This window comes from Bufo bufo, chromosome 8 (genome assembly GCF_905171765.1).
Source record: "Bufo bufo chromosome 8, aBufBuf1.1, whole genome shotgun sequence".
Taxonomy (NCBI): Eukaryota; Metazoa; Chordata; class Amphibia; order Anura; family Bufonidae; genus Bufo; species Bufo bufo.
The window spans coordinates 191,931,723-191,993,033 of record NC_053396.1 but is presented as its reverse complement, the minus strand read 5'-3'; the positions used below and the strand labels follow the sequence as shown (position 1 = coordinate 191,993,033).

Genomic DNA, 61,311 nt, shown 5'->3' with positions numbered 1-61,311 from the left:
ACTATCCCGAAGCGCTGGCAGCACAGGGACATTCCTCCAGTTCTATGAGGCAGTCCTCAAAGACCTGATCTTTTCGGACCGGGAAAGAGCAGGCCGGAGTACCTCGGGAACTGGAGGCGCCCGGATCGTCCCTGGCCAACACTTTCCAGGTGTGGTCCCCCATACTGGAAAGAAGGGACGAACCCAAAAAAAGTGCAGAGTGTGTCACAAGAGGGGGATACGGAAGGACACCACTACTCAATGTGACACGTGCCCCGATCATCCGGGCCTCTGCATTATCGATTGCTTCAGGGAGTATCACACTTCCATGGAGTACTAAATTTTTATAATCCCCAACAGTCCACTAGAGAACATAAAAAACTATGGCTCTCAGACTTTGGAGACACGGAAACATTTTTTTTTTCCCAAAAAAATATTAGTTTTAGTGCAGGCATCCTCAAACTGCGGCCCTCCAGATGTTGTAAAACTATAACTCCCAGCATGCCCAGACAACCTACAGCCATCAGCAGGGCATGGTGGGAATTGTAGTTTTACAACATCTGGAGGGCCGCAGTTTTTAGGATGCCTGCTTAGTGTCTCCAAAGTCTGAGAGCCATACATATTGGGCATCGTCGCGTGCGTAAAAGTCGTCGCTATAAAAATAACTTTTGCCCAAACGCCTCGGATGAACGGTGTTAAAAATATAAAATAAAAACGGTGCCAAAACACCCATTTTTGGGCAAAATTTCCATTTGAATCCTTTTTGCCGGTAATAAAGCTAGGGTTAACAGCCAAACAAAACTCAATATTTATGGCCCTGATTCTGTAGTTTGCAGAAACACCCCATATGTGGTCGTAAATGGCTATATAGCCGCACGGCAGGGCATAGAACGAAGGGAACTCCATATGGTTTCTGGAAGGCAGATTTTGATGGACAGTTTTTTTTTTGACACCATGTCCCATTAGAAACCCCCCTGATGTAGCCTAGACTAGAAACTCCAAAAAAGTGACCCCATCTAAGAAACTACACCCCTCAAGGTATTCAAAAGTTACTTTACAAACTACGTTAACCCTTTAGGTGTTCCACAAAACTAAATAGCGAATGTAGAAACAATTTTAGAATTTAATTTTTTTGTTACATTGCCTCAAAAAGAGTAATATAGAGCAACCAAAAATCTAATTTACCCCTAAAATAGTCCCAAAACAACAACCACCTTATCCCGTAGTTTCCTAGATGGGGTCACTTTTATGGAGTTTCTACTCTAGGGGTGCATCAGGGGGCTTGAAAGGGTACATGGTGTCAATAAACCAGTCCAGCAAAATCTGCCTTCCAAAAACCATATGACATTCCCCTTCTTCTATGTCCTGCCGTTTAGCCAAACAGTAGTTTACGACCACATATGGGGTGTTTTTGCAAACTACAGAATCAGGGCAACCCATTTTGAGTGTTGTTTGGCAGTTAACCCTTGTTTTACTCCTGGAAAAAATTGATTATATTGGAAACTTTTCCAAAAAATAGAAATTTCAAAATTGTTTCTCCATCTGCCATTAACTCTTGTGGAACACCTAAAGGGTTAACAAAGTTTGTAAACCCAGTTTTGAATACCTTGAGGGGTGTACTTTCTTAGATGGAGTCACTTTTTTGAAATTTCTATTCTAGGGGTGCAACAGGGGGCTTCAAATGGGACATGGTATAAACAAAACCAGTCCTGCCAAATCTGCCTTCCAAAACCCATATGGTGTTCCCCTCCTTCTATGTGCTACCGTTCGGCCAAACAGTAGTTTACGACCACATATGGGGTGTTTTTGCAAACTACAGATTCAGGGCAACCCATTTTGAGTGTTGTTTGGCAGTTAACCCTTGTTTTACTCCTGGAAAAAATTGATTATGTTGGAAAATTTTCCAAAAAATAGAAATTTCAAAATTGTTTCTCCATCTGCCATTAACTCTTGTGGAAGACCTAAAGGGTTAATAAAGTTTGAAAAAACAGTTTTGAATACCTTGAGGGGTGTAGTTTCTAGAATGGGGTCATTTTTGGGAGGTTTCTATTATCTAAGCCTCACAAAGTGACTTCAAACCTGAACTGGTCCATAAAAAGTGGGATTTTGAAGATTTCTGAAAATTTCAAAATTTGCTTCTAAACTTCTAAGCCTTGTAACATCCCCAAAAAATAAAATATCATTCCCAAAACAATTCAAACATGAAGTAGACATATGGGGAATGTAAAATCATCATAATTTTTGGGGGTATTACTATGTATTACAGAAGTAGAGAAACTGAAAGTTTGAAATTTGCTAATTTTTCAAAATTTTTGGTAAAAATTGTATTTTTTTATGCAAAAAAATTAAATTTTTTGACCCAATTTTAGCAGTGACATGAAGTACAATATGTGACGAAAAAACAATCTCAGAACGGCCTGGGTAAGTCAAAGCGTTTTAAAGTTATGAGCACTTAAAGTGACACTGGTCAGATTTCCAAAAAATGGCCTGGTCCTTAAGGTGAAAATGAGCCCGGTCCTTAAGGGGTTAACATTCGGACTATAAAACCCACTGCCATTTTTCAGGGAAAAAAGTGCGTCTTAGGCCTCTTTCACACGAACGTATGATGGCCGTGCCCGTGCTGCGGTTCGCAACGCAGGGGCACCGACCGTGGGCCAGCTGCATGCAGATCATCGCGACCCCATTCACTTGAATGGGGTCCGCGATCCGTCCGAGATAGGACAAGTTGTATCTTTTTGCAGCACGGAACGTAACCCCACGAAAGCACTCCGTAGTGCTTCCGTTCCGCATCTCCGGATTTGCGGACCCATTCAAGTGAATGGGTCCGCATCAATGATGCGGAATGCACACAGCCGGTGTCCCGTGTATTGTGGACCTGGCTTATGTGGGCCGCAATACGGCCATGTGCAGCACACCTTCATGTGCAAGAGGCCTTTTAGTCTGAAAAATACGGTAATTAGAACTGCACTGTTTAGTTGTTCTGCATTGTTCACGGCTGCCTGGTAGCGCAGGTACTGCCCGGCCATTAACAGTACACACTGACTAAACAGTGGAGTCTTAATTAGTTTAATTAGAGCTTGCTGTGGCTCGTACGGCTGCAGCGTACTCGACCACACGGTATGGTCATACCCCTAGGACCACATGGAGCGTCTGTACTGCACTTGAGATGTGGCCCTCTGAGCCCCAGATGCATCCTATTCATTTATAACCGCATTGTTTACTCTGTCGTCACTGTTAATCGCCATGCGGTTTTTCAGGTTACTGTGTGGTGATTAACAAGGAAGACAGCGGTTGTAATAAATTAATAGGATGCAGGAGGAGGCTGGTATGACCGCACAATACTCAGCCACAGGTGGCCACATCCCACACTAAGGGTCCATTCACACGTCCGCAAAATGGGTCCGCATCCTTTCCGCAATTTTGCGGAACGGGTGCAGACCCATTCATTCTCTATGGGGACGGAATGGATGCGGACAGCACACAGTGTGCTGTCTGCAGCCACAATTGCGGAGCGCGGCCCCGATTTTGGGTCCGCAGCTCCGCAAAAAGATAGAGCATGTCCTATTCTTGTCAGCAGCTTGCGGACAAGAATAGGCATTTCTATGGGGGTGACGGGCTGGTGTGTTGCGGGTCCGCAACACACCACGGATGTGTGAATGTAGCCTAAGGGTCCATTCACACGTCCGTAATTTGGGTCCGCATTCGTTCCGCAATTTGCAGACCCATTCACTTTAAATGGGGCTGGAACGGATGCGAATCCACATTTTCGGGATCCGCATCCGTTTTTTCGGGATCTGCAATTCCGTTCCTGAAAAAAATAGAACATGTCCTATTCTTGTCTGCAATTGCGGACCAGAAAAGGCATTTTCTATTATAGTGTCTTTGATGTGCGGTCTGCAAATTGCGGATGTCCGTGTTTTGCGGATCCGCAAAACACTTAGGCCTCTTTCACACGGGCGTGTCCGGATGCGTCCCGCGTGCATTGCGGCAAACCCGCGTGAGTAGGTAGGCAATTGCAGTCAGTTTTGACTGCGATTGCGTTCCGATGTTCAGTTTTTATTGCGCGTGTGCAATGTGTTTTGCACGCGCGTGATAAAAAACCGACTGTGGTACCCAGACCCGAACTTCTTCACAGAAGTTCAGGTTTGGGTTAGTTGTAGTGTAGATTGTATTATTTCCCCTTATAACATGGTTTTAAGGGAAAATAATGGCATTCTGAATACAGAATGCATAGTACAATAGGGCTGGAGGGGTTAAAAAAAAAATGTAACTCACCTTAATCCACTTGCTCGCGTGATGGATCATGTGATGAGCGTAGTGACGTCATCAAAGGTCCTATTGCTCACAGATGAAGACAGAAGAGAAGCCGGCTGCGCGAGCAAGTGGATTAAGGCGAGTTAAATTATAATTATTATTTTTTAACCCCTCCAGCGCTATTGTACTATGCATTCTGTATTCAGAATGCTATTATTTTCCCTTATAACCATGTTATAAGGGGAAATAATAATGATCGGGTCCCCATCCTGATCGTCACCTAGCAATCGTGCGTGAAAATCGCACCGCATCCGCACTTGCTTACGATTTTCACGCAACCCCATTCATTTCTATGGGGCCTGTGTTACGTGAAAAACGCACAAAGAGGAGCATGCTGCGATTTTCACGCAACGCACAAGTGATGCGTGAATATCACCGCTCGTGTGAACAGCCCCATAGAAATGAATGGGTCGGGATTCAGTGCGGGTGCAATGCGTTCAACTCACGCATCGCATCCGCGCGGAATACTCGCCCGTGTGAAAGGGGCCTTACGGACGTGTGAATGGACCCTAAACCCACATTAAAATTCCACATGTTAAAGCTTTTTTTTTTTTTTTTTATATGCAGTTTTCCGTTTGAGGCGGGTTTTGTTGTTGTGCTATTTAGGCTTCCCATTGATTTCGATGGGAATTTCCATACAGAATCTGCACCAAGATCTAGGCTTACACACATGCAGAGGAACAAGCGAGTGCAGACAGTAACACTACTGGGCAGGTGTGACCACCAAACTTCATTGCCATGGGTGGACGTTACCTGCAGCAAATTAATTTATAAGCAAAGACACATGGGGAGGGGGGGCATTTACAAAGACCGGCGTTCTATACCAGCACTGCGCTGCTGGAGGATTTGGCGACCGCATCGGCATAAATTAGGCGCACCTCCTGCCGTGCGCCTGACTGGAGTACTTTTCACTCCTCCTATACGCCTGTAAAAGATGCTAAATTTGTTGGGGCCAAAGTTCCAGCTGACCTCGCCCCCATTATTCTGGGATGTCAAATGGGGTGCAAAAACATTTAAAAAGTCGCAAAACCGGTTTGCAACTTTTTATGCCTAAAACTGTCGTGGCGCAACTTGTGAATGACCCCTATTGAGGGTAATTTACAAAGACCGGTCTTTGATTCCCCCCTGCGCTGGCGGCGGATGTGCATAATTTATGACAATACATCAGGTGCCTCTATGGTAGACCGTGCGTCTTGGGTGAAAAAAAAAAAACTCCACTCCCGGCATGGAGTCGTTTTTTCACTAACATTTATACATGTTTCCTGGCGTAAATGTTGCGAGGGCATTTAAAAAGTCACATAACTGGGTCTTGCGACTTTTTTTTATGCCAAAATCTGGCGTAAAAATGTTAGTAACCCCCCCCCCCATTAAGTACAAGAAAGCCGCTAACTCTGGAATAGTGCAATAATAAAATCAGAAATCATATTACAACCAAGTTTATTTCATATCGTGGATCATGTAGCGCTATATAACTCATCTCCGCTGGGAAAGTGCTCAGTGCTCCCCCTTTATCAATATCAAAAAGTAAAGCAAAAACATTCTTATTAGGCCTCATGCACACGGCCGTAGTTTTGGTCCGCATCCGAGCCGCAGTTTTGGCGGCTCGGATGTGGACCGAGTCACTTAAATGGGCCCGCAAAAGATGCGGACAGCTCTCCGTGTGCTGTCCACATCCGTTGCTCCGTTCCGTGGCCCCGCAAAAAAATATATAACATGTCCTATTCTTGTCCGCGCTTTGTGGACAAGAATAGACAGTTATATTAAAGGCTGTACGTGCCGTTCCGCAAATTGCAGAACGCGCACGGACGCCATCTGTGTTTTGCCGATGCACGATTTGCGGACTGCAAAACACACCATGGTCGTGTGCATAAGGCATTAAAGGGGTTTTCTGGTAATTTCAAGTTATCCCCTAGCCACATGTTAGGGGATAGCTATTAGATTGGTGGGGAGTCACAAAAACAGCCCCCCCCCCCTCCACCTCCCAAATGAATGGAGCGGCAGGTCAGCCATGCCCACTGCCACTCCAGTCATTTAGATGGGATTGCCGGAGATAGCCGCCACAGCGCTCAGCTATTTCATGCCATCCTGTTCACTTCGGGGCACAGGGCTCCTGTTCTCGTGACTGGTGGGATTCCCAGTTGTATTATCCCCATCAATCTAATAGGTATCCTGTGGATAGTCTGAAATTACCAGAGTGCCCCTTTAACGTCACATACATAATGGGCAGAACATTCCATGAAGATTGAACTTTCGAATTTCCTTCAATTATTAGTAATTTTCTCATCAATCTGGAGGTGCGGGCAAAAACAAGTGATATGATTTACTACTACGAGCCCCTTCTTGGTGCCCAGCCACGCCGCCCTGTGAAGGAGGCCAGCACCGCCTGCGTCCTCCGAATCTCCTTCCTTTCTTCACAGTTAGATTGCCGTAAGCTCGCGCATGCGCAGTGTCGGTATAGTGTTCCTTCCCTGTGCTGGCATCAGCCTCAGGGAAGGAACTGCGCATCGCGAGATTACGGCAATCTAACTGTGACGCAAGGAGGAGATTCGGAGGACGCAGACGTGGCTGGGCACCAGAAGGTTAGTACAGCCCCATGGGCACCTTACCAGGGTCATTTACATATCTCTAAAATCATTTTCTTAACACAATAAAAAGGACACCGCTTTATGGGACAGGTATATTGCGGACATGCTAGCGGCGATCTAAAACGAGGTGGCAGAATCCCTTTAAGAAGAAGAATTGAGGAAGATTTTTGGCTTGAGGCTAGAGTTAGGGCTGTATGTCTATGACCACCAGGGTTACCCGGTTATGCCGTAGCAGTTCCGCTGATCCACCAATGAGCAAAAACGTAGATCATCACGTAGAACGATCTTTATTCAGGTGCTAGCAGCGGGGATGCATCCATGGCTCCACCATAACCTCGCCCTCAGGACACAAGAAGCATTTTATCATACAGCAGACGAACTTCTATCGACCTAGCTGTATGTACAAAGGTGGTGGTCACCCAAACAGGAAGTCAGGTGGTAGCTAAGCAACCGCGAGATCCACAACCTGCAAAGGACACTACAGAACTGCAAGGGGAGAATGAACTGCAGATTCTGGAGTTATACTTTAAAGGGGTTCTCCGGGAAGGAATTAGAATGGCCGCCAGCATCCAGGACTGGTTACCTCCAGCTGCAGAGATGCCTAGGGAGGTGAGGGGACGGGGCCTCACCACACTGCTATACAATAGATGGTAATGATACCGCCCTGCCTACCATATGCCATCATGGCTGAGCAGCCTGACAGGAACCGTCACCAATATGCGATAAATGCAAGTGCCAGGGCGTAATGTGTGGTGAGGCCATGTTACCTCAGCCCCCTAGGCAGCTCTGCAATTGGACGCAATCAGTTCTTCTCACAATCTAGGACAGGTTGCTTATGGCCATTTTAAATAATTCCCGAGAACCCCTTTAAAGGGCATCTGTCAGCAGATTTGTACCTATTACATGTGCTCTTGGCAGCTGAAGACATTTGTGTTGGTCCCATGTCCATATGTGATCGCATTGCTGAGAAAAATTATGTATTAATATATGTAAATGAGCCTCTTGGAGCAACGGGGGCGTTACCATTACACCTAGAGGCTCTACTCTCTCTGCAACTGCCGCACCCTCAGCACTTTGATCGACAGGACCAGGCAGTATGAACACGATCACACCTGGCCCTGTCAATCAAAGTGCAGAGGGTGCAGCAGTTGCAGAGAGAGCAGAGCCTTTATGTGCAATGGCAACGCCCCCGTTGCTCCTAGAGGCTCATTATATTAAAACTTCATTTTTCTCAGCAATATGGACGCATATGAACATGGGACCAACACAGATGTCTTCAGCTGCCAGGCGCACATGTAACAGGTCAGCCAGTGTCATAGGTACAAAACTGCTGACAGATGCCCTTTTAAATATCAAGGGACCGATCGGGTGTCAAGGGCGTTATCTGCATAGTGAATACTGGTTAGAAAACGGTGAAGAAATAGCAGCACACGTCGTAAGGCAGCTCCACATACAGCAGTACATTAGCATCTATACGTTCTCCATGAACCTACGGGCTTTGTGTCTTTGATTGGTCAGTGCAGCATTATCACTTATACATGTCTAAAGGTCAGAGGTCAGCAGCAGCAGAATCGGAGGCATCTCCCCGAGGACATCACTCCGGAGATCAGTGCAAAAATTAACAGGAGGTTAAATCTTATCCAGAGAAAGAGACTTGAGTGTTCACCGCTTGTTCTTAATCAGCCAGATCTCATCCACGATCTCTCCATCCTGGGGGAAAACACAACACTGGTTTCTGAATTTGTATGACCGTTTTGTGTACACAGTTCCTATGCACAATGGGATCCAATAGGTGAGGGATGCCACGGCATAGCATCCAACGCAGGCTTTGTTAAAAATATACTTCTTGTGATAAATGTGATGAGAGGCCTCAATCACACATCTGTGATGACATCAGTGACAAGACGGTCAGTGGTTCATCCGTGAAGGATTAACCCTCCCGGTGTCATCCGTACTCCACGGACACTGCTCAGCGGAAAATTTAATTTCCAGAGCATCTCCTAGCAATGATCCGTGAAGCACAGAGGCCATCTGTGTTGTGTCCGTGTTTTTTCACCAACCCATAGAATATAATGAGCGCCATGGACAAAAATAGGGCGTGCTTCCGTGGTGTCACCCTAGACTGTGGTAAATCACGGAGTGAATACGCATGTTAAAAATCGATGCGTACATGTGTTGTCCGTGGAGAACACGCACAGCATATGTCCGTGATTCACCAACGTCTGAATAAGGCCTAAAAAAAAAAAAAAAAAAAAAACAATACTGCAGGATCAGACTACACTAGGTTTGATTGTAGTCTGTAACCATGGAGACTCATAGGTCCGCACAGAAGCTGTAGGATGGTGGGATATTTCTACTGCAGACTATTTCGGTCGGGTTCACTTCAGTGTTCATTTGCCAAATCTCATGTACATGGTGCGTATCGCTTGCGTGCGGAAATCGACATGCCGTGCGGCTTTTAGGCTATCTACGCAAGGGGGGGGGAGGCTTACAAAGCAGATATTCCGCATGGATTGTCATGTGGATTTCTCTGCATTTCCATACCAAATCTGCACCAAAATCTGCATGTGTTACTTGCGGATTTTGATAAGATCTGCACAAAAAAAAAAAAAAAACGGCAGAAACAATCGACAAAATATGGAAAAACATGTACAGATTTGGCAAATCTCATTTGCTTTGCTGGTGCTGTATTACGCTGCAGCTTTTCTGCACAAAAATACGCGTGGAAAAAATGCACGTATTCCACAAGAAGTGCAGGTGGCCTTAAAGGGGTCCTCTCACTCCAGCAAATGGCATTTATCATGTAGAAAAATATAATACAAGGCACTTACTAATGTATTGTGATTGTCCATTTTGCCTCCTCTGCTGGCTGAATTCATTTTTCGCATCACAATATACATGGCTCGTTTCCATGGTTACGACCACCCTGTAATCCAGCAGTGGTCGTCGTGCTTGCACACTATAGGAGAAAGTGCCAGCCAGGAACACATGCGCAGCAGATCCCGTCCCGGCCACCTCGTATCTGGCCGTTACCCCTGGATATGATCAGTGTGATGGAAAAATGAATCCAGCCAGCAAAGGAGGCAATATGGATAATCACAATACATTAGTAAGTGCCTTGTATTAACTTCCTCTACAGGATAAATGCCATTTCCTGAAGTGAGACAACCCCTTTAAATTCCACAGTATGTCAATTGTTTGTGCAGATCCGCAGCTGGTGTATTGTGGTTTCCCCAAAGACTTAAATGGGGTTGTTAAAACATACAGAAAATCCACAGCAAAAAAAAAAAAAACACATAAAAAAAAAAAAAAATCCACGATAAATAGTGCATATTCATGTGCGTTTTTTGTGTTTTCAATGCAGATTTTCTCTGTGTGCAGGAAACCTTGGGCCTGATGCACATGACTGTCTCCGTTTTGCAGTCCACAAATCATGGAGCCACAAACACTGATATCAGCCGCGTGCGTCCCACATTTTCCCGTTCCGCACGTCCCGCCCTATGTTAAAAATGCCTATTGCTGTCTGCAAAACGGACAAGTTTTTTTTTTTTTTTCTTCGTGGGTTGTTGAAACGGACATCCGGATGCGGACATTTTTGTATCCCAATTCAAATGAACGGGTCCACATCAGCAAAATATGCGGATCGAATACGGACCAAAAATATGGTCGTGTGCATGTGGCCTAAAAGTCTGCTAATGAATCGTGTGCCAGGACAGATTTTCATTCAGTGTTGGGGCTCATGCACACAAATGTATTTTCTTTCCGTGTTCGTTCCGTTTTTTTTTTTTTTTTTTGCGGACCATATGCGGAACCATTCATTTCAATGGGTTCGCCAAAAAAACTGAAGTTATTTCGTGTGCATTCCGTTTCCGTATGTCCGTTCTGCAAAATGATTGAAAAAGTCCTATTATTGTCCGCATTACGGACAAGGAGAGGACGTACCGCAAAATACATACGGTCGTGTCCATGAGCCCTTAGTCTACAGAATCCTCGGTGATCTAAACTGCCTGGACTCCTGGCTTTTTACATTTTAACTGCACTGATACATTGCAGCAAACAATCAGGAGGAGAAAGCGTTCATAGAAGTCAGACAGAATCACTATGGAAAATAAAGCGTCATACAAATGCCACGACAGACATACGAGCCGGCACCAGCATGCGGCACAGCGTATATGCGGTAACATGCCCTCACCCGGTCATCGGACACCTGCTGGATGTGTATGTGAGTCCTGTTTGCTATGTGGACGCGTGTATAGCCGTAATCTTCGATCCTTACTGCGCTCCATTCACGATGCAGTGGAAAGAACGGATCCAGCCTCTCCTTGCAACCCTGCCGCAAAGAAAAAAATATATATTTGAGGTTTACTGAATTTTCATCTTTTCACACCAGGTCGCTGTCTGTTCTCATTCAAGTCATAGTATATTTGTGTAGGGGTTGGTGATTATACAAAGCTCCAGATCTCTGCAACACAGGGTTAACAGAGTTAAAGGGGTTTTCCGACACTTTCTAACTGATAACCTATTGACTGGATAGGTCATTGGTATCTGATTGGTGGGGGTGTTGGACCCCCGCCGATCAGCTGTTTGAGTAGGCACCGATGCTCCTGTGAGCACCACGGCCTCCTGACAGCTTACAAAGCACAGCGCCATCTATTGGAGAGTGGCAATGCTTGGTATTGCAGCTCAGCCCCATTCACTTGGATAGGGCATAGCTGTGCCTAGGATAAGCTGTGGAGCTCACAGGAGCGCCAGTGCGTTCTCAAATAGCTGATTGGGGGGGTCCCGGGTGTTGGACCCCCACTGATCAGATACTGATGACCGATCCAGAGGACAGGCCATCATTTACAATGTCTCGGAAAACCCCTTTAAAGCATACCTCCGATTATATGTTCATAATAGCTAGGTAGATTACCCCAATGGTTTTTGTAACTAGAGCTCGCCATACACATTGTTGGCCGAATATTTATGGGGGGCTCCTAACTATCCTGCTATGAAAGATGTCAGGGAAAAGATTGATTGGGTGTTTTGTTCTCAGTGGCAGCGGCTTTCTTCCCTCTCCCCGTTCCGAATCCATGCATGCTCTTCCCAGCCAAGCGTGGATGTGTGTGGAGGCGTCAGGAGGGATAGCGGTCGGCCAAACAAGTGTAATTCTCTTTCACACATACATGTACATGTTCCATAAGTGGCCAGTGGGAGCAAACACGGAGGAGATGCCTCACCCCTCCAAGGCACCCTTGATCCTCTTCCTCTGCCAGCCTCTCCTCGACAGGGCCACGTTCCTGCATAGTCACTTTGCTTAGCCCTGTCAATCAAGAAGGTGGAGCTGGCAGAAGGAGCTAGGGTGAACAGGGTGGCATCTAGATCAGGTTCTGTATCAGAAAAACGGGCCTCTTACTGCTATAAGGATATATTAAAGAAGCACTCCCACAAAAAATGTGTTTCTTTGACCTATTAGAAAGGTACATGATGTAATCTGTAGAGAAGGCCATCTTTTTACAAGTGACTGTATTTGCGAGTTACAACCTCCCTTCTGATCCTCAGCTGTGTCATGTGACCAGCACTCTGACTTTCCAAATAACACAGCATCTTATGTGTGGACAGGAAGTCAGTTTCTCTATATATTCCTATGGGAGCCTCAATGTCAGTCTCATAGGAATGAATGGAGAAGTAACTGACGTCCTGTCCTGTGTCAGCTGGAGAGACAGAGTGTTGGTCACATGACACAGCTGAGGATCTGAAGGGAGGTTTTAACTCACAAATACAGTCACTGGTAAGAAGATTGCCTTCACTACAGTCTACACCGGACCTTTTTATGGACTATACACTGGAATCTTCATTATGACCCATACAATAATAACATACACATCTAGACCTGTCCTCGCCGCAGTGCTTCACTCACCGCAGATCCTGTGGTTATGTGGACGGGAGCCATGGGATTGGTGTAAGGAGCCTGGAGGGATCCATTATAAACCTGCGAGGAGAAGAGGTCTGAATAAAGTATCTTTGCACAGCTGAACAAACAGCGCTGCCTCCCCGCACTCACCGCCGTCTGATGGGGTCTCTCACGGGTCAGGTCTACAAATATTAGCTCAGGAAATATTCTCACGAGCTAAACTGGTGAAGACGTGGTAGTATAAAGGGTTAACATCAGGGCAGACGGCAATAACAGAGGAGACCCCCTGGGCAAGAACAGGATGCGGGCTCTGGATTTCAGCTGTAATTTAATGCTACATATGGTATGTTATGTCCGCCCTGAGCTTACCTGACAGAAACGGTGATGTCACAGCAACTTACCTGACTGGAAAACTCTTATGATATCACAGCGACTAAGGGCTCTTTCACACTTGCGTTATTGTCTTCCGGCATAGAGTTCCGTCGTCGGGACTCTATGCCGGAAGAATACTGATCAGGATTATCCTAATGCATTCTGAATGGAGAGTAATCCGTTCAGGATGCATCAGGATGTCTTCAGTTCCGGTACTGAACGTTTTTTGGCCGGAGAAAATACCGCAGCATGCTGCGCTTTTTGCTCCGGCCAAAAATCCTGAAGACTTGCCGCAACGCCGGATCCGGGATCAATGCCCATTGAAAGGCATTGATCCGGATCCGGCCTTAAGCTAAACGTCGTTTCGGCGTTTAGCTTTTTCTGAATAGTTAACAAGGCTACCGGGACGCTAAAGTCCTGACAGCCATGGTAAGTGTAGCGGGGAGCGGGGGAGCAGCATACTTACCGTCCGTGCGGCTCCCCGGGCGCTCCAGAGTGACGTCAGGGCGCCCCAAGCGCATGGATCACGTGATCACATGGATCACGTCATCCATGCGCATGGGGCGCTCTGACGTCATTCTGGAGCGCCCGGGGAGCCGCACGGACTGTAAGTATACCGCTCCCCCGCTCCCCGCTCCTACTATGGCAACCAGGACTTTAATAGCGTCCTGGGTGCCATAGTAACACTGAAAGCATTTGGAAGACGGTTCCGTCTTCAAATGCTTTCAGTACACTTGCGTTGTTAGGGATCCGGCAGGCACCTCCGGCAACGGAAGTGCATGCCGGATCCCAACAACGCAAGTGTGAAAGAGGCCTAAAACTGCAGTGTGCCTGAGTGATGCATATCAGTGATGTCACACTTGTGATGTCACAGTACCTTACCTGACAAAGCTGCAATGTCACTGTAGTTTACCAGCCGGAAACCACTTGTGATGTCACAGTAGTTTACCTAATTAAACCCACTTGTGATGTCACTGTAGTTTACCTGACTGAAACAGACTTGTGACGTCATAGTAGTTTACCTGACCGAAACCCAATTGTGATGTCATAGTAGTTTACCTGAAAGAACCTCACTTGTGATGTCACAGTAACTTACCTGACTGAAACCACTTGTGATGTCACAGTAGTTTACCTGATGGAAACCACTTGTGATGTCACAGTTTACTTGAAACACATTTGTCACTGTGGCTTATTTAAAGGGTTTTCAGGCTCCTGATATTGATGATTTATCTTCAGGATAGGTCATTATTATCTGATTGGTGAGGGTCCAACACCCCGCAGCCCCACTGTGAATGGAACAAGTACAGCTCCGTTCAAAGTGTAATGGGCGTACCAGGGTACTGCAGCTCAGACCCCACAGAAGTGCGCTGTGAAGAGTGTTTCCTCTGGTAACAGTAATATATATACCGCATGTAGTCTACTCACCGTGCAGTTGTATACAGGCCACATCCTCTCATAGGAATGCTCATGTGCCCAGATTTCCAAGTCTACACCTAGAATATATGGATGTAAATCAGTATAAATGCTGCATGATTGTTTAGACTGATTTCTGCATGAGTAGAGTTGGACATAGATGCCCAGATGATATATATAACAAAAGTTATTCCGTTTCTGAAGCTTGTGACATCTCAGTCAGAGAAAACTGCCCTATAGTAATACGATAACTCTAAGGGAAGACTAAGTCATTATATTCAGAATTACATGGGCAAAATAGTTACCCTACCATATTTATAGAACAGATCCTCCAGAGCAAACTGTCCTCCAGGTAGTCCAGTTCTTGTCTGCAGAACATACAGAATAATAGGTTAGTAAGTTGCTCAGAGACCCATCTTTCTTCTTCTTCATCCTAGAAGTTCTAGCTGAAGAAAATGATTCTAATCTATTCTACAAATATATGGTCATATGCAACTCAATAAAGTGAGCCAGGAGCTGGGTCTATGGGAGAAGACTTCAAGTCCTTTGGAGGTCAGTAGACATCTCACCATGTACGTCCAGCTTAAACAAAAGGAATACATCTACACACTGTCAGCAATTCCCACCATTTTAATGTTCTTGAAATCTCATCAAGACAGCCCTACTCCCTATGACCTATTACGGCCCATGGATATGATAGAGGGATGCTTCTCAGGACCCCCTTCTATTAGCCTGAGCAGGGAGCTACAAGCTCAAAGAGTGTCATTCGCTCTGGCAGACCCAGTCTGTCCACAAAAGACGTGGTCAGCCATTCATTCTTCTTTATCTCTTGGCTATCTTCTGCCAACCATCATATTCCTTGCACTCCTTTCATCCTGTCCATTTGTTTCTTAGTTCCTCAGAAGAACTGATCTCCTCAACAACCAAATGTTTCCCATTCTGTCTTGCAAGGTTCATGTACAGGCTGTTATTACCGTACTGTCACGTTTGACACAATCATCATTGTCGAAGTTGGTGCAGTACATGGGACGGTGAGCCATTGTGATGATCCATGGCCGCTCAGAACGTTGAGCCCGGCTGGTGGCCTCCTGTAGAGAATTGAAATCTATAAGAGAACTTGTATGAAATGATTACCCGTGGACCCAGCCAGGACAATGGTGATGATGGTGGACCTAGCCAGAGGCATAGTGACTATGGTGTACCTAACCATAGGTATGAGTGCCATGGTGGACCTAGCCAGAACCATGGTGACAATGATGATGGACCTAGCATGAACGATGATGGCCATGGTGGACCTAGACAGAACCATAGTGACATATCATACTGATATAAGACTATCTTCCCAAGACATTTCTTGCAAGGGAGAACTATCATTTGAAGAAATTGTATCTAAAAGGGTCGTTAATATCTTCTGAATAACCTAAAAATCTCTTCCTTTTAGCACTATATCGTTTTTAGGTCCCACATTTTGTGCTGAATCCAGGGGCTTTCCAAGTGTTTTTTACCGAAGACCTATCCTCTGCATTTCATCAAAACTGGGTCTGACGTCCGCAACCTCCGCTGATCAGCTCTTTGAGAAGGCAGCGGAGCTCACAGTAGAGCTGCAGCCTTTTCCAGCTTTCCCAAGGCCAGTGACATCACGGTCATCAGTCACATGGCCTAGGCGCAAGTGAATGGGGCTAGGCTGCGATACCAAGCACAGCCGCTATACAATGTATGGCTACTGAGAGCGCCGGTGCCTTCTCAAGCAGCTGATCGGCGGGGGTCCCGGGTGTTTGACCTCCACCAATCAGATACTGATGACTGGGGATGAGCGAATTTCAAGGTTTGACGTTCGAGTTCGGCTATAGGCTGAATTGCGTTATGGATTCCGTTACCACAGACCAATGACGGAATGCATAATGGAATGCCTTTCAAGGTCTATGGCCGGCATAACGGATCCATTATGCATAACGGAAAACGGATGGATACATTCTGCTGGCCATAGACTTCTGTTATGCACTCCATCAATGAATTGCGTTATGGTCCATGGTAACCGAATCAATAACACAATTCAGCATATACCTGAAATTGAAGTTCGCTCATCCCTACTGATGATCAGTAAAAAAAAAACACTTGGAAAAGCCCTTTAATTTTACGATATGTCATCTCTATAGGGATTGGAGCTCCATATATTCTAATACTGAGCTCGAAATCTCCTGCTACAGAGTCAACTACTGTCTACCTGCAGCCACCACTAGCAGGCTGTCACGGTGCGGAGTGGGGGAAACCCGGCCGAACCGTATGATGGGAACTGTTACTAGGCCAGACAACCATGAAGGGAGCAGGCCACAACCTACAGCCGCCCTAATCCTGACCCTGATCTCCTGCCTGAAGGTGGGAGGGCTCATGCACTGGAACCTGGATCCTGCTGACCCCGACCGTCCCAGGAATAGGAGACAACCGGTTCCTCAGGGACTCAGACGAACCGGGGTCTTCAGCTGCCTAGTAACAGGTGGAAGGGAAATGACCATATGCAGCATCTGGGTCGGTGGGTAAGAACACCAGAAAACTCACTTACCTGCCGCTGCCACCACGACTGGAACCAGAACATAAACCCACACCACACATACAACAAGTGAGGGTAAAGGTACAAGAGGGAGGACAATTTATGTTCCATAAGGTGGCCCTCAAGGACTGGGCTGGAACACCCAAGCAAGGAGCAAAGCTCCAACACCAAGCAAGGCTGTAGTACAACTGCACCCAGCCAGCAAGCCACAGGTTTATATCAAGATTGCGGCCACACACCAGGAAACACCTTAGCCAGAAGATTAACCCCTTGCTCACCAAACAGCAGGGAGGCACACCTTAAAGGGGAAGTGCACGTGCAAACCACTAACTACACGTTGCCCCTGGCAACCAGTCTGCACGGCAACCGCGTCACGGTCAAGCGCCAATATGACCGTGACACAGGCACTTCAGAGCTATCTGGATACTGTTTTCCTATGAACAAATCATATGCAGTAATCCCTTAGGCTCCCCCTAGTGGTGACTGTAGGCATGATTATGTATAAATATATATATATATATCCTGCAGATTTTAATGTCTATCAGGAGAAAGAATGTCTGCCCGATATATATTGTGAAATTAATCAGCACAAAGTTTTGAAGAACTGTCTGTGTGTTAGATGTGAGGGGTAAATAAAGAGGTCTGGGATTCCGATTTGATTAAGGGGTCTGGTCTGAATAGTGAAGAACATGACCAACTAAAGCAAAATTTGATCGGCAGGGGTCCGGCATCCTGCACCACTGCTGATCAGAATAGCGCCAGAGCCAGAACTCCACAGCTCCATCCATCGCACAGTGGACAGAGCTGGTAACTGCAGCGCTGCTCCCACTGAACCACAACCAGCTCCGTCCGCTACACAATAAATGGAGCTGTGTCATTCTGGCAGAACACCTGATCAGCGGAGGTTTGGGGACATCGGACCCCCGCCGATCAGATATTGATGGGCGATCCTGAGGAGAGACCATCAGTAGTAAAGGAGTGGACAAGCCCTTTAAATGTAACCTGACATCAACTTATGCTGACCTCACTCAGCATACATTAGTGACAGAAATGCTGATGTCAGCGATGTGTCACTCATAAGCTAACAGTAAGTGGTCGCCGAGAACCAGCATCATAATCATTACAGCCCAGGCCTTGAAAAGAGTCAAGTCTACCTGAGAAGAGTCCTGGTTATTCCTAATCTCCTGCTCTCCGCCATCTGCTGATGATTGGCAGTTCTCTCCTAGAGAGGAAGGGAGAGAACTAGGTAGAAGACGGTCAGTCATAGGTGGTCAGGAGAGCAGGAATCCATGAATAACCAGGACTCTTTTCCAGGCCCAGTCTGCAATGATTGTGATGTTGGTTCTCGGCAACCACTTACTTTTAACTTATAAATGACAGACCGCTGAAATCATCTCATCTGTCTCTACTTTATTCTGCCGTTAGTATGGGCAGCACAAAGTTGATGACAGGTTCCCTTTAAGCTCATGTGTATAGCCACCCTTAAATATTAAAGTTGATTACAACTATGGAAGGAGAAAGAAACCTTGCATCTGACCTGAAGATCTTTCTGCAGCCAATGATACTGCTCTGCCACCAGCTCTAGGCCGTACTTCAGATAGAAATACACCTCGGTGGAGAAGGAGATGATGTGAGCAGGTCCCAGGTCCCAGCTGTGAGAACCACACATTAATATTTCATGTCCCACATGTATGTCAGAAGCAGTAGGACAATTGTCAGCTCACCTGTACCACAGGCCTTCTGTATTTCCCGGCATGGAAAACCGGTTTCGGTAATTGGAGAAGTTACTAAAACACAAGAGAGAGAGGAGAAGAGGACGTAACAAGGCTGACAACCGAATGCTGGGCGCTATCAGTCGTCAGGTCTCATAGGAGAACCTCATAGCATGTAAAATGGCTACAGAAGGATGAAGCCACAAGTGCTGGTGGAATAATGTAAGCTAACCTTGCAGATGTAATTTTATGGCATCAGGAGCTTCGAATCAATGAGAAATTCTGCCTGCTCACTGTCACCACTAGGGGGAGCTTACTGCATACGGGGTTGTCCAAGATTTTACAAGTGATGACTTATCCTCAACATCTGACAGGCGGAGGTACGACGCCCCACACCCCTGCCGATCAGATGTTCTACAGTAGCTCCGGAGTCAGAAGTTGGCGCTAAAACTATACCCACTCCATCCATTGTGTTCTGGACAGAGCCGGTACTGAGGCACTGCCTCCACTGACGGGAATCGTAGCCACCGTCACCCGCTACACAATGGATGAAGCTCTACAGTTCCAGTGCCGGAGCTACTCTGGAACAGCTGACGGGTGGGGGTGTTGGTTCATGGCCTCTCCTGAGGATGGTCCATCAGTACCAGACAACCCCAAGTGATGCCTCTTGTAGGAGCCAATAACTGACCTGCAATGGTAAGGATATAGGTATTTCAACTCACTAGGCTTCTTCGTGGTTTCCAGGACACGTCATGTAGGGAACGTAAGCTGCCACCGACTCAATCTGACGCATAAACTCATCACCGACTTGAGCGTCATCCTGGAAGGAAGGTGAAGATGTGACCTTACTAGAACAAGCAGCACAAGATGATGCCCTTATGTCTTCAAGTGCCATGCACAGTGTAATTTGTACTGGGGCCTCCCCTGACAATAGATTTTTGAGGAAAGAAGGATTGGGCATGTTGGAATTAAACACTGGTTTATGGTGCACTTTCTAATCTACTTTGTTATTTGAGGCTAACACCTGTACAGACCTAATATTGCTCACAGCTGGAGGTTTGCTACCATTGTATCAGGTCTAATTATATTAACTATCCTATCTGACCTTAAAGAGCATCTGTCAGCCATGCAAAACTGCTGACAGCACTAGGTAGGGACCAGAAGAGCAGGACAAACATATTTTTCTGTAGTCCTGATTTTCAGGAGTAGTGAAAATCGTAACTTTTTTTCTTCCCGATTCTGCTCACTGGAGGCGGAGCTTAGCTGTTAAGTGATTTCTGCATTGAGCTGTTCACCACCCCTCCCTCTGCTCTGAGTGACAGATGTAGTGATCTCCTGGTTGGATGCTACTCCTGTCACTCAGAGCATAGGGGAGGGGCTGTGAAGCTTAATGCGGAGAGAACTTCAGAGTGAAGCACTAAGGCTAGGTCTACACAACGACATTTGTCGCGCGACATTTTGTTGCACTAATGTCGCGCGACAATTTTTATAATGGCAGTCTATGGTGTCGCACTGCAACATGCTGCGACTGCGACGCAACAGTCGCAGAAAAATCCATCTCGAATGGATTTTCTGCGACTGTTGCATCGCAGTCGCAGCATGTTGCATGTTCAGTGCAACACCATAGACTGCCATTATAAAAATTGTCGCGCGACATTAGTGCAACAAAATGTTGCGCGACAAATGTCGTTGTGTAGACCTAGCCTTAAGGAGCAGAACCAGGGAGAGTAAAACTTCATACCGTCACTACTCCTGATAATACAAACTACACAAAAGGTATGTTTAGTCCTGCTCTTCCCAGCCATTACCTAGTGCTGTCAGCAGTTTAGCATGCTCAAAACTGCTGACAGATGCCCTGTAATACATCAGCAACACTGTTCTCTCACCTCTATTGATAGTTTGCTACAATGTATCAGTGTAAGGCCTCATGCACACGACCGTATTTTTTTGCGGTCCGCAAAACGGGGTTCCGTTTTCCCGTGATCCGTGACCGTTTTTTCGTCCGCGGGTCTTCCTTGATTTTTGGAGGATCCTCGGACATGAAAAAAAAGTCGTTGTACTATCATATCCCCCTGTAAGAGATCAGGGCTGCCAGGCAGCAGGGGGCAGACCCCCCCCCCCCCCCAGTTTGAATATCATTGGTGGCCAGTGCGGCCCCCCCCCCTTCCTCCCTCTATTGTAATAATTCGTTGGTGGCACAGTGTGCGCCCCCTCCCTTTATTGTAATAATTTGTTGGTGGCACAGTGTGCGCCCCCCCCCCTTCCTCCCTCTATTGTAATAAATCGTTGGTGGCACAGTGTGCGCCCCCCATTGGCCCCCCCTCCCTCTATAGCATTAACAACATTGGTGGCCAGTGTGCGGCCTCCCATACCCCCCCCCCCCGATCATTGGTGGCAGCGGGTTACTAGCAATAGTACAATAGTAAAAGATTCATACTTACCTGGGAGCTGCGATGTCTGTGTCCGGCCGGGAGCTCCTCCTACTGGTAAGTGACGGCTCATTTAGCAATGCGCCGCACAGACCTGTCACTTACCAGTAGGTGGAGCTCCCGGCCGGACACGAACATCGCAGCAGCAGCAGGTAAGTATGAATCTTCTACTATTGTACTATTGCTAAGTAACCATGGCAACCAGGACTGTAGTAGCGTCCTGGTTGCCATGGTTACCGATCGGAGCACCAGCGATTAAACTGGGACTCCGATCGGAACTCCGCTGCCACCAATGATGGGGGGGGGAGATGGGAGGCCGCACACTGGCCACCAATGTTGTTAATGCTATAGAGGGAGGGGGGGCCGATGGGGGGCGCACACTGTGCCACCAACGAATTATTACAATAGAGGGAGGGGGGGGGGGCGCACACTGTGCCACCAATGATATTCAAACTGGGGAGGGGTGGAGGGTCTGCCCCCTGCTGCCTGGCAGCCCTGATCTCTTACAGGGGGCCGTGATCAGCACAATTAACCCCTTCAGGTGCCGCACCTGAAGGGGTTAATTGTGCTGATCACGGCCCCCTGTAAGAGATCGGGTGCGGCCAGGCAGCAGGGGGCAGTCTTGTACACAGTTTGTAGTGTATTCTAACTAGAAGCGTCCCCATCACCATGGGAACGCTTCTGTGTTAGAATATACTGTCGGTTCTGAGTTTTCACGAAGTGAAAACTCAGCTTTGAAAAAGCTTTTATGCAGACGGATCTTCGGATCCGTCTGTATAAAAACTAACCTACGGCCACGGATCACGGACACGGATGCCAATCTTGTGTGCATCCGTGTTCTTTCACGGACCCATTGACTTGAATGGGTCCGTGAACCGTTGGCCGTGAAAAAAATAGGACAGGTCATATTTTTTTCACGGCCAGGAAACACGGATCACGGATGCGGCTGCAAAACGGTGCATTTTCCGATTTTTCCACGGACCCATTAAAAGTCAATGGGTCCGCGAAAAAAAACGGAAAACGGCACAACGGCCACGGGTGCACACAACGTTCGTGTGCATGAGGCCTAAGTAAAATGTATCAGCTTAGTATCCAGACTAGTTCAAAGACCAATGCTTTCATTCATAGGGGCTGAGTTGCAATACCAGACACAGCCTATGGTGAAGAGTGGCGCATGTTTTTCTAATCACATATAACATCTTTACCATTTTTAAAGCCCACCTGTCAGCAGTTTTGTCCCTATGACACTGGCTGACCTGTTGCATGTGCACTTGGCAGCTGAAGGCGTCTGTGTTGGTCCCATGTCCATATGTGCCCGCATTGCTGAGAAAAATGATGTTTTACTATATGCAAATGAGCCTCTAGGAGCAACGGGGGCGTTGTCATTACACCTAGAGGCTCTGCTCTCTCTGCACTTTGATTGACAGGACCAGGCAGGCGTGATGACTGTTTCACTGCCTGTCCTGTCAAACAGAGTGGAGAGGGAGCGGCAGTTGCAGAGAGAGCAGAGCCTCTAGGTGTAATGACAACGCCCCCGTTTGCATATAGTAAAACATCATTTTTCTCAGCAATGAGGACACATATGAACATGGGACCAACTCAGATGTCTTCAGCTGCCAAGCGCACATGTAATAGGTCAGCCGGTGTCATAGGTACAAATCTGCTGACAGATGGGCTTTAATTAATCTGATAAGTTCCCTGCCCCTTTTGTAAATATATATATATCACCGACAACCCCTTTAATGTTATGTTGACTACCAACTGTGCATTAGTCTTTAGAAGCAGAGGTAATAAGGATGTATTAGAATATAAAGCTCATTTACCTCATCCATGTCATAAGCAAAATCACCTGCAAGAAATAGGGAGAGAAATGACTTCACTGTGTGCAAAGACCTGCAGTCCACCGTGTACTAGGAGGCTAAGGTTCAATTCATGCGTGGCCCCGGGAGAACAGGCCATGTACATTAGATGTCACCTAATGCGTGTTGGGGCCTCCTAGCTCTCCCACAACAGCAGATGTCAGAGGAGATAAAGATCGGGCATGCTGGATTCAACTGGCCGATCCTTTGGTTAGAAGGGAGATGAGGTGTCTGGCAGCAGCCGTTTACTACCTATGCCTGCTCAGCCGAGCCTGCAGGTGTGCATTTGGGAGGATTGGAAGCTGTTGTCCCAGACTGCGTATGTCCAGCTATAATGACCACCCGCGTGCCGACAGGTCATATCTGCTCCATCTCAGTCATGTCCTCTGGGGGAGATGCAGAACAAAATGTGATATGAAGCAAGCCTTGTTGAAGGGTCACTGAGCTTTCTGAAAACCGTGGTCTGAATGCGGAGACCCCCAACGATCGCTACAACGAGGAGAGAGAGAAACGCTCTCATGGCATGCACGCTCTCGCTGCAGGAGACAGAGTCGATGGACCGGTCTCAATTCCGTCTCTTGCAGTGAGGAGAGGGGCGCGTTATGCGAGCGCTTCTCTCTCCACGTTCTAGCAATCGGTCGGAGCCTCGGCGCTCAGACCATCACTGATGAGGATGACTGGTATCCCTATGACATATCAAAAGGTTTTTGGGAAAGCTCAGTGACCCTTTAAAGGGGTTGTCTCACTGCAGCAAATGGCATCTATCATGTAGAGAAAGTGAATACAAGGCACTTACTAATGTATTGCGACTGTCCATATTGCTTCCTTTGCTGGCTGGATTCATTGCAGGGGAGTCCTCTCTTCTCTTGCATAATGGAAACAAGACGGATCCGTTTTGCAGCCCATAGACTTCTATTATGACGGAATGAATAACGGAATGTCTCTAAAGGCATTCCGTCATAGAATTGCGTTATGGTCCGTGGTAACGGAATCCATAACGCGATTCTGCTTTTACCAGTAGACGAAGCGTGAACGAATGTCATAACCTGAAATTCGCTCATCTCTAGTCATAACCATGGAAACGAGCAGCGTATAATGTGATGGAAAAAATGAATCCAGCCAGCAAAGGAGGCAATATGGACAATCACAATACATTAGTAAGCGCCTTGTATTAAATTCCTCTACATGATAAATGCCACTTGCTGAAGTGAGACAACCCCTTTAAGGGTGACCCGCCCACGTTGGATTTGACAGATCTGTCTTTTTTCATGTGCAGAGTCACATGACGCCACCATGAGCGACACATCGCTTGCGGCCACATAACTAACATGGAGTTTTCACAATGAAGTATTAATGCCAGTGTCTTACTAACATGAAGTATCTAAAAATCACATTTTTATGTCTGACATTTTTTTTTTTTGTGATTTTTAGAGCTCATATGGCAGTCTAATACTGCCACCGATTGCACGATGAACGAGCAAGCGCTCAATTTCTGTGTAATGACGATCTGCCACCGGCACACCGCTGTCCTGCATGGGGACGAGCTATGGCATAGCGATCATTCCTCCTCCGCTAGCTACTGGACGAATACCGGGAGGGAACGCTGCTGTCTAATGCACCCTTTAGGGCTCTTTCACACCTGCGTTATTGTCTTCCGGCATAGAGTTCCGTCGTCGGGACTCTATGCCGGAAGAATACTGATCAGGATTATCCTAATGCATTCTGAATGGAGAGTAATCCGTTCAGGATGCATCAGGATGTCTTCAGTTCCGGTACGGAACGTTTTTTGGCCGGAGAAAATACCGCAGCATGCTGCGCTTTTTGCTCCGGCCAAAAATCCTGAAGACTTGCCGCAAGGCCGGATCCGGGATCAATGCCCATTGAAAGGCATTGATCCGGATCCGGCCTTAAGCTAAACGTCGTTTCGGCGCATTGCCGGACCCGACGTTTAGCTTTTTCTGAATAGTTACCATGGCTGCCGGGACGCTAAAGTCCTGACAGCCATGGTAAGTGTAGCGGGGAGCAGGGGAGCAGCATACTTACCGTCCGTGCGGCTCCCCGGGCGCTCCAGAGTGACGTCAGGGCGCCCCAAGCGCATGGATCACGTGATCACATGGATCACGTCATCCATGCGCATGGGGCGCTCTGACGTCATTCTGGAGCGCCCGGGGAGCCGCACGGACTGTAAGTATACCGCTCCCCCGCTCCCCACTACTACTATGGCAACCAGGACTTTAATAGCGTCCTGGGTGCCATAGTAACACTGAAAGCATTTGGAAGACGGTTCCGTCTTCAAATGCTTTCAGTACACTTGCGTTGTTACGGATCCGGCAGGCACCTCCGGCAACGGAAGTGCATGCCGGATCCCAACAACGCAAGTGTGAAAGAGGCCTTACTTGTGATTAATTCTGCCTCTAGTGATAATGAGATGACTGCTGAAAAGGGATCTGTACAGAACAGGAAATTGTGATCCAATATTAGGCCTAGTGTCCAGAGTGAAACTGCAGGATTATATACATTTTTTTTTTTTTAAATATAGAAAGTGGCAAATGGAAAAAAAAACGGGGAAAAAAACCCACATAAAATTCTAAAAGATATGTTTAACATAAAAAAGTGATTTAAACAATAGGTCACCTTCTGATGACACATTCCCTTTAATGCTAATGCCAGTGCTTACCAACATGGAGTATGGCATCATACATGTCCATTTGTGTTTCCTTCTGGAGCCGTGATAAGGACTGGGCGTTGTCGTTCCCCATATCTCCATACACAGCCAAGCGTGGCCCCCAGGAGGAGCCGGCCTGCAGCGCACGGAAGTAGAACTGGGGGCTCCAGCCGAGAGAACTGCCGCAGTGATAAACTGGGAGAGGAGGATGGAAAACAGTCATACGTGGAACATAGGAGATTGGTTATATTACTACAGCTTAGCCCATTATCTTATGGAGTCGAGGGTAGTCTGAAATCTGCCTCCTGTCACATTAGTAGCTCAGGTTGCTGCTCTTATCCTCCACTGTGATTTATACTGCAGCTCAGATTTTTCAGGTAGGCTGCTGTGTAGAAGCACAAGCCCACCCGGAACTAAGAAGTCAGCGTACGGAGTGACAGCAGCCATTACAGAAAGGACAGCAATCAACTAAATCACCGGTGTGAATGAAGATCACATTCCTGGCTGTCGGACATATTGGCCTCAATTCACTTTACTGCAATAATCGGAGGAATACTGAGCTGTGAGAGGACGGAGGATGGAAACACGGCCCAGTGTAATGTGTGCGGTGTCTATACAGTCAGCTCATGTGGCCTTCACCTGTTCCATGGATACTCTGATGTGAAATATAGCCGCTGTATATAATGGCCGAGACGACTATATAACATTACTGGTTAGAGATTGCCCAAATAGGGTGTGCTGTGTGATCGGTAGTGTAAACTACTATCCTCACTATCCACTATAGTGTGCAGGACTAAACTACTATCCTCACTATCCACTATAGTGTGCAGGACTAAACTACTATCCTCACTATCCACTAAACTACTATCCTCACTATCCACTAAACTACTATCCTCACTATCCGCTATAGTGTGCAGGACTAAACTACTATCCTCACTATCCGCTATAGTGTGCAGGACTAAACTACTATCCTCACTATCCACTAAACTACTATCCTCACTATCCACTAAACTACTATCCTCACTATCCACTATAGTGTGCAGGACTAAACTACTATCCTCACTATCCACTAAACTACTATCCTCACTATCCACTAAACTACTATCCTCACTATCCACTATAGTGTGCAGGACTAAACTACTATCCTCACTATCCGCTATAGGGTGCAGGACTAAACTACTATCCTCACTATCCACTATAGTGTGCAGGACTAAACAACTATCCTCACTATCCACTATAGTGTGCAGGACTAAACTACTATCCTCACTATCCACTATAGTGTGCAGGACTAAACAACTATCCTCACTATCCACTATAGTGTGCAGGACTAAACTACTATCCTCACTATCCACTATAGTGTGCAGGACTAAACAACTATCCTCACTATCCACTATAGTGTGCAGGACTAAACTACTATCCTCACTATCCACTAAACTACTATCCTCACTATCCGCTATAATGTGCAGGACTAAACTACTATCCTCATTATCCACTATAGGGTGAAGGACTAAACTACTATCCTCACTATCCACTATAGTGTGCAGGACTAAACTACTATCCTCACTATCCACTATAGTGTGCAGGACTAAACTACTATCCTCACTATCCACTATAGGGTGAAGGACTAAACTACTATCCTCACTATCCACTATAGTGTGCAGGACTAAACAACTATCCTCACTATCCACTATAGGGTGAAGGACTAAACTACTATCCTCACTATCCACTATAGGGTGCAGGACTAAACTACTATCCTCACTATCCACTATAGGGTGAAGGACTAAACTACTATCCTCACTATCCACTATAGTGTGCAGGACTGAACTACTATCCTCACTATCCACTATAGTGTGCAGGACTAAACTACTATCCTCACTATCCACTATAGTGTGCAGGACTAAACAACTATCCTCACTATCCACTATAGTGTGCAGGACTAAACTACTATCCTCACTATCCACTAAACTACTATCCTCACTATCCACTATAGTGTGCAGGACTAAACTACTATCCCCAATATCCACTATAGTGTGCAGGACTAAACAACTATCCTCACTATCCACTATAGGGTGAAGGACTAAACTACTATCCTCACTATCCACTATAGTGTGCAGGACTAAACTACTATCCTCACTATCCACTATAGGATGCAGGACTAAACTACTATCCTCACTATCCACTATAGGCTGCAGGACTGAACTACTATCCTCACTATCCACTATAGGGTGCAGGACTAAACTACTATCCTCACTATCCACTATAGTGTGCAGGACTAAACAACTATCCTCACTATCCACTATAGGGTGAAGGACTAAACTACTATCCTCACTATCCACTATAGTGTGCAGGACTAAACTACTATCCTCACTATCCACTATAGGGTGCAGGACTGAACTACTATCCTCACTATCCACTATAGTGTGCAGGACTAAACTACTATCCTCACTATCCACTATAGTGTGCAGGACTAAACTACTATCCTCACTATCCACTATAGTGTGCAGGACTAAACTACTATCCTCACTATCCACTATAGTGTGCAGGACTAAACTACTATCCTCACTATCCACTATAGTGTGCAGGAATAAACTACTATCCTCACTATCCACTATAGGGTGCAGGACTAAACTACTATCCTCACTATCCACTATAGTGTGCAGGACTAAACAACTATCCTCACTATCCACTATAGGGTGCAGGACTAAACTACTATCCTCACTATCCACTATAGGGTGCAGGACTAAACTACTATCCTCACTATCCACTATAGGGTGCAGGACTAAACAACTATCCTCACTATCCACTATAGGGTGCAGGACTAAACTACTATCCTCACTATCCACTAAACTACTATCCTCACTATCCACTATAGTGTGCAGGACTAAACTACTATCCACACTATCCGCTATAGTGTGCAGGACTAAACTACTATCCTCACTATCCACTATAGTGTGCAGGACTAAACTACTATCCTCACTATCCACTATAGTGTGCAGGACTAAACTACTATCCTCACTATCCACTAAACTACTATCCTCACTATCCACTATAGTGTGCAGGACTAAACTACTATCCTCACTATCCACTAAACTACTATCCTCACTATCCACTATAGTGTGCAGGACTAAACTACTATCCACACTATCCGCTATAGGGTGCAGGAATAAACTACAGCTGGTAGCAGTTAAAGGATGGAACTGTGCATGTGCGACCACCTCAGAGATGCTACTGAGGTGGACAGAGAAATAAGGAACATAATAAACAGCAGGTGGCGCTATACAGATGTATTTTACTTAATAATTCAGTGTCTAAACTACATTTTTCCATGCCATTGCAAAAATATTCAGACTCAGGTGCTGGTTTGAAAAGAATGTAGAATATTTTTCATGGGACAACCTCTTTAATGTTTGTCAATGTAATAGGTGAATGGGCCTGGTGCATCAGTTCTTCACTCTGGCCGACAGAGTGGGGTCCCAAACGTCGGGCCCCCTCTGTGTTGTCTATATGCCCTAATAGGATGTATGGATGGTTCTGATGTTGGAGCCCGGTTTGTGCAGTGACCCAGTGGATCACTGCTGAAGAGATAATTCCATGCTAAAAAGTTAAATGTTGAGATTTATTATCTAAGCACTCAAATGGTTTGTTTGAGCAGTGTGAATCCCTAATTGATATATGGGCAGCAAATAGTTAGAATTGGCAGTCTTAGTGCAATTGCCAGGGTGATGGTCTGGTCCCACCTCCCTGGTTATGCTGAGCGAGGACGTCTATGGTTGAGTTTAGTCCAAGGCAACTTCTTCTCTGAGGCTGAAAGCTGCTAGAGAAGCATCTGAACTGAGAGACTACCCTGAGGGAAGAGAACCTTTACAGATGGTTGAGAACCAGGGCCGTGCGGGATAAGGAGAGTAAGGTAATGCTCGTTTATGGCAAAAGACTTTACTGCATGTGGAAAGGCTTAATTGCCTACGGCACCCACCACCATTTTGAGACGGAGTGGCCATCCAATCTAAGATTTGCACCCCTGGGCACTGCATAGAGTTAATGACACCGTACATGTGTGGTTATTTGGGAAGATTGCAACGTGTACCTGGAAAGAGAAGGAAGGACTACTACTACCATCATTGCTGCTGCCTATACACAGCAATCGGGAAGAGCCTACTCTGTAATATATTCGGAACTGTGCCAATTCCGGCTATATGTACTGCAACTCCCATCATCTATTCAGTAAAACCAAACGGGCCTGGTCATTGACTCAACCATTTGCCCTCCTGCCTCACACCCTGCCAACCATCCACCATCAAGGGCGCCCCAACTACCACCAGGGAGGAGACCCCAAAAGTCCTGGGTGTGAGGATCAGAGGGAAGGAAGTGTATGCCCTCCTAACACTGCATGGCCCAGGGAGCGCCATTGTGAGAACTACCACCCCCATCACTAACACTACCACAACCACTCTCCGCCGCTCACTCTTCCTTCCTGGACTCACTGCATTTGTAATATCGAAGGCTGCGTTGACTTCATCAGACTCGGAAAGTCGGATATTATTAACATCTGGCTGATGAGATCTGACATGATAAAAAATGGTGGCAAAACCGGCTTAAAGCGAAAATAATTCTATAAACAAGATTACGGATAAGAAGAAGGGACAGAGGAACTGAAGAGAACAGCTCGGCCTGCTCCATATAAGCCTCCCACACTAAAGTCTATAATCCCAAGTACAGATGTCCTAGAGAGGAACTCGTCTTGGAAGGGTTTCTCAACCTGTGGAGTTGACATTATGTAGTAGCTTGTGGCCAAATGACAACCTCAGCTCTGCTACAACTGTATTAAGGCCCATCTGTCAGCAGATTTGTCCCTATGACACTGGCTGACCCGTTACATGTGCACTTGGCAGCTGAAGGCATCTGTGTTGGTCCCATGTACATATGTGACCGCATTGCTGAGAAAACTGATGTTTTAATATATGCAAATGAGCCTCTGGGAGCAACGGGGGCGTTGCCATTGCACCTAGAGAAATGCCATGCACTCTGCACTTTGATGGATAGGACCAGACATTATGATGTTCTCACTGCGTGGCCCTGTCAATAAAAGTGCAGAAAAAGAGAAACAAAAGCGCGCTGCTCTGCCATCTATAAAAGTTATTTATTAAAAACACACAGAAAACACTATAAATAACTTTTATAGATGGCCGAGCAGCGCGCTTTTGTTTCTCTTTTTCTGCTCCTTGTTGAGCCAACACGTTCCTATGTGTATTGCGGACACCATCTGGAGGATCCCGGCGAACAAGCGCAGCAGCCTTACCTATCCTCTCTACAGGAGAGACCGCGCCATTTCCTAGTGTTGTGCCTGGATTTGCACAACATTAGGGCTCATGCACACGGCTGTTGCCCGGCTGTGGCATACGGCGGGTCCGCAACACACGGGCACCGGCCGTGCGCATCCCGCATCGCGGACCCATTCACTTCAATGAGTCCGCAATCCGGGAGATGCCGAACGGAGGCACGGATCGGAAGCGCTACAGAGTGCTTCCGTGGGTTTACTGTACGTGCCTCCACGCCGCAAAAAAGTAGTGCGTGCAAGTGAATTTGCGGTTCACAGCATAGGCACTGAGCTCTTACGTTCGTGGGCATGAGCCTTTATTTGGTCCTTATCTGGGAACCCTAAGGCCTCTTTACACGGGCGTTGCGGGAAAATGTGCGGGTGCGTTGCAGGAACACCCGTGATTTTTCCGCACGAGTGCAAAACATTGTAATGCGTTTTGCACTCGCGTGAAAAAAAATGGCGCATGTTTGGTACTCAAACCGTTTGGGATCGGTGTTCTGTAGATGCATAGTACAATAGCGCTGGAGGGGTTAAAAAAAATAAAAAATAATTTAACTCACCTTAGTCCACTTGATCGTGGAGCCGGCATCTCCTTCTGTCTCCTTTGCTGAACAGGACCTGTGGTGACGTCACTCCGGTCATCACATGATCTATCACCATGGTAAAAGATCATGTGATGGATCATGTGATGACCGGAATGACGTCACCAAAGGCCCTGTTCATGTAATTAATGCTCACCACAGGTCCTGTTCAGCAAAGGAGACAGAAGGAGATGCCGGGCAGCGATCAAGTGGACTAAGGTGAGTTAAAAAAAAATTTAACCCCTCCAGCGATGTTTTACTATGCATTCTGTATTCAGAATGCTATTATTTTCCCTTATAACCATGTTATAAGGGAAAATAATAATGATCGGGTCTCCATCCCGATCGTCTCCTAGCAACCGTGCGTGAAAATCGCACCGCATCCGCACTTGCTTGCGATTTTCACGAAACCCCATTCACTTCTATGGGGCCTGCGTTGCGTGAAAAACGCAGAATATAGAGCATGCTGCGATTTTCACGCAACGCACAAGTGATGCGTCAAAATCACCGCTCATGTGAACAGCCCCATAGAAATGAATGGGTCGGGATTCAGTGCGGGTGCAATGCGTTCACCTCCCGCATCGCATCCGCGCGGAATACTCGCTCGTGTGAAAGGGGCCTAAGGTATTTCACAAGGGAGCGCCCCCTATTGTTTTTAATAAAAGTGCAGAGGGCACAGAGAGAGCTGAGCCTCTAGGTGTAATGGTAACGCCCCCGTTGCTCCTAAAGGCTTATTTGCTCATAGGCTCATTTTTCTCACCAATGCGGACACATATAAACATGGGACCAACACAGGTGTCTTCAGCTGCCAAGCGCACATGTAACAGGTCAGCCGGTGTCATAGGGACAAAACTGCTGACAGATGCCCTTTAAAGTAGCACATAACTATCATATTAAAATATCCAAATACATCAGCTACAGATGACACCTACACGAGGAATGGTCGAGGAACGAGGGAAGCCTTGATCTCGTCTTACCGTATCTCTGACCAGGATTCAGGTTCTCCAGAGTAACCCGATGGATGAACATCTTTCTCTGTTTTGGTCCTCCATCTACAAAGAGGTTGGTGCTGCCAGATGCGGTGAGGTTGAATGAAGGGGGTCCGGTCAGAGGACTGAATTCCACTACAGATGGGGTCCAGCTGAAGGTGGTCCACGTCACCATCATAGTTGCTGGATGACCTAATTGTAAAAGGTTTTGGGGAAAGAAAAAAAAAAGCTCTATAAATTTTTTTATTTTTCCATCAATATAGCCGTATGAGGGCTTTTTGCGGAACAAGTTGTAGTTCTAAACGGTGCCATTTTGGGGTCCACATATCATACATCAACTTTTATTAACTTTTTTTTTTTGGGGGGGGGGGGGGGGGGGGGGGGGGGGGGGGGGGGGGGGGGGGGGGGGGGGGGGGGGGGATTTTGTTACTCTCTGGGTCAGTACGATTACAGTGATACCAAATCAATACCTTTTTATATTTTACTACTTTTGCACAATTTATTTTTCCTTCTACAGACCTGTGCTCATTGGTATCATTTTGGGGTACATAATACTTTTTGATCGCTTTTTATTCCAACTCTTTTTTTTTATGGCATTCATAGTCCAGGATAAATGACATGATAACTGGGCAGTGTGGGGTGTTACGGACACAGCTATACCAAATATGTGGAGGGGATTTTATTTTTGCTAATTTTTTTCCACTGAAAAGCGTTTTTTCAATTAAAGAAAGGTGTATTTTTTTACTTGGATTTTGTTTTTACTTAATAAAAGTTTGTTTTTGTTTTCTTACCATTTAACAGTCCCACAAGAGAACTTTAATAGGCGATGTTTCAATCGCTTCTATAATTCTCTTGTACATCTTAGGCAGTACAATAGAATTATACTGTCAGTGCTATACTGACAGTCACCAGCAGGCTGCGCCAGAGAGGCGGGGCCTGCTAGGATATGCTGCGGGCAGGGCTGGGGCCTTCAGAAGGTTCAGTAGACTGCCGTGCAGAGACATCTACATCCCACGCGATCATTTGTGGGATGCTGATGGGAGACAGAGGGCATTTGCTCCCTCTGTGTACAGCTTAGATTCCGCGGTCACTATTAGCCGCGGCATGTAAAGAGTTAAATGGCCTAGATTGGTCCGGACAGTGAGAGCTAAGCTGAGACTGGGCCGCCGTAAAAATCCGTCCTTTGTGGCCGTACCCTAAGGATGTCACTTTGTGGCTGAAGCTTACCTGTGTATGAGAGATGCACCTGCTCAGGTTGGTACCAACCAGTGCTGGCACTGCCCACAGACACGACGATCACAACCAGGGGTAGAATAGACGTCCACATCCTGCAACGTTACATATCATTACAATGAGAGAACGTACAAACACCTCGTATCCCGAATTATAGGAAACCACAAAGGCAGCGCCCACACGGCGCCTCGCTGTACCTCCACTAGGTGGGTCAATATCAGCAGATCATAGGAATACATTGTGTAGGACAACATGAGATTTTGCTGTGATGCCCCCCATCTCTGGCACAAGGGACTGGACCCTCGTTCCTCCTGACTGGACAAACTCGTCAGGATGTCAGTGAATCATTCAGCAAGGTGCAGGCTCTCCTTAAAGAGACCAGCCCTGTATGGAGACTTATTGGCAATGCTTCATGGGAAAACAATATGCAAAGAGGTATCTCCCAAGGAAAGAGAACCATCTCACTAGCGCCACCTTGTGGAAGTGGCTCCCTATGAGTCAAAATCCAACTTTTTAACAAGTCTTGGAAACTGACAAGTGAAAATAGCCAAGCCGGATATCCATCCGTGGGGTGCTTGCCCCTCATCAGTACGAAACAGGATTCTGACGATTCCTTCGATGCAGCTTAGGTAGGGTACCGGCTGTACTTAAAGGGGTAGTCTCATCTGAGATATTGGATGTCATATCACTAGGATATGCCACCAATGTCAGATAGTCGGAGGTGGGACCTGCACCTATCTTCAAAACAGGCCCCCGCAAGTTAACGAGAGAACACTGTGCAAGCGTGGCCACCCTCCATTCATTTCTATGGGACTGCCCTAAATAGCTGAGTACTGGCTTGGCTATCTCCGGCAGTCCCTCCCATAGATGTGAATAGAGCAGGTGGCGCTTGAGCAGTGCTCTCTCCTTCATATTTGGGCACCTGTTCTGGAGATAGGTGGGACCTGCATCAATCTGACGTTGGTGGTATATCCTAGCAAGATGAGACAGCCCCTTTAAGTACAGCCAGTACCCTACCTAAGCTGCACCGAAGGCATCGCACTCAGCCAGAATCCTGCTCCGTACTGATGAGGGGCAAGCACCCCCAAAACAGCTGTCTACAGATGGATATTTGGCTTGGCTATTTTTCCTTGTCATGTCCCAAGACTTGTTATAAAGTCGGATTTTGACTCAAAGGGAGCCACTTCCACAAGATGGCGCTAGTGAGACGGTTCTATTTCCTTGGGAGATATCCTCTTTGCATAGTGAAATTGGATTTCCTCTCTCTCCTTCCTGATTGACAGGCCATGTTCCTGCACAGTCATCTCACCTGGCCCTGCCAATCAAGAGAGGGAGGGAGAGAGGGAGGCTGGGGCCCGTCCTTGGGTCCTTAACTGCTCATTGCATATGGATTAATAGTACTTTTTACTTACTTTATGGCCCGAGAAGGGGGACCCCGTGTTCCCCCATTAGAATGGTTATACACACGTGTGCTGCCACTCCATTCAACTCTGTACGACTGCCGGGCACAGCGTGGCCGCCGTTCCATTCGGGTGAGAGAGACGGGGCCCCCTGTTTTCGGACCCCGAACACTCAGACACAAGATAGGGGGCACCCCCTTTAGGGTACTTTCACACTAGCGTTATTCTTTTCCGGAGCTGAGTTCCGTCCTAGGGGCTCAATACCGGAAAAGAACTGATCAGTTATATCCCTATGCATTCTGAATGGAGAGTAATCCCAACAGGATGCATCAGGATGTCTTCAGTTCAGTCACTGAACAGCATTTTGGACGGAGGAAATACTGTAGCATGCTGCGGATCCGTCCTTCCAGTCTGCGCATGCGTATGACCGGTAAAAATGTGGAAAAATATATAACTGATCCGTTTCTCCGGATGACATCCAGAGAGATGGATCCGTTCTTGCAATGCATTTGTGAGACGGATCCGCATCCAGATCCGTCTACAAATGCTCTCCGTTTGCATGCAGATTGCCGGATCACTCTGCCGCAAGTGTGAACGTAGCCTTAATTCAATGAGAGGTCAGAGGTCGGCTTTATCATCTGAAGCAGCGACCCGCATCCTTCAGCTGTTGTGACACTACAAATCCCAGCTTGCTCCAATCTTTTCTAATGGGAATTCTGAGAACAGATGAGCGAATGTGCATGCTGGGAGTTGTAGTTTCACAGCAGCTGGAGGAGTGCTGAAGGTTGGTCAGCCCTGATCTACGGTACGTTTCTCCCTCGACAATCATTTCTCTGGAGGCCGTGAGTGCCCATCATTAGAGCTGTCTGTGACGCTAAAACCTATAGGTAGGAGAGGTGGACAATGGATCCTGGAGAGGTGGACCTTACCTGACAAGTCCTTGGAGTAGAACCTTCTGCTGGAGATTGCGTCTTGGAAAAGCCGGAAACAAAACAAAAGGCCCCGGCTCACAACAACAAGTGTCTGCGGCGGAGCACGACTGCCCCCTGGTGCACGAAACCGGCAGTGCGCACATCATGGAGAGCCAATCCCAATATCCAGGAACAAATAAACAATAGACACCACACGGCAGCAAATGTAGGCTTATCCTGCCCCCTACACAGAAAATGCACCCTTAGTCTCCCAACACAGAAAAGGGTCCCCTTAGTGCCTTCTTACAATAGTTATGCCCTTCAGGGCTCTCCATACAGTAATGCTGCCCCCCCCCCCAGTAATGATAGCTCTTTAAGTGGTGTGGAGTGATGGACCTATAAGTGCCCCCCACACAGAGTGATACCTCCTTAGGTTAACACCCCCCTTCCCACACACACACACACATACACAGTATGATGCCCCTATAAGTGCCCCCCACACACAGTGATCCCCCCCACAGTATGATGCCCCTATAAGTGCCCCCCCACACAGTGATCCCCCCCCACAGTATGATGCCCCTATAAGTGCCCACCACACACAGTGATCCCCCCCACAGTATGATGCTCCTATAAGTGCCCCCCACACACAGTGATCCCCCCCCCACAGTATGTGATGCCCCTATAAGTGCCCCCACACACAGTGACCCCCCCCCCACAGTATGATGCTCCTATAAGTGCCCACCACACACAGTGATCCCCCCCACAGTATGATGCTCCTATAAGTGCCCACCACACACAGTGATCCCCCCCACAGTATGATGCCCCTATAAGTGCCCCCCCCCCCAGTGACCCCCCCCCCCCCCACAGTATGATGCTCCTATAAGTGCCCCCCACACACAGTGATCCCCCCCCACAGTATGTGATGCCCCTATAAGTGCCCCCACACACAGTGACCCCCCCCCCCCCACAGTATGATGCTCCTATAAGTGCCCACCACACACAGTGATCCCCCCCACAGTATGATGCTCCTATAAGTGCCCACCACACACAGTGATCCCCCCCACAGTATGATGCCCCTATAAGTGCCCCCACACACAGTGACCCCCCCCCCCCACAGTATGATGCTCCTATAAGTGCCCCCCACACACAGTGATCCCCCCCCACAGTATGTGATGCCCCTATAAGTGCCCCCACACACAGTGACCCCCCCCCCCCCCCCACAGTATGATGCTCCTATAAGTGCCCACCACACACACTGATCCCCCCCACAGTATGATGCTCCTATAAGTGCCCACCACACACAGTGATCCCCCCCACAGTATGATGCCCCTATAAGTGCCCCCACACACAGTGACCCCCCCCCCCCCCACAGTATGATGCTCCTATAAGTGCCCACCACACACAGTGATCCCCTCCACAGTAAGATGCCCCTATAAGTGCCCCCCACGCACAGTGATCCCCCCCACAGTATGATGCCCCTATAAGTGCCCACCACAGACAGTGATCCCCCCACAGTATGATGCCCCTATAAGTGCCCCCCACACACAGTGATCCCCCCCACAGTATGATGCCCCTATAAGTGCCCCCCACACACAGTGATCCCCCCCCACAGTATGATGCCCCTATAAGTGCCCACCACACACAGTGATCCCCCCCCACAGTATGATTCCCCTATAAGTGCCCACCACACACAGTGATCCCCCCCACAGTATGATGCCCCTATAAGTGCCCACCACACACAGTGACCCCCCCACAGTATGATGCCCCTATAAGTGCCCACCACACACAGTGATCCCCCCACAGTATGATGCCCCTATAAGTGCCCACCACACACAGTGATACCTCCTTAGGTCCCCCCCCCCCCACAGTATGATGCCCCTATAAGTGCCCACCACACACAGTGATCCCCCCCACGGTATGATGCCCCTATAAGTGCCCACCACACACAGTGATACCTCCTTAGGTCCCCCCCCACAGTATGATGCCCCTATAAGTGCCCACCACACACAGTGATCCCCCCACAGTATGATGCCCCTATAAGTGCCCACCACACACAGTGATCCCCCCACAGTATGATGCCCCTATAAGTGCCCACCACAGACAGTGATCCCCCCACAGTATGATGCCCCTATAAGTGCCAACCACACACAGTGATCCCCCCCACAGTATGATGCCCCTATAAGTGCTCACCACACACAGTGATCCCCCCACATTATGATGCCCCTATAAGTGCCCACCACACACAGTGATCCCCCCCCCCCACAGTATGATGCCCCTATAAGTGCCCCCCACACACAGTGATCCCCCCACAGTATGATGCCGGGACGGTTGGGAGGCATGTATTCAGCCATGTCTTAGCTTTATCTTGTCCTAGAAAAGCTCGGTGACAGCCACTACGGCCATCATGAAAGCTCCCACACAGGATGTAACCCAGCTTTCCCAGACTCCAGAATCTGCTGAGACGTGAAGTGACGTATCCAGTGCATGGCTATGCAGATATCACAAGCAGGACCCTGGGAAAGCGGGGTGAGGACCTGTCTATAGATGCCAGAGAAGCTTCTCTTCTGCAGTCCTAGTGCAGGGAGTGACTTTCACTCTGTTCACACAGGGGCCCATTCTCGCAATTGGTGGGATCCCAGCGGTCGGACCCCCATGATCTAAGACTAATCCCCTATTCTGTGGATACATGAGGGTGGGATAACCCCTTTACTAACTCATTAAAAGGGCCGTGTCAGGAGATCAACGTATCCCCTATCCAGGAGATAAGCATCTGATTGGTGAAGGGCCGACTGCTGGGACCCCAACCATCATGAGAACGGAGGTCCATGTGCCTGGAGGAGCGGAGCACCAGGCGCGGGACATGAGCTCTGCTGCTCTATTCATTCTCTATGGGACTGCAGCAATGTAATAATCCTTTTCGATCCATTTTTTTTATGCTCCTCTATTATACCTCTTAGAAATATATGAATAACGTGACTACTAGGCACTTCCATTCTCCGCGTCGGCACTGATTTGCCGTAAATTTGTAAAGAGGGAATCCCATGGGGCTGTACCGATGGAAGAGCAGAGCCGGGGGCGTATCCCAGAAAAACAGATAGAAATGTGCTGGTACCAAGAGTCACCCAGATACAACTGGTTCCACCACACCCTGCAGCAAGTGGCATTTATCATGTAGAGAAAGTTTATACAAGGCACTTACTAATGTATTGTGATTCTCCATATTGCTTCCTTTGCTGGCTGGATTCATTTATCCATCACATTACACACTGCTCGTTTCCATGGTTACGACCACCCTGCGATCCGGCAGTAGTGGTCGTGCTTGCACACTATAGGTATAAGCCCCACCCATGCCTGGTCCTGTCAGTGCAGAGGGCGCAGCAGCTGCAGAGAGAGCAGAGCCTCTAGGTGTAACGGTAACGCCCCCGTTGCTCCTAGGGGCTCATTTGCATATATTAAAACATCATATTTCTCAGCAATGCGGGCACATATGAACATGGGACCAACACAGATCCCTTCAGCTGCCAAGCGCACATGTAACAGGTCAGACAGTGTGCTTTAACCAATAAAGTCCTGAAGGATTTTTTTTGTTTTCATTTTTCACTCCCTGCCTCCTGGAGCCATAACTTTTTTATTTTTCAGTTCGCCATATGAGGACTTGTTTTTTTGCGGGACAAGTTGTACTTTCTAATGGCACCACTTGCATACGATGTAGAGAGAAGCTGGAAAAAAATTGGATAGAATTGGAAAAAATTGTAATTCCACTGCAGGGTTCGCTATGTGGTAATGCTGACCTGTTCCCTTCGTGCTGTGGGGCAATACCACATAAATAGTAGGGTTGTTGAGATACCAAAATTTTGATTCGATTTCGATACCATAAAAAAGAATTGCGATACTCGATACCATTCAATACCACGCGAAAAAAATAAAACATCATAAAAAGCCGCGTGCATTCCGCATTTTATAGAACAGTCCAATCCTATTTTTTGGGGGGACAAGGTGACTACAAAATGGCGAATCGCGCGGTTTTTATTTATTAATTTTTTTTCTGTTACGGCGTGCACCGCATAGGAGATATTTTTTGAATATTTTAATAGTTCGCTCTTTTTTGGGCGTGCCGATATGTAAAATGTTTATTTATTTATTGTTTATATATTTTATATGTAAAATTGGGAAAGGGGGTTATTTAAACTTAATATTTTTTATTATTTTTTTACTTTTTATTTAATAACTATTTCCCCCCTGAGGGGCCAGAACCTGGGATCTTTTCATCCCTTGTCCTATTCACCCTAATAGAGCTCTATGAGGGTGACTAGGAGCTCACACTGTCCCTGCTGCCCTGGGCATAGTACACACAGCAGGGAGGTTACCATGGCAGCCAGGGCTTCAGTAGCATCCTGGCTGCCATGGTAACTGATCGGAGCCCCAGGATTACACTGCTGGTGCTCCGTTCAGAAGCTGCCACTGCCACCAATGAGAAGGGGAGGGGACCCTATGACCACTGCCACCAATGACTTTTTAATACTGGGGGGGTTGGGGGAGGGCGCACTGCGCCACCAATGAAGATAAGTAACCTTTTAATACAAATACAGGAGGCGGGTGCCGGCGGCAGAATCACATAGCGCGCACCCGACCTCTATGACAAAGCGCTGCGATCTGTGGCAGTTAACCCCTCAGCTGAAATCAGTGCGCGCCATGTTCTCTGATACTAGGCTGCGCATCCTAGTATCAGTAAATGTCAAATCCCGGTATCATATCGATACCGGTACAACCCTAATAGTTTTTCTTGAGTTTTAACACTAAAAAAAAAAGTATTTTTTTCTTTTCATCACCATATTCTGACCCCAATAACTTTTTTATACTTTTGTCTACGAAGCTGAGTGCAGGCTCATTTTTTGCGGGATGATCTTTAGTTTTTATTGATACCCTTTTGGAGTGTGTGTGACTTTATCATATTTTATTTTAAAAAATTTGGTAAGTGAGGTGCTGAAAAAATTATGAATCGGCCATTTTTCTTTTCTTTTTATATGCTATTCTCCACATGGGATACATATTTTCATATTTTAAAAGTTTGGGTACTTTGCGATGCCCATGATCTTTATGTTTTTCGTTTATTTTTTTAAATAGGAAGTCAGAATATGTGTTCTTCAGATGGCTTTTAGCTCCAGGCATGCTCAACCTGCAGCCCTCCAGCTGTTGTAAAACTACAACTCCCACAATGCCCTGCTGTAGGTTGATAGCTGTAGGCTGTCCGAGAACGCTGGGAGTTGTAGTTTTGCAACAGCTGGAGGGCCGCAGGTTGAGCATGCCTGGTTCCACCATAGCCTCAATAGAACTACAATCTAAGCTCCACTTGCTGTTATCCAATGGAGCCCTGCCACCTGCTGGCCTCCATAGGAACTACAGCTCTGCTATGCTGGCTGTCTACAGAGAGACCCAGTGCATCAGAGCGAAGGAAGGGCTCCCCCCAATCGCCACATGGGGGGGGACCCGTTTCTGACCCAGAAGTGCGCGCTTCCGTTTCCCCCCGGCATCTAAAGGGTTAAATGTCTGTGATTGGCCTTATTGCCGATTGTAGACCTTGGCCCTGGGCCTTCGCTGTTCGAAACAGCAGAGACTTCGGTTGCTATGGTGCCCGCAGCGTTCACCATATAGTTAAAAAGCCCTCCTTCCGCCATACATGTAGGGCGCTACAACGCAAGGGGTTAAGGACTGCCATATTCCAATGGGACATATAAAAATGTAATTCCGTCCCAAAGTATACAATCATCTATGACGTCACCCATCAGGACGGGTCACATGACAATCAGTAGCTCGGCCATGAGCCGCTCTAGCAGATATTGCATTTCCCTGACGTAGATGGGCGGGGCTACGTGACCCACACGAGCACGTGACAAGGTAAAAGGTCAGGCAGTGCCGCGCCCCCTAGCGGACATCCCTCGTGTCTACAGGAATCGTCCGCTCTTCATCGTAGATGAGACTGTGACGCAGGGAGACCCCGAGCTTCTGGTACGTGACGTGGTGTCAGTGTTGCCTGTTACCATGGTAACCGCGAGGAGCCTCTATCCACGCGAAATAGGACGCGGTATTTCCGTTGTTTCGGCTGCGCCTCCAGTTCACGTCGGTGGAGACCAGGGAGCAGATGTGGCCGCTTGTGTGTAGGAGTCCCCTCAAAGAGAGCCTGACAGCCATAGGAGCTGCCTTAGGGGAGCCATGCAGGTGTGAACCCGTCCTCAGAGCAGCACGGGGATCAATGACCCCCACTGTGTACAAGGCCTCGTTCACACTTCAGTCAGTCGCGGTTGGGCCATCTTCACACCTACCCATTGATTTTAAAGGGTTTCTATCACTTGGTATGACATTTTGTACTTGGTATGACACTAGCGATCCGCTAGTGTCTGCTCTGGCCAACCATCCTAATATAACAGCTTTTTGGGCAGCCGTTTTGCTAAAAAAATAACTTTTATAAATATGCTAATGAGCCTCTAGGTGCTATGGGGGCGTCATTAGCACCTAGAGGCTCCGTCTACCTTCATACACAGCCACCGCCCAGCGCGTCCCTCCAGCCCGCCCATCTCCTGATGAAGGCGATCCTCCGTGTGACGCAACGGACGAATTCTCGCGCATGCGCCGTGCGCGGCTGTATTCGGCGCATGCGCAGAGAATGTCTGACCGCTTCCCTGCTCAGACATCTCCACTGCGCCTGTTCCTTGGAGCACTATGACGTCATCGGCGCAGGCGCAGTGGAGATGTCTGAGCAGTGTCCGTGGAATATGAGTGACACACGGATGGCAAAAAACGTACCCTTAGGCCTCCTGCACACGAACATATTCGTTCCGTGCATTGGGGACTGCAATTTGCGGTCAACCTCCGTGCGGCGGCCAGGATGGATCCAGACCCATTCAGCTTGAATGGGTCGGCATCCGTTCGTTCCGCAAAAAGATGGAGCAAGTTATATATTTTTGCGGAACGGGACCCCACGGAAGCAATCCGTACTGCTTCCCTAGTGTTCCGTTCCGTGCTTCCGTTCCGCACCTCGGGATTTGCGGACCCATTCAAGTCAATGGGTCCGCATCCGTCAATGGGTCCGCACGGTGCCCGTGTATTGCATCTGCATTACGGCAGCGGGACACCTACGGTCGTGTGCAGGAGGCCTTAGACTGTGTGCACACCGTGCATATTTTGGGCAGTTTACCTTGCAGATAATCCAGTGCCAGCGGCGCGAATGAGATTTCGCAAATGTCATGTGCACTTTGTATATTTTGTGTGCAGCGCGTCCGTCCTTTGTGCGGCTGAGGCACTTTCCCCATAGACTTCAGCGGTGTTGGTAATAAATCTGCACCAAAAAATACACACAAACGTTACACAAAAACCGCAGTAAATACTGCCGATTCATGTGCGGTTTTATCACATTTTTCGTGTAGTTTTCATGCAGATTTTACGCAGATAAATGTGTACCATGTGTGAGTACCTTTAGGGGGGGTTCGCATCTTCAGATTTTCTGAGACGGTTTTTGAAGCCAAAACCAGGAGATTTGAGTCAGTATCGGTAACTCCTCGAGCAAAACTGAAACCACAATACAGATGTGAAACCACAATATGCCAGCCACACGTGCTCCCATAATAAGATGCCCCCCTGACAAGATGCTGGCCACACGTGCTCCCATAATAAAGTGATCCCATCACAAGATCCCGGCCACGTGTGCCTCCCCATCACAAGATCCCGGCCACGTGTGCCTCCCCATCACAAGATCCCAGCCACATGTGCCCCCCCCCCCCCCATCACAAGATCCCGGCCACGTGTGCCCCCCCCCCATCACAATATCCCGGCCACGTGTGTCCCCCCCATGACAAGATCCCGGCCACGTGTGCCCCCCCCATCACAATATCCCGGCCACGTGTGTCCCCCCATCACAAGATCCCGGCCACGTGTGTCCCCCCCATCACAAGATCCCGGCCACGTGTGCCCCCCCATCACAAGTTCAAACACTATGCTTTCCCTTAAAGTGCAAGGATGTGGTGTGTTATACAACAATTCATTACTACTAGTGTCCATTAGGACTATATTACACCTATTAATCCTGCACCTACCTAATTAACTAAGACTTAACTTTTATTAATATTACTGATAATACTTATGTGAATAACTAAATCATTAAAACTTCCAGCAATCACTGGCCCTTTATGTATCAGTTGAATTACCCTGTCAGGATGTCACCTGACCAGGTTGCCTGCTACTAAGTCGATACACACTAGTGCCTAACTGGCTGCGCGCTGCCAGTGTAATGTGTTGGCACTGTGTGATTTCTTGACACTATAATGCTAGGCTGCAGTGATATGCTGTTATAAAATCACACAGTGCCTACACATTACACTGGCAGCGCGCAGCCAGTTAGGCACTAGTGTGTATCGACTTAGTAGCAGGCAACCTGGTCAGGTGACATCCTGACAGGGTAATTCAACTGATACATAAAGGGCCAGTGATTGCTGGAAGTTTTAATGATTTAGTTATTCACATAAGTATTATCAGTAATATTAATAAAAGTTAAGTCTTAGTTAATTAGGTAGGTGCAGGATTAATAGGTGTAATATAGTCCTAATGGACCCCCATCACAAGATCCCGGCCACGTGTGCCCCCCTCCCCCATCTCAAGATCCCGGCCACGTGTGCCCCCCATCTCAAGATCCCGGCCACGTGTGCCCCCCCCAATCTCAAGATCCTGGCCACGTGTGCCCCCCCCAATCTCAAGATCCTGGCCACGTGTGCCCCCTTCACAAGATCCTGGCCACGTGTGCCCCCTTCACAAGATCTCGGCCACGTGTGCCCCCTTCACAAGATCTCGGCCACGTGTGCCCCCCATCACAAGATCCCGGCCACGTGCGCCCCCCCCCCCCCCCCTATCACAAGATCCCGGCCATATGTGCCCCCCATCACAAGATGCCGGCCACGGGAAGCCATGACAAGTTGCCAACCACATTTCTGTATTAAAAATAATTTTTTTAACTGGTCTTATATAATATTCTAATTTGCTTAGATTCTGACTTTTGGATTTTCATTAGCTGTAAGCCACAATCATTAACATACTTGAAACACTTGAAATCAATCAGTCTGCGTGTAATGAATCTATAGAATATGAGTTTAAACAACCGTTCGGTAATATTCTATAAAAAAAAATCTTTATTTCTATAGCGCCAATATATTCCGCCGCGCTTTACAATTCAGGGGTTAAAGTACAAACAGTCATAAATAACATAGCAAGTCAATCATTAGAACAAGAGGAAGGAGGGCCCTGCTCACAAGAGCTTACAATCTTTTCCTATTCATTGAGAGGCACCTATATTTACTATAAACATGTCCGGTCCATGAAATGATCTGGAGGTTTAGCTTCTCCTTTTTGTGTCACTGTACACGTGATTCACCCCCACCCCCATGTCACCTGCTGTCACCACCACCTTTCCCTGTCTAGCTGACTGCCCTATAAGTAAACAAGTCTGACAAGTCCAGACGCTCAATAAGGTCCTACCACCATCCGAGAGCCTGCAGTCCACCCAGAAAGTGATCAGCTGACCTTCTGGAGATACTGGGAGGCCAGAACTTCAAGTTCCCAGGTAAGGTAGACATATGGAGCATGCTGATCCTTTAGGTCAGGGATGCTCAACCTGCGGCCCTCCAGCTGTTGTAAAACCACAATTCCCACCATGCCCTGCTGTAGGCTGATAGCTGTAGGCTGTCCGGGAATGATGGGAGTTGTAGTTTTGCAACAGCTGGAGGGCCGCAGGTTGAGCATGCCTGCTTTAGGTGGACTTTCCAAGTATAACTAGAGGATTGCATTCCTTCAGTCTTTGGAGCCAAAATAATGAAATTTCTAGAATTAAGCAGGGAACATTTTGTACTTCTGGATCTTGAGATATCTCAAGCAGAAGGTCAGCCACCATCCAGTCACCACGTCAGATGCAAGAGACCTAAAAAGCAACATTCAGAATTCAGGACTTTAGAACCGGAAGGTCCCAGCCGATACAAGAGAGATAAGGATGCTGATGGGTAACTTATCGGGTTATCTTGGCCAGCTTCTTGTCACAAGGCATTTGTGGCTGACATCTTGTCATGGGATACCTGTGGGTGGCATCTTGTTATGGGAACACTTGTGACAAGCATCTTGTCATAGTGCACCTGTGGTCGGCACCTTCTTATGCGCCACCTATAGATGACATCTTGTCATGGGGTCGGCATCTTGTCATTGGCCACCTGTGGTTTGCATCTTGTCAGGGGGGCACTTGTGGCAAGCATTGTGTCATGGGGGACATGTGGCTGGCATCTTGTCATGGGTCTCCTGTGGCCAGCTTTTTGATGTAGAACACCTGTGGGCGCATTGTGTCATGTGCCACTTGTGGATGACATCTTGTCAGGGGTGCATCTATGGTCGGCATCTTGTCATGGGTCTCCTGTGGCTGGCATCTTGTCAGGGGGGCACATGTGGCCGGCATCTTGTCAGGGGATCATCTTATTACTGGAGTACTTGTGGCTGGCATATTGTGGTTTCACATCTGTATTGTGTTTTCAGTTTTGTTCAGGAGTTGTCCCGACGTCTTGGAAAAAATCTCATAGAGAAGAGCACTGGAGTAAGTAAGAGTTGTCCTCCAGCATCAATGGTGATGTAGATATATATTCCATGGCAGCTTACGGCAACATAAAGTGTGACGATTATTACGTAACCTTTTCCTTGTGCTCCATACACATATACTAGAGTATACACATCCAAACTTTTTTATAAAAAACAAACAAAACGAGGATGACAGGAAAATTTATAAGATTAGGCAGAGAGAGGCCAAACAAGTTTATAAGAGCTTCTAAAGCACAGGCAGAAGAGAAATTAGCTCAGTCAGGGAAAAAAGGCGATAAGACATTCTTCAGATACATAAATGAAAAAAGGAAACTAAAACAAGGAATTAACAAATGAAAAACAAAAAAAGGAAGGTATGTGGAAGAAGATAAAGAACTAGTTGACTGCCTCAATGAATACTTCTGCTCAGTTTTTACAAAGGAAAATGAAGGAAAAGGACCTCAGTTGGGGAGGAAGACTAATGAATCTTTTGATGCATGTGTCTTTACAGAGGAAGAGGTTCTAAGTCAGCTGTCTAAAATTAATACAAATAAGTCACAGGGGCCTGATGGGATACACCCAAAGCTATTAAAAGAGCTCAGCGGTGAACTAGCAAAACCATTAACAGATTTATTTAACCAATCATTGGTAACAGGAGTCGTCCCAGAAGATTGGAAATCAGCAAATGTTGTGCCCATTCACAAGAAAGGTAGTAGGGAGGAATCGGGAAACTATAGGCCAGTAAGCCTGACATAGTGGGGAAATTAATGGAAACCATACTTAAGGAGAGGATTGTGGAACATCTAAAATCCCATGGATTGAAAGATGAAAAACAGCATGGGTTTATTTCAGGGAGATCATGTCAAACTAATCTTATTGATTTTTTTTGATTGGGTGACTAAAATAATAGATGGAGGAGGTGCAGTAGACATCGCTTATCTGGACTTTAGTAAGGCTTTTGATACTGTCCCACATAGAAGGCTTATCAATATAGTGCAGTCTTTGGGCTTGGACTCCCATATTGTTGAATGGATTAGGCAGTGGCTGAAAGACAGGCAACAGAGGGTTGTAGTCAATGGAGTATATTCAGACCATGGTCTTGTTACCAGTGGGGTACCTCAGGGATCTGTTCTGGGACCCATATTGTTTAATATCTTTATCAGCGAAATTGCAGAAGGCCTCGATGGTAAGGTGTGTCTTTTTGCTGATGACACAAAGGTTTGTAACAGGGTTGATGTTCCTGGAGGGATACACCAAATGGAAAAGGATTTAGGAAAACTAGAGGAATGGTCAAAAATCTGGCAACTAAAATGTAATGTTGATAAGTGCAAGATAATGCACCTGGGGTGTGAAAACCCAAGAGCAGAATATAAAATCAGTGATACAGTCCTAACCTCAGTATCTGAGGAAAGGGATTTAGGGGTCATTATTTCAGAAGACTTAAAGGGAATCTGTCACTAGCATATTAGCAAAAAATATTTTTTAATGAATCCATGTGTAATAAAGTCTCAGGCGTCAATTGCTATAGGCCAGGGAGGCGATTTAGCTGAACTTGGAGGAGTTATTAGTTTTCAAATTTAGGCGGGCACGGCACTTCAGAGGGGCGTTCCTGGGCACCGTGGAGAAAGAATAACGCCCCTCTGGGCTCCTTACAGCTTCATTTGCATATCATAAGCGTTTTTTTGAAGAAATGATAAGACTCACATTAAAAAGAACAAGACATATGGAAATAAGGTACTTTATTACACATGGATTCATAAAAAAAAAATTTTTCTAATATGCTAGTGACAGATTAGCCTTTAAAGTGGGGAGCGGGGGAGCAGTATACTTACCGTCCGTGCGGCTCCCGGGGCGCTTCAGAGTGACGTCAGGGCGCCCCACGCGCATGGATGACTTGATCGCATGGATCACGTCATCCATGCGCATGGGGCGCTCTGACGTCATTCTGGAGCGCCCGGGGAGCCGCACGGGCTGTAAGTATACTGCTCCCCCGCTCCCCACTACTACTACGGCAACCAGGACTTTAATAGCGTCCTGGCTGCCATAGTAACAATGAACGCATTTTGAAGACGGATCCGTCTTCAAATGCTTTCAGTTCACTTGCGGTGTTACGGATCCGGCGGGCACTTCCGGCAAATGGAGTGTACGACGGATCCGGACAACGCAAGTGTGAAAGAGGCCTTACATGTATAGCTTGGAAGAAAGACGAGACAGAGGGGATATGATAGAAACTGCTAAATACATAAAGGGAATCAACAAGGTAAAAGAGGAGAGAATATTTAAAAGAAGAAAAACTGCTACAAGAGGACATCGTTTTAAATTAGAGGGGCAAAGGTTTAAAAGTAATATCAGGAAGTATTACTTTACTGGGAGAGTAGTGGATGCATGGAATAGCCTTCCTGCAGAAGTGGTAGCTGCAAATACAGTGAAGGAGTTTAAGCATGCATGGGATAGGCATAAGGCCATCCTTCATATAAGATAGGGCCGGGGGCTATCCATAGTATTCAGTATATTGGGCAGACTAGATGGGCCAAATGGTTCTTATCTGCCGCCACATTCTATGTTTCTAAACTGGCCCATCGGACCCGATACAGGATTTTTTTTGATGCTGTGTATGAATCTAGAATATGGAATTTTTTTTAGCCATAAGATCAATAATGTTATAATTTCTCCATTGCATACAGTGCATTCAGAAAGTCTTCAGACCCTTTCTCATTTTGTTAAGTTGTGGCCTTGTGCTAAAATAAATAAAGATTCAAGTTTCCCCCATGAATCTCTACTCAGTACCCCATAACGAGAAGGAGAAAACAGCATTTTAGAAATGTTACTTTGCATTGTATTTAGACCCTTTGCTATGACACTTGACATTTTTGCTCTGGGGGCCTCTGATTTCTCTTGATCATCTGCAAGATGTTTCTGCACCTTGACTGGAGTCACCTGTGGTAAATTCAGTTGATTGGACATGATTGGGAAAGCCACAGCCTTGTCTATATAAGGTTTCCCAAGTGACAATGCATATCAGAGCAAAAAACCAAGCCATGAGGTAGAAATAGCCTATAGAGCTCAGAGACAGGATTGAGTGGAGGCACAGATCTGGAGAGGAGTACCAAAAGATTTCTCCTGCACTGAAAGCTACCAAGAGTTCAGTGGCCTCCATGATTCTTAAACGGAAGAAGGTTGGAAAAAACAGATCCCTTCCTAGAGCTAGTCGCCCATCCAAACTAAGTAGTTGGGGGAGTAGGGCCTTGGTAAGAGAGGTGACCATGAACCCAATGGTCACTCTGGCTGAGCTACAGAGATCCTGTATGCAGATAGTAAAAACTTCCAGAAGGTCAACCATCACTGCAGCTTCCACCAATCTGGGCTTTATGGCATAGTGGCCCAAAAAAAAGTCTCTCCTCAGTAAAAGATGCACGAAAGCAACTCTCAGACTGAGAAACAAGATTCTCTGGTCTGATGAAACCAAGATTGAACGTTTTGGTCTGAATTCTAAGCGTTATGTTTAGAGGAAACCAGACACTACTCATCACCTGCCCAATACCATCCCTACAGTGAAGCATAGTGGTGGCAACATCATGTTGTGGGGTATTTTTCAATGGCTGGGACAGGGAGACTGGTTAGGGTTGAGGGAGTGATAACTCTGTGAATGTCCTTGAGTGATCCAGATAGAGCCTTGACTTGAACCCAATCGATAATCTCTGGAGAGACCAGAAAAATGGCTGCCCACTGATGGTCTTCATCCAACTTGACAGAGCTTGAGAGGATCTGCAGAGAAAAATGGTAGAAAATCCCTAAATCCAACATGCAAAACTTGTGGCTTGAAGGCTGTAATCACTGCCAAAGGGGCTTCAACTAAGTCCTGACTAAAGGGTGTGAATACTTATGTCAATGCAAGATGTAAGTTCTTCCTTTTCAATAAATTAGCAAAGATTTCTAACCTTCCGTTCTCACTTTGTCATTATGGGAACTGAGTGCAGAATGATGGAGAGAAACGTGACTTTTGTTTTTTAAATTTCAGCTCAAGAAGCAAAATGTGAAAGGGTCTGAAGACTTTCCGCATGCACTGCATGTTTGCATTCAGAATAGTTATAGGCCTATAAAATATAGAAAATCAACACTGAACCATATTGTGCACCATATTGCAGTCACTGCTATCCGACAGTAGGGGAACTCGACCACAACACACAAGTGTGAATGAGGACTATTTGTAGGGCTAACTATGTTTTAGGCACAGGGCTGTTTGGTATATTGCAGTGTTTTATGACTTTTCAATAGGATTTATGGCCCAGTGGAGAATCGGCAGCTATGACCCCAACAATCCCAATAGACGGCGAAGCTCCACACTCGGCAGCACTTTCCAAAACTTTGTCTGTGTGATTGTGCATTCGCGTCTTGGCCAACAGTTGTCATTGCCTGCCTGGGAACCTCGCATACACTATGGGGTAGGCATGGTCATTGTCACCGAACATGCACACATTATTGGCCTGGCTTACATTCATTTTCTGTCTCTCTTGTAGGCCGTGAAATGGGGCAGGCGAGTTCCCAGGATCGACCATCCACCCTGCCTCGGGAAATACTTACGTCCCTGCAGTCTTTACCATTCCTGCGTCGTGTAGAATTTTTTATGGACCTGGAGCCTTTTCCAGATGAGATCCTCATCTTGATCTTCAGCTTTGTGCCAGAACAAGACCTGCTCTTACACTGTAGGCTTGTGAGCCAGCGATGGAAACGTCTGGTGGACTCTCCCTCCCTGTGGAGGATCAAGTGTGAACTAGACTATAGGAGAGTGACTCTTTTAGTTGCAGAAATGTCTCATGACCTCCCCTGGCAGAAAATTTATCTAAAGAAGCCATTTTCACGGAACCTGCTGCGAAATCCATGTGGCACAGGTGAGGGCGTAATGCTGAACTATAATGAATTACTAAAAGGGCGCTATTACGAGAATCAGTCCTTGATCGGGTCGTTCCAGTATTACTATCTCTTCATTAGAATGGACTGGGAGAGGTGGGTACAGTTTCTGAAGCATTCTATGCATTTCGGAAGTTGCATTGACCCCCTCTATAAGGTCAAAAGAACAAATGCATTGTAATTGACTAGATAAAAGGCTAAATGTGACTCTGAAACGCGTGCATTCATCTCACTTGCTCCATTCTGATGATCTTAAAGGCTATGTCCACCTTTAAGGGCATTCTTTTTTTTATTATTATTATTGCATTGTACTCATTTTGAGCTAAAAATATTTTTTTCAGTTGGTCTTTATTAATCATTTTGAACCCCTGTCTCTGTGCAGCCTTGAGTTTCTTTAGTAACAGGCTCTGAATTTTGACTCTGTTCCATCAGGCAGCTCAGCTGACGGCTCCTTATCTCTGACTTCCTAAACACTCATTATAGCTCAGTTCTTATCTTACTGATAAGAATGTGGCTTAAATAAGTGTTTATGACCTTTTAGTAACTTAGAGATAAGGCACAAAGTGAAAGTACCATTCACACCGTGGCATAACAGCTCAATATTTTTACTAAAGACCAATCCCCCAAAATTTTTTCGCACAAAATGAGTAGAATGCAATCATAAAAAAAATTGCCCCCAAAGCTGAGAATAGCCTTTAAGGATTGTTTCAGACATGTTACAGTAATAATGGTGAGATGCTTCAGGCATATATTCCAAAATACACAATTTACTTGACTAAAAAGACAAGCAATAAATAACAGAAAATAAAAAAAAATGTAATCTAGAAACATATATTATCTGCAGAACACAATCGGTTCCAGTCCACAAGTAAGGGTGCATTTACATGGCCCGAAAATCGGGCAGATTATTGGGAACGACTGTTCCTGTGAACGGTCGCTCCCGACAATCTGGCCATGTAAATGTGCCGCCAATCACCGGAGCAACAAGAAAAACGCTCGTTCATTGGGTGATCCTGTCGTTCATGCAGGCACCAGTAATCATGGCTTCGGGGCCAATATTTCTGTATGGGGACAAGGGATCGCGATAGCGATCCCTCCTCCTCATACTATGGAGGTCGTCTCTGCATGTAAATGCAGTGGTCTCCTTCATTGAACGAACAGCCAACTATCTGGAAGGAACGCTTCGCCCCGACTAATTGGCCGCTCAGTCAACCTGTGTAAATCCAGCTTAAAGGGGTTATCCAAGGCTGGAAATGGCCCCCCCCCATATGCTCGGGCCCCTAACATTGATTCTACTTACCTGGCTCCCTGCACCGCTCCTGGTCCCCACATTGCCGCAGCATCTTCTCCCCATGCGCAGATGAAAACATCCGGTGTCGGAGCGGAGCAATGGCAGGCGGTGACGGGGACAAGCCTCCCTAGCGTCATAAGTGACACCCCCAACCCCCACAGCGCCCGATATTTTCATCCACGCACGGGGAGAAGCAGAGGCGGCAGTGCATGGAACAGGAGCAGCGCGGAGAGCCAGGTAAGTGGATTCAGCACGAGGCCCAGGCGTATGGGGGGGGCAGCATTTCCAGCCTCGAATAACCCCTTTAATGAACAACTATTGATAGTATGGATCCATATTCGTATAGAACAAGAATGACAGAGAGCGAGTTCTCAGGATGGAAAATATAGGCCCAAAGTTGTTTCGGACATGCGTGTGCACCCCTCCATGTGATGGCTGCTTTTCCCCTATTGACTCCAGCTCAATTAACCCAAGATCCCTGATCATAGTGTTCTATGAGGAGGTAAGTTCAAGTCCGTCCACCAATCTACTGTTTCAGTAGACCCACAGTCGGGCAGGAACTCGCAGCATCGGGGAGTTCAGGTCTCCTTGGACATGGTGGGTCATGCACTCTTCACATGAACCAGGTTTCATGGACCACAGACGCACATTTGAAGATGACGGCGGTGTTAGATCATTGGGACACAGCAGTACCTCGAATACATTGGTTCTATACATATCCGTAACCTGTCCTTGCACCCTTTGACACCTCTGGGTTGCCAGTCCTGCTTAAAGCCGATTATTTGGGTCTTGTCTGACAGGCTGGTTACTAGGGCTACACTGCTTAACAACCACAGCCTTTAGAATGGTGTACGTCCCTAGTAACCAGTCTGATTTTTTATTAAAGGGGTTGTCCAAATTAGACAACTTTTCCCCTGTCCACAGGATATGGGATAAGTGTCTGATCCCACGGGTCTGACCTCTGTGTCCGATCATGAGAACAGGGGCCCGTGCCCCTCCGGTTGAATGGAGAGGCGGTCATGCATGTGAGCGGCCTCTCCATAAAGCGCTATGGGGCTGCCAGAATTAGCCGAGCGCTTGTACAGCAGACACACATTCATGCCTTTTGCTCCATTCAGAAGGGAAGTACACCCCCCACTCCCCGTTTCTCGTTCTCTATCCACAATTCTCTTTAATTGGACAAACCCTTTTAAAGGGTTTATGGTATTGCCTATCCACTGGAGAAGGGGGTCCCACCGCTGGGCACCCCACCAAATAAGAAAACCCGATTTCACCTGTGAGTGTAGTGCAGAGGGGTGACTACTGTTCCGTTTGCTGCTGAGTACAGTGCTCGACTATCTGTCTGTCCACAACAGTGAATGGAGTGGTGGTCGTGCATGCTCAGTACACGCTCTGTTCACAGGTGAAGCATGTTGTATCAGTCTGATTTTTCTTATTTCCTTCAGAACAGCTTAATCACTGGAGCGTAAAACACGGAGGGGATGGTTGGAGGGTGGAGAAAAGTAACTCTGTTTTAGAAGGTGCCGACAGCCAGATCTGCTTCGTCAGCTCATACGGGTGAGTAACCAGCCGGCCTTCTGCTCTCAGTTCTGTAACTTACCTCGCTAACCCTGTACCTCCCCCTACAGTTGGTGTAAGAAGAGCCAGATCATAGACCTTGTACAGGAAGGACTATGGGAGCATCTCCTGGACGTCCACCAGCCTCCCATCTGCATATCTGACTGGTCAGTTATTACACCTGCTTTCCGTATTATCATAGGGATTCCCCGCAATCCGTTTTTGTTAGAAGGATCCCTGACCAATAAGCCGATGACGGGCCGTCCTGCTGTTTGTACCCTGAGCAGTCGGATTGCCAAGGATTACAAAAACATGGTTACTTTCTTCCAGATTCAGTGCCACACTTGTCTACAGGTTGTGCCTGGCATTGCAGCTCAGCTCCATTGAAGTGCATGGAGAAAAGCCGCAATCCAACCGGTAGCCAGGTTTGGTGCTGCTTTTGGAAGAACCCAGCCATGATTTTTTATTTTTTTTTAAATCCTGTACAACTCATTTTTAAGTCAAATCTTACACCTGAAATTCTCTGATCTCTGCTGGACATGGAGTTGTAGAACTAAACCTAGGCGTATGTTGTATACACAGAATAATAAGGCATCTTTCAGATTCTGTATTCCGACCTTGAGACCCAACTGCAGGTCTAAGGACCTGAGCCAACGGCATCACAGGATGGATCAGGCTGGTACTTGTGGTAGTAATACGGGACCTAAAATGTGGATGAGGCCTAAAGCTGTATACATTCAACCTTGGAGAACATTGAAAAAATTAATAAATGTAACTCACGAGGCCGGGAATCGTTTTTTGCAGGTACGCCGGACGAGAAGACTGCAGCTGTGTCTATAGTATAAAAGTTCAGCTCTTGGCTGCCGATCAGCAAACCGTACTCCAGGAGTTCACTATGGACCCCGATCCCATCCCCCAGTGGAACGACGCATGTTATCACCAGGTACGATACAGTCTCCTCACATATAGCAAAACTTGTTGTAAGTTTCTCCTGCGTCAGAATACCCAATGTAAGAAACACCCAAACAAATTAAGTGCAGGCTCTGAAGCAGGAGGGAGTGTCGAGAGAATTCCAGCTCTGAAGTCAGCAGAATTGTGAATGCAGCTGTGATTTTTAACTCTTTCCATGGGTAAACATGGCGCCCGCTCGCGCTTGCAGCAGGCGCCATGGCCAGGGGGTCTCCACTGTTTCAAATAGCAGAGATCCGCGGCTAATGACCGCGACCGGCAATAATGCCAATCGCGGTCATTAAAGCCTTTTAGATGCCGTGATCAAGGCATCTAAAAGCTCAAAAACCCGGAAGCGTTACCGGCATCCTCTGCGGCCAAAGAACATGAGCTACAATACCATAAAATAATTAAAAAAAACGTAAAAAATTATATTAAAAAAATAAACATAAAAATTTAAATCGCCCCCCCTTTTCGTCGAATAAAAAAAAAAATACATAAATACCGAAAAATATAAACATCATGGGCATCACCTCGTCCGAAAATGCCCGTGCTATATAAATATTTTTCCAATACAGCGAATGGCGTAACGGAAAAAAGGGTCAAAATGTCAGATTCGCCGTTTTTTTTAATCGTTTCTCCTACAGAAAAAAATGTGATAAAGTCACACACACTCCAAAATGCTATTAATAAAAACTACAGATCGTCCGGCAAAAAATGAGCCCCCACACCGCTCAGTAGACATGACTATAAAAAAGTTATGAGGGTCAGAATATGGTGATGTAAAAAAATCATTTCTTTATCAAAGTTTTAATAAATTTTTACACTATTTAGACACAAACAACCTACACATATGTGGTATCGTTGTAATCGTACTGACCCAGAGAATCAAGGTCACAGGTCAGTACTTCTGCAAAGGTAACGCCGTAGGAACAAAACCTGTAAAACCGTGGAGGAATTATGTTTTTTTTTTTTTTTTCAATTCCACCCCATTTGGAATTTTTCTCTTGCTTCCCACTACCTTGTATGCCATATTAAATGGTGGCATTTAGAAAGTACAACTTTTCCCACACAAAAAAAATAAATAAACCCTCATATGGATATATGAACAGAAAAATAAAAAAAAGTTATGGCTCATGGAAGATAGGGAGTAAAAAATTAAAACTGAAAAAAATCTCCGGTATCCTAAGGGTTAATACAGGCCGTCATTTCTGAGGAGCAAAGGAGTCTGCTCTGCTTATGAGTGCACCAGACTCCTAAAATGCGTCCACTTTATTCTTTCTGGGCTCGTAGTAGTTAGTTTTTGTGTTATTTTGGTTTCTAGCAGGTGGCACCATCAGAACAACCCCTTTGTCCTCCCGCGGACCAGTCATTGGGTCCTCCTCCGTGTATAACTTATTTTTCAATATGCCCAGTGATTTTTTTTTATTGTGCCGCTTCCTCAGGTCTCTCATGAATTCCGCCACTACGGACCCGGTGTCCGATATGTGAACTTTACCCACAAAGGAAAAGACATGCAGTTCTGGAAAGGATGGTACGGCGCTCGGATCTCCAACTCCTCCGTCACTGTGAAGTGTGACAACCTGGAGCCCTGTAGATGAGCCCCCCCCCCGAATACACTACTTGGAGTTGGCCGATGATCAGTAAGGACTGCGGCTCGTTCGGCTATGTCTGCACTGTAACCCCAAGGATGTTTCTATATTATAATTCTACCATCTTTCTTGCTTGTTGTTTATGGTCCTAAAGCAATAGCCACTTATAAACCACAAAGCTTCTGCCAATAAAAAAAATAAAAGTTATGGCTGCTGTAAGGCAGAGAGGTAAAATGTGTAGTGCTTTATTAGAGGGGTTATCGGGGTATATAGTTTTCCCTTTTTCTGTACTTCCCCTGCCAGGCCTTGCATATAGTGTTGAGTGAAGCGAGCTTCAGATGCTTCATCCTAAGTTGCTATGTTCAAAACTTCGAAATAATACTGTACGGAGATATGTATTAGAATGTATGGGCTCCGATGAGCCGAAGTAAGTTATTCACAAAGTTGCGCGTGACTTCGCGAATAACTTACTTCAGCTCATCGAAGCCCATACATTCTAATACTGTACAGAGACAGATCTCCGTACAGTATTATTCAGACATTTGGAGCTTTGCTCAACACTACTTGCAATTTACTAATGTACTTGTGCTTCTTTTTCCGTCTCACTCCAGGGATCCGCCACGTGAATTTGTCCTCTGTGGAGACTATTTCCTCTGACATCACAACCAGGTCTCACATGATCCCCTGTCAGAATCCGTGCCAAAATAGTCTTGACGTCAGACCCATGTGATCTTGGAATGGGCTGGTAGATGCTCTCAATCCACATGCAAGGTGTCATGTTCAGGGGTTAGTAAGCGTCCCCAGAAATAAGACGGACACAGAATATGCAAAACAAACACTTTAGGCCTCATGCACACGACCGTTGTTTTATTCCGTGTCCGTTGTTCCGTTTTTCTGCGGACCCATTGACTTTCAATGGGTCAGTTGAAAACTCGGCTAATGCACCGTTTGCGATCCGTGGTTCCAGTCTGTCCAAAAAAATATAACCTGTCCTATTTTTTTCACGTAAAACGGTTTGCGGACCCATTCAAGTCAATGGGACCGTGAAAAAACGTGGAGGCACACAAGATTGTCATCCGCGTCCGTTTTTTTCCTATCATTTGCATGGCAAACTTGACTTTTTGAATTTTTTTTTACTTTCCTTCATGTCTGGTGATCCTCCAAAAATAAAGGAAGACACACGGAAACAAATCACGGAACAACGGAACCCCATTTTGCAGAACGGAACACAACAACGGTCGTGTGCATGAGGCCTAATTAAACAAAATGGTACAAGACAAAAAAGTAATCAGAAAGAAATCAGAAGCAAACTGGAGAAAAAGGTAGGGAAGAGTGCAGACCTGGTTTCACTCGACTTCTGTCCCTACCTGCTTGGATGATCTGACCTAGTCCAAGCACCCGCAGTTATAACTGCAGGGAACCCAAGTATACCAAATAGACAAGAATCAAGGTCGCAAGCAAACCGGATAAGACCCATAATCAAGGCATAAACCGGAACCCATGTAGATCCGGATACACACAGGAAGCATGGCGTTCACGGTCCGAACAGAAGATAGATCAGACATTGATGAACAGTCAGGCTGACCACACAAGGCCAGGTTGAAGTCAAACACTCTGCTCAGGATTATTGATGAGCGAACTTGTATTTTTCAAGTTTGGCGTACAAGGTTCGGGTTATCTAAGAATTCCGTTACCACGGACCATAAGTTATGATCCGTGGTAGCGGAATCCATACCGGAATTCTTAGATAATGCGAACCTTGTATGCCAAACTTGAAAACACAAGTTCGCTCATCCCTAGTCAGCATAGCGCACAGCTTTCCTGTAGGCAGGCAGATCTCCCAGACATGCAGCTCACAGACCTAAATAGCAGGGTGATTAGGACACCTTACATGAACAAACACAGGGCGCATACAAGTCACAGGGAACTGTTCTCACAGCACAAGCCACCGCTGGGACCCGTACCTATATCGAGAACGGAGCCCCGAAAGTGAAGGAGGGCGTACTGCGCATGCGCAGCCACCCTCCATTCATTTTCTATAGGGCCGCTGAAAATAGCCGAGCGCTGGCTTGGCTATTTCCCTTGAGCCCATAGAAGTGAATGGGAGCAGTGGCCGGGCATGTGCTGTGCCCTCCCATTTAGCTCTATAGGGAGCCGGCTTGGCGGTGGCTGGATCGGAGTCCTCCAGCCACCACCTTGCGGGGCTCCGTTCTCGATATAGGTGTGGGACCCGCAACTATAAGATAATGGGGGCATAACTGTCACGGCCTTTGGTGTGCGCCGTGACACTGTTGCCGTGCATGCTGTTGCCAGCGGCAACGTGTTTTGGTTGCAGAATGTAGGTGCCTCCTCCTTTCTCCTGGTGCCAGAGGAATTATCTAGCTGGCGGGGATTTAGGTGTGTCCACGAGGTTTATGTGGCATGTTGGCTGGGTTCAGTGTTCCTCCAACCTTGCTGTGTGCTGGAGCTGTGCTCCTGCCAGTCCTCTACTATCTGCCCAGTGCTTGAGGGCCACCTTGTGGAACATACTGTCACAATGGGTAGCAACTAGGCCAGTGACTGGGATAAGGGAGAAGGTCACCTAAAGCATCCCTAATCCTTGCCCTAACTCCTCACCGTATGAGCGGACCTGGATGGTAGGACGGTTCATACCCAGAAAAGCCTTCAGAAGAGGGTGTCAGCATGTGTCGCCTTCCGTTTTATGGCGTGCATGCTTGTCCACCGGAGGGAGGGTGAAAGGGAAGATCCTGTTAACGGCGCGGTTCTCCGTAACAGTGGTGTGAACCGTTACTTGTGTTTGTGTCTCCCCGCGTCCATGTCTCAGTGGTTCAGTCGCTTGTGTTGTGTGGCTGGCTGCATTACTTGTTGTACTGGCTCTGGTGTTTGCTGGTTGGGGATGCATGCTGGCAGCGAACTGGTGTGAACCGTGTCTGAATGTGGACGCAGTGGTCAGTGCGGTCTCTCCTGGCTGCCTGGTTCCTAGTTGGTGGTTCCGGGGTGCTGGCGGCAGTCTTGGGGAGACTCCCCCCCCCCCCCCCATAATAAGATCTTATAAGTGCGGGACAATAGCCCGACATCCATAGCATCATTGTAATCTATGATGCTGTGCGCACGATCAATGCCTCTCCGGAACATATGGCTCGCTCACGGAGGGCATACGGTCGTGTGCAAGGGGCCTAACTCTGATGGAGGGGTTGAGCCTGGAAGAAGCTTTAACCACTTAAGGACCACAGGTTTATACCCCCCTAGTGACCAGGCCCTTTTTTACACTTCTGCTCTACACTACTTTCACCGTTTATTGCTCGGTCATACAACTTACCACCCAATTGAATTTTACCTCCTTTTCTTCTCACTAATAGAGCTTTCATTTGGTGGTATTTCATTGCTGCTGACATTTTTACTTTCTTTGTTATTAATCGAAATTTACCAAAATTTTTGCAAAAAAATGACTTTTCACTTTCGGTTGTAAAATTTTTCAAATAAAAATACATTTCTATATAATTTTTTCTCAAAATGTATTGTTCTATATGTCTTTGATAAAAAAAATGCAATAAGTGTATATTTATTGGTTTGCGCAAAAGTTATAGCGTTTACAAACTATGGTACAAAAATTTAAATTTCCGCATTTTGAAGCAGCTCTGACTTTCTGAGCACCTGTCATGTTTCTTGAGGTGCTAGAATGCCAGGATAGTATAAATACCCCACAAATGACCCCATTTTGGAGACACCCCAAGGTATTCCGTGAGGGGCATGGCGAGTTCCTAGAATTTTTCTTTTTTTGGCACAAGTTAGCGGAAAATGATGTATTTTTTTATTTTTATTTTTTTCTTACAAAGTCTCATATTCCACTAACTTGTGACAAAAAATAAAAACTTCCATGAACTCACTATGCCCATCACGGAATACCTTGGGGTGTCTTCTTTCCAAAATGGGGTCACTTGTGGGGTAGTTATACTGCCCTTGCATTTTAGGGGACCTAAAGCGTGAGAAGAAGTCTGGAATCCAAATGTGTAAAAAATGCCCTGTGAAACCCTAAAGGTGCTCTTTGGAATTTGGGCCCCTTTGCGCACCTAGGCTGCAAAAAAGTGTCACACATGTGGTATCGCCGTACTCAGGAGAAGTTGGGGAATGTGTTTTGGGGTGTCTTTTTACATATACCCATGCTGGGTGAGATAAATATCTTGGTCAAATGTCAAAAAAAAAAAAAAGGTTTTCTAGG

General features: G+C 46.7%; 2 protein-coding genes across 4 annotated transcripts; one reads left to right on the top strand and one right to left on the bottom strand.

Annotated features, from left to right (window-relative positions):
- Positions 1-8,102: 8,102 nt before the first annotated feature.
- On the bottom strand, positions 8,103-36,515 carry ACP7 (acid phosphatase 7, tartrate resistant (putative)). The gene is made up of 14 exons (XM_040406513.1): positions 36,219-36,515; positions 33,884-33,984; positions 32,645-32,848; positions 25,782-25,964; positions 23,069-23,094; positions 19,539-19,636; positions 18,829-18,891; positions 18,642-18,756; positions 15,531-15,644; positions 14,867-14,924; positions 14,569-14,636; positions 12,778-12,849; positions 11,071-11,208; positions 8,103-8,588 (listed from the first exon to the last, which is right to left on the bottom strand). Exons 1-14 carry the CDS (start codon positions 36,365-36,367, stop codon positions 8,541-8,543), a joined length of 1,437 nt encoding a protein of 478 aa, XP_040262447.1. The 5' UTR covers positions 36,368-36,515; the 3' UTR covers positions 8,103-8,540.
- Positions 36,516-42,024: 5,509 nt separating this feature from the next.
- Positions 42,025-57,317, top strand: LOC120978274 (F-box only protein 27-like). Of its 3 annotated transcripts, XM_040406509.1 has the most exons (7): positions 42,025-42,206; positions 51,072-51,238; positions 51,314-51,685; positions 54,441-54,552; positions 54,624-54,719; positions 55,357-55,495; positions 56,946-57,317. In XM_040406509.1, exons 3-7 carry the CDS (start codon positions 51,322-51,324, stop codon positions 57,099-57,101), a joined length of 867 nt encoding a protein of 288 aa, XP_040262443.1. In that variant the 5' UTR covers positions 42,025-42,206; positions 51,072-51,238; positions 51,314-51,321; the 3' UTR covers positions 57,102-57,317. The 3 variants fall into 3 exon arrangements, with proteins under 3 accessions (XP_040262443.1, XP_040262442.1, XP_040262444.1); XM_040406508.1 differs by lacking the exon at positions 51,072-51,238 and having other exon boundaries at positions 42,029-42,206; XM_040406510.1 differs by lacking the exons at positions 42,025-42,206; positions 51,072-51,238 and adding an exon at positions 45,185-45,804.
- The last annotated feature ends 3,994 nt before the right edge of the window (positions 57,318-61,311 follow it).

What these genes read in the sequence shown, in the direction of transcription:
- ACP7 (XM_040406513.1), bottom strand. Translation starts at nt 36,367, where the DNA reads ATGATGTGCGCACTGCCGGTTTCGTGCACCAGGGGGCAGTCGTGCTCC. An exon ending in GAATCCTGGTCAGAGATACG is followed by an intron (nt 25,965 to 32,644) that starts GTAAGACGAGAT and finishes CTCCTCTCCCAG; the next exon opens with TTTATCACTGCGGCAGTTCT. An exon ending in ACATAACCACAGGATCTGCG is followed by an intron (nt 11,209 to 12,777) that starts GTGAGTGAAGCA and finishes TCTTTGCGGCAG; the next exon opens with GGTTGCAAGGAGAGGCTGGA.
- LOC120978274 (XM_040406509.1), top strand. Translation starts at nt 51,322, where the DNA reads ATGGGGCAGGCGAGTTCCCAGGATCGACCATCCACCCTGCCTCGGGAA. An exon ending in TGCTTCGTCAGCTCATACGG is followed by an intron (nt 54,553 to 54,623) that starts GTGAGTAACCAG and finishes CTCCCCCTACAG; the next exon opens with TTGGTGTAAGAAGAGCCAGA. An exon ending in ACGACGCATGTTATCACCAG is followed by an intron (nt 55,496 to 56,945) that starts GTACGATACAGT and finishes CCGCTTCCTCAG; the next exon opens with GTCTCTCATGAATTCCGCCA.